Source organism: Neltuma alba, unplaced genomic scaffold (genome assembly GCF_004799145.2).
Source record: "Neltuma alba isolate B1F8T4 unplaced genomic scaffold, ASM479914v2 tig00010165_pilon, whole genome shotgun sequence".
Lineage (NCBI taxonomy): Eukaryota > Viridiplantae > Streptophyta > Magnoliopsida > Fabales > Fabaceae > Neltuma > Neltuma alba.
Window position 1 is genome coordinate 632,408 of NW_021635110.1, and position 60,948 is coordinate 693,355.

At 34.7% G+C, this 60,948-nt stretch overlaps 1 protein-coding gene across 1 annotated transcript; it reads right to left on the reverse strand.

Annotated features, from left to right (window-relative positions):
* Positions 1–34,599: 34,599 nt before the first annotated feature.
* On the reverse strand, positions 34,600–60,737 carry LOC114754592 (dehydration-responsive element-binding protein 1G-like). Its single transcript, XM_028943382.1, has 3 exons — positions 60,339–60,737; positions 34,908–34,986; positions 34,600–34,823 (listed from the first exon to the last, which is right to left on the reverse strand). Exons 1-3 carry the CDS (start codon positions 60,735–60,737, stop codon positions 34,600–34,602), a joined length of 702 nt encoding a protein of 233 aa, XP_028799215.1.
* Between the last annotated feature and the right edge of the window lie 211 nt (positions 60,738–60,948).

Here is a 60,948-nt window from a genome sequence, read left to right on the forward strand (position 1 = left end):
GAAGATCACGCCAAATCAAAAGAATTCAAATTCAAAGTTCTATCAAGATTACAAGATAAAAGAGGATAAAAGATCAAGCTAGAAGTTTCAAGGATTTCCTCATCCAACTAGGACAGATTCAAGAGCTATAAAAGGAGATCAAAGGAGCTTTGAAGAGGCAACAAAGCCATCTACACAAGAACAAGCATACACTTGGCTTTCTCTTGTGTCTAGTTGTTTTACTATCTTCTTTTTATTATTTTCTTTTTATCATTATGATGTCATCTAGCCATATGTGTGGCTAGTCCTCTTTATTCCTGAGGACAAGATGACATGGCTTGAGTTTCTATTTATATTAGGGAGTTTGTTAGTTTTCATATTTCAATCCACTGGTACATTGCTTTTATGAAGTTTCTAGGTTAGGATTTTGATTTCTTTTGTGAACTAATATTTGATTTGTGTTTTAGTTGAACAATTATGTTTTGAAGCTTTCAATAAATATATTTTCAGTTTCCTCATAATTATATGAGTGTTTATCTTTATAGATTTCTATTTTGATTTGCACAAGTAGTTCATACTCTAGGATTTTTTATAGATAACTCTTTTCAAGGAACACAATATAATTGTTTAATTGAATTCACAAGTTAAGTGGTTTTTAAATAATTAATTGAAAGGTGATTATATGCTAGCTCTCTAGGTGTAATTATTAATTAATTCATCATAACTTAGACATTATCTAGGGTTTTTTCTTTTGACTTAGTAATTGTTTTTATACAAACTCCTCATCCTTTTGAACCGTGATAGGTACTCATCAACGTTCTTGGAAAATACATCATTCTGGTAAAGTCTTTATTTCTTTTGCTTTCTTTTAATTATTGTTATTTCCCTTTTATTTTTCTTAATTTATTTTCCTAAAAAAATCAATTTATTTTCTTTCCCACTACTTGCTTCTCTACATCACCTTTTTCCTAATTAAAAAGGTTTTTAAAATTTTAACAAAGCTCCTCATAGAGAGAGATGGCCTAGGTTGACCTCTATACTATATAGGGTTAATTTGGTTAATTAATTTGAGAGTTTACACGACAGGGCGATCAAATTTTGGCACCGTTGCCAGGAAGCCAAGTTTGTTTGACTCCTTTTTAATAAGGAAAACATTATATTTCTTATCTACATGAGTGCCTTGTCTTCTTTTATCTTTTCCTTAGTGGGTAGTAGAGTCTTATTGTTTTTGGTTTGATAATTTTTAAGTCTGTGCTTACTGTTTGCTAGAACTATTTTTGAACATGCTCAGAAAAATTCAGAAACCTTCATATTGAATGCTCTTAATGTTTTTCTAAGCATTTGTAATTGCTTTAATTGAAATTTGCCAAATTCAATTTTTTTAATATTTTCAATTTTTCTTTTTTTTTTTTTAATTTTTTGGCTGTTGTATACATTAGCCACTAATGATCAAGAATATTCAGTATAATTGATTATACTTTCATGGCCTGGTATAATAATAATTACCATTTTAATTATCATCTAATCGTGTCCTCTCCTTCCTTCACAAGTCATGGTACTTTAAGGGCTCAAGCATAGGTATAGATTTCCTCTATTGTACAAAACAACCATGAATCCTTTTTTGAATATTGGAACGATTCCAAGGTCTTTTGGATGAGTATCCACATCACCAAATCCCTGATGAGCAATTTATATTATATTTTCACAAGGGATTACAAGAGCAAGATCAAAAGATAATAGATGATAAAGCAAGAGGAGACTTGTTAGATCTAACTATTGGCAAAGCTTAGGAGATTCTTATGATAGCCATTATAGACAACCACCAATATATCATCCAAATGAGTCAACCACCACATGAACCATATTATGAACCTCCATCTCCACCACATAGACCCCACTATGAATCCCCCTATTATGAGCCTCCTTTATCCCATATGAACCACCTTAGGAAAGTCAACCATGTTAAGAATCTCCATTGGATATAGTAATGAGAGACATCCAAAAATTGAATAACCAAATAAAGAAATTTGCACCTGAAATAAACAAAATAGTTGAGCTTCTCATGAACACAATACAAGAAATTCCATCTCTAATACCTACCTTTGACATACCTAGGCAAAAAGAGGAGGCAAATTGCGTCTATCTTCAAATTCCAATAGAATCTCCTTCTTCTTTCGGTAATGTATCTCCTATCCTTGAAGAAGTTGATCCTTCTTTAATTACTACTTTGATTAATGAAGTAAGTTGAAGATGAGGTTGATGAGGAAATAGTTTTTAAGTCACCTCATATATTCAAAAATGCTATAACTATTATTTCTAGTAGTGAATATGTTACCTCCATATCCTTGTGTGCCTATCAACTATACTTCTCTTCCCAGTACTAAAGATGATAATAGTACTAAAGTCAAAGAAACTATTTTCACATGTGAATTTGATAAAGAAGATGCTTATAATCTTGATCATGATGCATCCTCTTGCACTAGTAGTATTGTTAGTCATGAGCATGATTATGTTAAGAAGATTGAGCCTTATTTGAATGCTAATGTTGACAATAAAGATGAGAATACCCATAGTCTTGAGGGCCATACTCCTACTCTTTCTATAAAATTACTTGACCCTAATGACAAAAGAAAGGAAGGTTCTATAATTTTTCTAGATTAATTTACGCATGTTAATGAATCTTTCCAGCAAATTCTTTCCTGTGATTTGCCACCAAATATAAGCATGCCTGTTATTGGTTTTAATATAATTACGTCTTTGGAAGCCAAGGCTCTTACTGAAGGGAGTCTTATTGATTTTATTAGATGTGAAAATTAACTACAAGAGGAACAGAATCATTATTTAATGCAAAAGATATTTTACATTAAACTGTTTCTATTTATACATAGATATAGCACAGTCAGTAAAACATTTAAGTGTTAGCATAGCTCATCACAACTATATATCATACAGTCATCCAAGTTCACAGCATAGAAGAAGAAAAAGGAAACTAAGTAATAACAAAGATCTCTAGATCATACAGCAACTAATCAAATGTACGAGTTATAGAGCAGCTACAGATCTTTTAGATCTCTTCCTACGAAATCCGAGTCCTCAGTAGTTTGTCCATTAATACCCAGCTCCAAAGTGCGTCATCTGTATCTGGATTCTCCTTAAGTACTTCATTATGTAGCAGCCTCATGTAAAAGAAGTAATCCAGATAGAGGGTGGCATACTAATTCTGTGTCTGGTCAATATGTCTTCCCAGTTCTAAAAATTCCCAAAAAAACATCATCATACCCTGTGAATTCTTTCTTAACCAATAAGGGTCTCTTCTTGATTGGTAGGTCTTTAGTCTTTATATAGCTAGGTCTGACCACACTTATAGGCACTACTCTGATTGTACTAGGACCTACTTCATTTGGATTGGGGCTGAGTCTCACAGCACTTTGGGCATCATCTTTAAATCCTATGATCTGGTTAGAGTCTACCTCCAAATAGATGTCCTCCTTCCCGCGCAACAGCTGGTAGTAACCTGGTGGTGGAGTAGGGTCATTAGGGTCTTCTACTAGTGGATGGTACTAGGTTGGGTATGGTTCCCCCGGTATTCTCAGGTTCACTATGCCCCCAGACTCACTATCTTCACAACAAGCCATCATTTCCTTCTTCCTTCACTTACATCAATTCCATAATACACAACCAAAACAATTTAATTCACAAATAATAACTAACAATCAATCACATAAAATGTGACACCTTACTACTAGAATGACTTAGAGTTCAATTAGGACTATTTTAGACCATATTGGGTGGTTTTGAGCTCAAAAATCTCATTTAGGACGTTGAGGAAGCTACTTTTCATATTTTTACTATTCATTTAGTAAAAATCTAGTTTTTTAGTGCAACTTCAAAAAATCATAACTTAATCTAGAGAAATCAAAATGGAGTCGTTTAAAATTTTATGGAAAGCTCTTTGAATGCTCTTTCAAGAAAAAATAATATTAAAATTTAATTCCTTGTGAGAAAGTCCCAGATTGTTGTGAAAACCACCTCTATCCTTTTAGTAAAAATCCTTTCTCTAGATTCTAGACCTTAAATTTGAAAAATCATTAAAAAATGAAAAGTTGTCCATTTTTAACATGCTATCTATCAAATTGAAGCTCAAGATATGATCTCTAAGCATGCCAAATTTGACAGTTAAATTCATTTAGGAGCTCAATCACAACGCTGATCCACGTTGACAGCTTTCTTAGGGTTACAGAACTAACCAAGCATACTTATACATAACCAAAATAGAATTGTTTTCTCATTCTTCACCACTATAATTAGTCTTGAATTTGCAGCTTCCCTTTGGATAATTCAAACCCTAAAATATTGGATTATTTTGGTAGGGTGAGATTTCAATGAAATCCCAATAGCAAGAGTAATTAACCATAACATCATATGCATCAATTACAAGCATTCCAACCTTGTACTATTAATAGGGAACTACTTTACCTCACACATGTAGCACTCTAACATGGAATAGCCAAGGTACTTAAAGTAACAAGTATAGCCACACAATCATCATCATCATCATCATTTAGCTCAACCACATAATAGTACATGAAATTGCATAGCAATCAATGCAACACTTATCATTAAAGTTAATTAAATCTTACTACCTTGATTCAAATGCTCTTTGATTCTTTGACCTTCTTTCTCTCCTCACAATTTATAAACCCTACTTTCACAAACCATGAAAGAGGCAGCAACGTAACTAATCAAACCATATCAAAAATCAATAACAAAACTCAATTAAACCCTTGCCCTTTAAAGCTTTAACCTTTGATCTTTAACTTTTGAGGTTTGTTTCCTTAAGCCCTAAAAACCCTTTCTTGGTTCATTTCTATATGATTTTTTATGTAGAATCCAAATATGTACTTGGATTTAAGGAAAGAAAATTCCCTCTTCCAGTTTTAGCTTGGCCGAACCAAAAGGGTTCATTATCCAAAAAGTACAACTTGGATTCTAATGCTTCCAACTCATGTTCTTTAGGTTTGTCCATACCATTTTCCACTTTAAACACAATAGAAGCCTTAAAACATTAAAAAACTCATCATAGGGTATGATTCTCAAAGTGGCCAAATGGTTTCTCTTGAGAAACAATAATAAAATCTTTTTAAAAATGACATACAACCACTTGATATCATCATGAAACAAGGTGTTCAAACTATATCTAGCAACTAAAACTTCCCTCCCTACAGATTCATTATTTTGGCCAGCATAATAAAAGGAAAGAACCAGAAATTTCAATCATGCAACTTAAGAGAATCAAGGAAGGAACAACGTAGAATCATCTACTAACCTTAATTCCAAGCTTACTTGATCCAAGTTGGTTGCTTTTCCCTTAAATACACTTGAAACTCTTCCTTGCTCACTCACCTCTCTTGGCCAAAACAATGGTCTGAAATTAGGGGAGGAAGACTCTTTTTTAATGCTCAAAATATTCTAACAACCAACAATTAATGCTATGCCAAGTGTCAACTCCTTAATTAGTCTTGAATCTCTCTCTTAATTAACTTAAATCCAAAAGTAATTAATTTCTAAAGTCAAAATCATCTCCACATAAATCTTGACACTTGGAAACTTTAATTACTATCTCTTAAAGGCTTGACAAATGGCAAATTGTGGGCCAACAAAAGTGCAAGACTCTAAATACACTTTATCGGTGCACTTTTACTCTGGGTTTAATTTCTTTTCTATAATTACAATACTCTGGCCTCTGTAATTATTTTTTGTCAGATCCATAATTTACTCTCCTCATTTTTTTCCAAAAATGCCCTTTTTATCCAAATCTCAAATTTCCATTAATTAAATAAAAGAAAAATTATTTTCCTTTTCATTAGTGATTTTTCCACTTGTCAAAGGAATTAGAAAAAATCTTGGATATTTGAGGGTCTCTTTTAATTTCAAAATCTCTTATAATTCCTTGGGACATCATAGGAATTTTCTTGGAATTTTATTCTCCTTCTAAGTATTTATTTGGAATTTTTCAAATAAAAGGCCTTAAATTAGCCTAAATCACCCTTAAATTCTTTTATAATTTTTTCAAGGGTAATTTGATTATAAAACCAATTATATAACCTCATATAATTCTCAAGAAATATTATCCTTATTTTTTTCTAATTTTCTGAGGCTTGGAAATATTTTTTTGTAGTTATTTTTGACCAATTTTCCTTAATTAGTCAAACTTTGCATAATTGATTTGGAAAATCATAATTATTATTTTTCATCATAATTCTTCTATTTTGCCTTATCCTTTTTGACCCTTAATTGTTTAGGAATATCTTTTTTTCTAATTAACATGTTACCGGATGTGACATTTTTCATTACATATCAATCCATACAGTGCAACCAATATCTGTCTAGAACTTTTGCTTTGATACCAAAAGTGTCATGCCTCCTTTAATACCACATTATATCACATATAGAACCATTTGGAGCCATTATTCCACACTTAAAGGTGAGAAAATTCAATATTTTAAAAATTTGTCCTGAGTCACTATTCACTATTCACTATTCATTGCAATTTTTGTAAATTTTGAAAATTTATAAATAATTATTAAAAATTGGAAATGAGATGGTTCCAAGCTCTATTTGAAACTTGTAGTACATTCTTTAAGGGAAAAATACTCATCGGTATCATATCCTTATAGAATAGAGTTAGGAAATTCACAAAGTTGCACTGTTCATTTGGTTATTTTTCAATTTTTTTTAATATTTTAGCCCAAATTTGGAAAGGTATAACTCTTAGCTTTGAACCCCATATTTGATGATCTACCACTTGATTATTCTAAAAATGAGATCTATAAGTCTGTAAAATTTCAGGTCTAAATTCAATAGTTCGCTCATTATTTTATGTGTCACAAATTCATCTATTTTTAGAGCCTTTTTATCCCCTTATTTCTTCTTTCTTTCTTATTTCACAATCTAACCACACCAAACAAATATTTATAACAACAATACCAAATTATAGATACATAGTTACATGTTCACAGTATCCAAGACTCCTTACAAAAATTCTTCAAATACAACATAACAATAATACATTGTCATAAAAGTCATGTAGCCTCCTTAACTCAAAACTATCTCCTTGCCTTTGTCCTTGCTTGATCCGTTCCCTAATTGGTACATAATTTGATATAGGAAGGAATGAGATTTTATAGAAATCTCAGTAGCAATAAATCATAATCATCATGTTAATCAAGCTTTGCATAATGTTTTATGTTACAATACTTCAAGACATTATCAAATCATTATGTCATGCATTATACCATGAAAGAAAACAAGCACATAATCATATTGGCATATCATTGTGCATTTGGCTAAAGCATATCAAGCATTACACAATCAACCATTACCATAACATAATTCCACCAGCATAAGCACATGAAGCAAGCAAAAAAAAAAAAAACAGTCAGATTATAGATTCAATGCTGCCTCTTATACTTAGTGTAATTCGGCCTTCTCAAGGGTTTAAGGTTCACCTTGATTCTTCTCTACAAAACCTATCAATTGAAGTGTAATTACAATCCACATTAACAATCATTTAAGCTTGAACATAAATACCTCATTTTAAACCTAGTTAAATCCCCCTTTTCTTTGATTTTTGCCATAATTATTCCTTTTTTGATTCTAATAATGTTACATATAGTAATATGTTAATTAGAAATAAGGATATTCCTAAAAAATTAAGAGCCAAAAAGGATAAGAAGAAATAGAAGAATTATAGTGGAAAATAGTTATTATGATTTTCCAAGTCAATTATGTAAAGTTTGACTAATTAAGAAAAATTGGTCAAAATAATTATGAAAAAATATTTTCAAGTCTCAAAAAATTAAGAAAAAATAAGGATAATATTTGTTGAGAATTATATGAGGTTATATAATTGGTTTTATGACCAAATTGCCCTTAAAGAAATTACAAAGGAATTTAAGGTTGATTTAGCCTAATTTAAGGCCTTTTATTTGGAAAATTCCAAATAAATATTTGAAAGGAGGATAAAATCCCAATAAAATTCCTATGATGTTTTAAAAAATTATAAGATATTATGGGATTCAAAAGGAAACCCTCAGATATCCAAGATTTTTCCTAATTATTTAGACAAGTGAAAAAATCAATAATGAGAAAGAAAATAGTTTTCCTTTTTATTTAATTAATGAAAAATTGAGTTTGAGCTAAAGAGGGCATCTTGGGAAGAGAAAAATAAGGAAATAAATTATGGATCTGATAGAAAATAATTACCGAGGCCAGAGTACTATAATTATAGAAAAGAAATTAAACTCGGAGTAAAAGTGCACCAATAAAGTGTAAATTAGAGTCTTGCACTTTACTTAGCCCACAAGTTGCCACTTGTCAAGCCCCTATTAAAGAGTAATTGAACTTTCCAAGTGTCAAGCCTTAATTGGAGAAGAATTTGACTTTTGAAAATTAATTACATTTGGATTAAGTAAATTAAGAGAGAGATTTCAAGACTAAATAGAGAGTTGACACTTGGCATATCATTAAATGATGGTAGTTGAGATATTTTGAGCTTTAAGTGAGCTCTTCCTCCCTTAATTTCATATTGTTATTTTCAACCAAGAGGGAAAATGAGAGACCAAGAGTGACCTTTAAGTGAGTTCAAGGAGAAAGCAAGTAACTTGGATAAAGACAGCTTGGAGTTAAGGTTAGTGGTTGATTCTATGATGTTCCTTCTCAATTCTCTTGATTTTGATGGTTGAAAATTCTAGATTTCCTCCTTAACGGTGCTGGCTGAATTGATCTTAGGGGTAGGGAAGGAAGTTTTGTTGCTAAATATAGCTAGAACACTATGATTTAAAGTGGTTTCATGTTGTTTGGGTTGTTTTGAAAAGTTTTTCTTGGTTGAATCTTGGGGAGTAGGGTTCATCCACTTCAAGAACTATGAGCTAGGATGAGTTTTTCAATGTTTGGATGCTTCTATTGTGTTCAAAATGGAAAATAGTGTAGGATAAACCTAAAGAACAAGTGTTGGAAGCATTAAAATCAAAGTTGTGATTTTTGGAAAACCTAAACCCCTATTTGGCCAACTTGGTTCTTGAGGAAGGAAGTTTCTTTTCTTAAATCCAAGAGCATATTTGGAATCTACATGAAAAACCATGTAGGAATGAACCAAGAAAGAATTTTTAGGGCTTAAGGAAACAAAGCTCAAAAATTAAAGATCAAAGGTCAAAGCTTTAAAGGGGCAAGGGTTCAATTGAGTTTTGTTATTGATTTTTGATATGGTTTGGTTGGTAATGTTGCTGCCTCTTTCATGGTTTGTGATGTTAGGGTTTATTAATTCTGGAGGAGAGGAAGAAGATCAAAGAATCATAGAAGCTTTTGGATCAAGGTAGTAGGATTTAATTAGCCACTAATGTTAACTTTGCATTGTTTATTGTGACATGATTGCTTGCTATCATGTGGTTGAACTATGATGATTATGATATATTTGCTCCTTGTATTTGTTGCCATGGCCTTGTATGTTGATGTTGTCTATTATAAAAAGATCAGTTCTCCTATGATAGCTAATGTTAAAGTGCTTTATAACGATGCATGTTGATGTTTTGGTTGATTAATCTTGCTACTGGGATTTCATTGAAATCTCATCCCCTATATGTAACCTAACATTTTAAGGGCTAGATCATCAAACGGGAAGCTACCAATTCAAGGGTAATTGTGGTGGTAAACCATGAGGAAACAATTATATTTTGATTATGTATAAGCATGTATATTTGGTGCTGTAACTCCAGGCAGGATGCTAATTTAGAGCTACATTTTTTTATGGTGCCGAATGAATTCCTTCACAAAATTTGGTATGCTTAAATTTCATGTCATAAGCTTCAAATCAATAGGTAGCACGTTAAAAATAGACAACTATGTGATTTTTAGTGACTTTTCAAAATTAAGGTCCAGAATCTGAAAAAAAAAAAAAAGGTTTTTACCAAAAGGACAGAGGTAGCTTTCACAAAAATCTGGCACTTTCTCATAAGGAATTAATTTCTAATATTATTTTTCCTTAAAAGAGGATTCAAAGAGCTTTTCATAAAATTTTGAACCACTCCATTTTGATTTTTCTAGATTAATTTATGATTTTTTAATTGGACCAGAAAACTGGATTTTTACCCAATGAACGGTAAAAATCTGAAAATTAGCGTTTTTTGAAAAATTGAGCCCAACTGACTATCTAATGTGGTCTCAAATGGTTCTGATTGAACTCTAAGTCGTTCTAGAAGTAGTCGTTCTAGAAGTAAGGTATCATAAATAATATCTTAGCTCATTCCTACATAATTTTTCATGTAGAATCCAAATATCAATCCAGATTTATCAAAATCATACTCCTTCTCTTCCATTTTAACTTGGCTGAATATGGGTAGTATAACTTTCAAAAAATTCATTTTTGATTCTAATGATTTTAAACACTTTTTCTTGCTGTGTCTCTACACAAAAATGCATTTTAAACTCATTAAAATTATCAAATCACAACAAAACAAACTCCTACCTAAGAACTCATCATGGCCGGATTGAACTGTTAAGAACCCTAACTTGGTTTTCTTCCAAAAATCAATCCAAACACTATTTAAACATAATAATTCCAACTCATTTTTAAGGCTTCTATTCTTTCTTAATTTATAATCATTCCAACCAAAATATGGCAACACCTTGAGCTTAGATTACAACTAAAATTCTAATCAAAACAAGCTTTAAACTTGACCAAAACAAAGCTCAAACTTACCTTGATGAATCCATGACCAAAGCTTGGTATTTCCTCCTTCAAATGCACTAACTAAGACTCACTTTTAGTTTCAAAAAATTAGTTTAGCAGCACCTTCCCACTTTTATCAACTGTTTAGCCACCTAAGACACCAAGTGCATTTAAAGGAGGAAATACCAATCTTTAATCAAGGATTCATCAAGGTAAGTTTTGTCAATTAGGGGGTATTTGTAGAAAAAAATTCTGGCCTCTCCCCCCTCATATGCGGTGTGATTTTAAGCCACCAAAGAGGCCAAGTGGCTTCCATCAAGAGCCCCTAATTTTCTAATCATTCCATGTGCATAAATTCAAGAATATTCCATTGATATTTTGGTGTTAATTGGACTTAAATCCATTTTAAATATGTGGCCAGGTTTTGCATGAATTTTTTGGGCTTTTCTTCACCCAAATGGAAGCCCAACCTAATTTGGAAAGTTCCAAGAAGATAGCCTAGCAATAAAATATCAATTCCAATTAATATTGAAGTTTATCAGTTACTATTCACTTGTAACTTTTCATAATTATTCTAGGCCTCCAAAATCACATTTTTCTCCATGAAAAATCCTATTTTAATATAATAATGCATTCTGAAAAATTTTAAAATTTTTGTCCACCTCTAACTATTTATCTTGAATTTCTCCCGAATAGGAATTTATTGGTAAGACTTTTGGAAATAAATTCTCTAAAATTAATCCTGTATTTTCAGGGCTTGAAATTAATTTTATAAATTCATTCAAATATTTAGATAATTATTTTTTTTAAAGAATTGCTTAGGCCTTTAAATAATTATAATAATTATTTTCACTCAATTTTCACTATTTTTTTAAATGCCTTTATTTTTAAGAAATTCTGTAATAAGCTATAATAATCCATTGAGGTTCCAAAACCTCTAATTTACCTGTTTACCATTTTTTAGAATTTTTCTCCAATTTTTTAATTTTACTCTTTCTGGATTGATAATTCTAAAAATATCAGCTCGAACCCTATTAAGATTTCATACCAAAAGTTGTTTCATCCTTCTACCTACCTTCTATATTGGCCCACAACCTAATTTTTAATGTTCAATACTGGGATAAATTTTTCAGGATGTGACATTACAAGAATGATACTAACAAAATAAAAAATTGAATTGAATTTGCATTAGAAAATGTTTAACTTTGTTACCTAAAAAATTTACAAACAACTTAGAAAAACTTACTTTTTGGAGAATCCATGTTGGTGGTAGCTTTTTCTGGTCGGTCACATCCTTGAATCCTTAGAAAGCCCTATTAATGATTAGAAAATAATGATATTATATAATGTCATTGTAAACTTTATACCTATCAAATTTATAAATATAAACTCATATCTAAATGACATCATTGGTTTTATCCTGTGGCACGCGAATCATGGGGACAAAAAACAAGAGTCTAATGATAACTACAAAATACAAATCATGTTAATTTAAATTCTATATATATAATGTGTGTATGTCACAGATACAATAGTATACTTTCCTTTCAATGTAAGGTGCAAAATATATCATCTTCTTATTCTAGGCCATTATGGTCATCATGTACACTGACCTTGGTTCCAGATTATTAGCTGTTTTTGTACTTTTTGTGAACAAATAAAGCCATATGTGCCCTCATTGCCTTATTTTGTGCAACTACAACTAAAGTATCTGTTTATTAAGTTAGAAAAAAGTTAGTGCGTGCATGGATATAACATAAAAGATGACAATGATATTATAACTTCAAAATGGCTAGCTGTATGAAGATTGCATCCAACTCCTTAAAGTTGAGAAACTCAACTAGGTCCTTCTTGTTGATGGTAAAGTCATATGTTAGTTCTAAACCCACAATCCCTAAAGGCATATCAAAACTAAGTGACTGCTCTATTTCTTGCAGTGTGGAATGAAGCAACACTAAACTTTCAAATCTAGTCATAATGTTAGCATCAAGGGGCTTCAAGTTAGGAGTTGCCTTCCTTATTGTCAACTTTTTTGCAATTGCCTTTGTTATTGTTAGTTTTTCAATAGGTTTTTTTGGCCACAAAATGAAACTTCCTTTACCCTGAGCCAGTCAACGTTATTAGTAGTGTTTGGTACTGGTATACTACCCTAACCATTATAAACCTTATCCATCATTACCCTCACTTAGTCTTTTAACACTTTTTTACTGCAAAATTATTAGCTTTTTAATGCTCAACCATCAGTGATGAGGTGAGAGTTATTAATGTCCACATAGATAACACAAGCCTGTCTATTTTCTTATGTATGTTCAGGTTTAGGGCTAATGTAACATCCTAATTTTCATATATCTAATATTTAAACAAATTTTTATAGAATAGGTAGAGGTTAAATATATATATATGTAATTAAAATAGTTTTGATTTTATGTGTGTGTGTGTATGAGAAAATGAATAAAATAGCAAGTTAAGAAGTCTCACATTGATTAAATGATAGGAAGATGGATAAAATAACAATGTTAAGAAGTCTCACATCGACTAAATGATGGGAAGAGGAAGCTCTAGGAGTCTATATATAGGTGGTAGTAGGGGAGAGTTAAAGATGAATTAAATAATTTTCGTACAAAACTGAGACAGTCTCAGTAAAGTGTTGTTTACAAGTTTGTAAACTGTTGGATCAGGCTGTAATTTGGTCAGCTGATCCTAGACTTCAAACTCATTAGTTTCAACAGTTGGATCGTCAATTTAGTGTCTGAGTTACAAGTTATTAGGTACGTTTTTCATTTATTTTTTTAGAGTTGGTTGATAGAATACTAGATAGTAAATTAGTGTTTTTAAATTTGTTCACCATTGGATTAACCTGAAATTTATAGAGTAGTCTTGTGACATGTAAGACATTCAATTCAACAGTTGGATTAATAATTAGACTTCTACAGTAAGAATAAATTAACTCATGTTGAGGTTATCTGTCTAAACTTTTTGAAGATAGAACATAAGTTATAAATTGAGGGTTCTCTATCTAGATTATGAATTTGGTACTTCAAATGATATAATTTAATAATAAAGATAATGTAAGTTAGGAGCCTAGGAATTGAATATAAATCATCATATATATGTTCTTACCCCAAACCTTAGAAAAAGCCTTTCGAGCTAGAATTTCGAGTAACAACTGAATGTATTAGAGGGAGAGTTAAAGGTTAGAAATTTGTAAGTAATTTACTCTAATACTATAGAAATAATGTTTTAATTTCAATTGTAGATATAAACCCTATTGTGGCATTTTCGAGCAGGGGCCTCGTTTACGCTTGATTGTTAGCTAGGAGACCAGGTAACTAAATTTCTATTTGTTACATGCATTAGTATGGGGTTGGTGAGTGATTTTATAACCAATTTTCGTATACATATATTATGTTTTGTATGAACTATCTTGTGGGATATTGTTTTAAAAAGGATTGAAATCGTTTGTATTGTTAGAAATTAATGATTATGACTATGAGGTATTATTTTGGAATTCGGTTGATTATGTATATAAATGTGTTATTTTGAACCCTGTGCATCTGGTTTGGGTGGGGAAGGAGATGATTAGAGCTATTGAGATGCATATGCTTACCACGTGGTATCGGCCTCCATACAGAGCTCTATGGTTGAACACTATTATTGTCCCACTAGTTCTTCGAGGGACTGCGACACCCCGCTAGTTCTTCGAGGGGGGACCCATGGTCCACCGAGTGCTCTATGGTCTTTGGCCGGTCCATATCACTCGTGCGGTAAGCTTGTCAGAGTAGCCAGTCAAATGAAAAGAACTTAGCCCATGGGTCCAGTCAGCAAAATATAGGAGGATATAAGGATGGATTTGGGGTTCATGGACTGCATATAACATGGAATCTTCATTGATGTTTATATCTTTTGAATAATTAAAAAGTATGTTATCTCTTTTGAAATTATCAGTTGCATGGGATTGGCAGATATATTTGACCTATATGGTTATTGTGAGTTCAACTGTTAGATAAGTGTCTATTGACTATTATTAACTCTGTGTATCTCACCTGACACCTTGCTAGCCCATGCTAGTGTGTGTGATAGGTAGGGATTTAGTTACTGAGACGTTGTCTCATCCCTATTGTTTAACATTTTTTCAGGTGAAAGCTTTAAAGGAGGGACGTCAGGGAAGGCTCAGGAGGAGTAAAGCTACATTAGCAACTTGTAGCGTCTCCTCGATTTATGAGCTATGTTGTATCCTGTATATTGCCACCTTAGGATAAATTGTTTTCAATTGATTCATGCATTATTATTTCTTATGCCCTTTGAGTGTACTGTTGTGGTATGTGTGATGATAGGTGGCCAAAGGCCTAGGATCGCATGTGATTTGTTTATGAATTTATTATAAAGTATGAATTAAGATTTAATTCTTAATATTTTGATTTATGAGCTATATTATATCGTTTTTATAACCACATATATAAGATTGATCCTTTCTTATATAGTTGTATTTGAAACGTTAAGAAAAGTTCTTTTATCCGTGATAAGATGTATGATTGGGTGCTGCTCTTTTCTATCATGGATAATAATATTATATAATTAGTTATGTAGATGATGGAATATAATTTGAGTTTGTATTTAACATGGTTTCGTTATAAAAATCTACTTCTTAAGCATATGCTTACCACGTGGTATCGGCCTCCATACAGAGCTCTATGGTTGAACACTATTATTGTCCCACTAGTTCTTCGAGGGACTGCGACACCCCGCTAGTTCTTCGAGGGGGGACCCATGGTCCACCGAGTGCTCTATGGTCTTTGGCCGGTCCATATCACTCGTGCGGTAAGCTTGTCAGAGTAGCCAGTCAAATGAAAAGAACTTAGCCCATGGGTCCAGTCAGCAAAAATAAGGAGGATATAAGGATGGATTTGGGGTTCATGGACTGCATATAACATGGAATCTTCATTGATGTTTATATCTTTTGAATAATTAAAAAGTATGTTATCTCTTTTGAAATTATCAGTTGCATGGGATTGGCAGATATATTTGACCTATGGTTATTGTGAGTTCAACTGTTAGATAAGTGTCTATTGACTATTATTAACTCTGTGTATCTCACCTGACACCTTGCTAGCCCATGCTAGTGTGTGTGATAGGTAGGGATTTAGTTACTGAGACGTTGTCTCATCCCTATTGTTTAACATTTTTTCAGGTGAAAGCTTTAAAGGAGGGACGTCAGGGAAGGCTCAGGAGGAGTAAAGCTACATTAGCAACTTATAGCGTCTCCTCGATTTATGAGCTATGTTGTGTCCTGTATATTGCCACCTTAGGATAAATTGTTTTCAATTGATTCATGCATTATTATTTCTTATGCCCTTTGAGTGTACTGTTGTGGTATGTGTGATGATAGGTGGCCAAAGGCCTAGGATCGCATGTGATTTGTTATGAATTTATTATAAAGTATGAATTAAGATTTAATTCTTAATATTTTGATTTATGAGCTATATTATATCTTGTTTTATAACCACATTAGATAAGATTGATCTTTCTTATATAGTTTGTATTTGAATAAGTTAAGAAAAGTTCTTTTATCCGTGATAAGATGTATGATTGGGGTGCAGCTCTTTTCTATCATGGATAATAATATTATATAATTAGTTAGTGTAGATGATGTAATATAATTTGAGTTGTATTTAACATGGTTTCGTTATAAAAATCTACTTCTTAAAGTTACTATGAAAAAGTTAAGTTTATCTATTTATTAGGAAGGTTGTTTCAGTTAAGGTCAAATGGTGTAAGCTGTAGCATATGATTATCACTACTCTTTCTACTTTAACCATAGGTGAACCTTGAAACATGGAGGCAAGAAACTATGTCACACCTTACTTTTATACACTTTAGTGAATTATACAGAAGCATCTGGAACCACGTTCGATGGCCTTAAGGTTAGAAAATTACATTTGCAAAAATCTGCTCGTATGATTACTGTGTATAGCACATTCCAGAAATTGGGGCCAACTTTGAAAAATCATAACTAATTCTAGAAAAATCAAAATGGAGTGATTCCAATTTTCACATAAAGCTCTTTCAATTCTCCACAAGGAAAAAAAAACAATCTATACTTAAACCTTGCCAATTCATATAGTTTATTTATCAAAGATTACTGTTCATCTGATCAAAACAGTGTTTTCTAGAAGTCTTGCCTCAACTTTGAACAGCATAGCATACACATCCATTTCATATGATCTACCACTTGTTTTAAAGCTTGGGATGTGCTCTAAACACTCACCAAATTTCATGGCAAAATTCGTTCATTTGCTCTGTCTCATCATTGGCACCAATTCGTGGCTCATTAGGGACTCTCTAGCTCCCTAACTTAATTCAACATTTTCAAATAAATTCATTTCTTGCATTTCCCATGTTGTTATTGCATATACTATTTCCATATATAATCTCATGCCATCTTATATACCATAAACACTTTAAACATTATCGAATGTACATGACATGATTATAACATCAACACATAATAGTTACATAACATAGCATGTCATGGAAACATAAGACATGCTTGGTTTCTTCCCTTTATGTCTTCCCTTTGTAAATGCATGTCTTATGTTTCATAAGCCATTTAAGATATTTTCATGGTTTGTGGCCAAAATTGTTCCACCACTAAGCATGTGATCTAACCTTGGGGAGCATGGTTTTTCTGACTAAAATGGGAAACTAAATGTCCAAATTTAGTTGGGAGGCAATGGAATTAATTGGGTTCAATCCCAACCACAATCCTTTACCCGATTTACTCCTTTAGGCCTCTATTAGGAAAAATAGCCCAAGGCCTCTAAAAATTCATTTCTTTCCATGAAAAATCCACATTTAATTTAAAAGTAATATCTGGAAAGTTTAGGGATTTTTCATAACCTCTAACTATTTATTTCACATTTTCTCCGAAATCGGGCTTTTACATATAGGATTTCGAAGAAAGTAAATTCCCCAAAACTATTTCCTTTACTTCCAATGCTTGGGAAACATTTTATAAATTCAAATATATTCCCAAGGAAATTGGCCATATTTTTTCCTTGAATTATTGAGGCCTTATATAATTAAAATAATTATATTTCCTCAATTTTCACTATTTTCTTCAAAAATCACCATTTTTGGGAAATGTCGCAATAATTTATTTTGGCCTATTTTCACTCTAAAAACATTATATATGACTGAAAAACCCCTAATTTACCCTTTTTCCATTTTTAGGAAATTTTTGAGAATTTTTCATAAAGTTCCCATTTTGACCCTTAAGGGACCCGACATTGTCGATCCGGCTCCCTTCTGCATTTCTGAGCATTGCCAATGTACCTTCCATTGACTCTTAACTTAATCTTCTCATAGTATACTTACAGAGAAAGGAATATCCCATCCCTCTCTCCCCAGTGACGTAATTAATTAAATAATATTTAATCGGAGTTGATTTTGCCGAATTCTTTTCTACTGGCTCATAACTCCATCGATTTGTTTGGGTTTCATTCTTTCCCTTTCATCATGAGGATTTCCTTTAATTTTTCTTAAGTTAAAAGTCAAACGTTGTACAGCTATTTTGACTTTTCCCAGATAGGGTATAAATAGGCTTTAAATTTAATTAAAGCTAACCTCATCAGTTTCTAGGGACGGAATTAATTTTACAATCTGTGTAAATTCCTCAACTACTATTCCCAATTTTTTCTGATTATTTAAGGCCATCTCATACCTTAAATAATTCAATTTAAGTTACTATCTCAAATTGCTCAAAACCCTAGAATGACTTCAGGGCATTTTCGTCATTCTAGCCTTATATTGGCTCCGGGATCCTATTCCCATTTTTCTATAATTTTTTTGAAACATTTAGGCCATTTTCGATAGCTTTAAACATTGGTCAACCAGAACTTTTATTATTTACAATTAGGTCCCTACTTGGCCTAAGAATTTTTTCTTTGCAATTTAGTCCTTAGGAATCCCTTTGTCCCTCCAGAGAGTCTCTGGGACCTCTGCCAAAAAGGGTCTGGTGACCTGCCCATTTCAGGCTAATTTCGGTACTTCTAGGCCCAAAAGTCGGGATGTTACAATTCTCGCCCTCTCAAGAAATTTCATCCTCAAAATTCCCGGGTCAAACTTCTATCCTTACCTTTAATAAGAGGTTAACTGAGGAGAATATCTCCACTCATACTCAACTCTAGCCTCTTTAACTTTCCATTATACCTCATTGCCAGGTTTTGATCTTGGAATGCATACTTACATAGCTTTCCGCCCTCTACTTTTCTGTCATTTATGTGAGCATGGCTTTTACTTTTATGTGCTTTATCATTACCACTCACATTTTCCCTATACTTTAGGCCCACTCGTTCATAGTAATGTCGTAGCAGTGTACCTACCTTCATGGTCTTTCACTGTACCATGACATGTCAGGTTCCTCAAACACTGCCTTTTTTAGGTCTTTTCAGCATATTCTATAATTCTCATCGTTACCTTAAGGGCATGCCTCCTTTCTTTCAAATTCTCATTTCACATTTAGCTTGCCTGAATACGTACCCTTCAGGACTTATAGTTTATGGTGCCCTTAACTCTTACTTTCCTCACTTTCCTTTATTGACTAGAACAGAATTGAGCTTAATCTAATTAACAATAACAGTATCTATGGGAAAGTCAAGGGTACTCGCTCTATACTAGGCAACCAAACTAAGGAGGTTTCCCCATCTTAGACTCATCCCTAGTCATCTCATTCTCATGCCCTAAAGAGATATTGCCCTTATGGCTCGGCAACATTCCCTCAAGCTTGGTCCACTGTGACCTTGGGAGCTACTTTGCTCTATTGTAAACCTCTTCAAGTCCACTATGACCCGGGATTCTCTCACATTATACCCGAGCCATGTCCCATTCTTGGGAGCCTTTAGACCAGTGGACTGAGTTAAAGAATAAGTCACCTATCCTCAGCCGGTAACTTGACTGATTATTCCCCAGAACTAATCACAGATGCCAGTATTGCCCTTTTAGGCCTTACTCAATCCTTTCTGTCAACTCCAGAATCATCCATCCTTCCTGCCTTTCTTTTTTTACCACATGAGGGAAGCCCGCCGGGAAAAGACCCCAAAGATGGCCCTCTCAATGAGGGTGGTTTAGTGTTTAGCAGAGCACGTGCCGTACTAGCCCCACACCGCCTCGGTGTTCTTTCACCAGTGATCAGCTTCGCCCTCCAGTTTATAGATAGCATCTAAGCTTTTCTCTCAGAGGAACATTCAAGCACATTAAAAAATCTTCTCTAGCTGAGTAATCCAGTCCTCAGCCACTTGGACATTCAATAATCCTGTGAAGCTTGGGGGATTCTGTGCACTGAATCGTTTGATCTACTGCCTTAGTGAATCAGGATCCCCTGTAGGTCGCACCTACTCAGCTGCCAGCTCTTGGGGTTGAGCTAGCTGTGGTGCCTCAGCCACTCTTGGCCTGGCCTGTTGCAGCTACGCTATCGTTGCTTCACTGCGGCTGCTATTGTAGCATCGCGGTCTTGGTTTTGGCAGGCCTGGGCCACCTGAATTTCTTGCATCACCTTCTGCTGTTCCTCTAGTCAGTCCATAACCAATTGAATCGGGTCAATGGGAGGTTCTCTTGCTGCCTCCCTTAGTTGTGTTTCTCTTCGAGTTCTCACCATTTTACTTAACTTATTACTACAAGAGGAAAACTCAAGAATTGCATAGCCCCTAACTAAACTTACATGTAAGAACCATCAATTTGTGTGGGGATAAATGTGAGCTAGCTTGCAAGAGCTGAAACGAGGTTGACCTCGACCCTTGTGCTGATGATCCAAATGTGAGCCCTAGTATGTTGTATATATTGATCTAGCAAGACAGGGATTGAGGCGTGATTACTACAACAAGGATGAGTTGTTGCCTGATGCCTCAGGGATTGAGCTCACAACAGTTATCTCATGATGCCTCACAATAGTTAATGCATTACAATCTTACATTTATCTCCCATTATCTATATGGGACAACCCTTGAACTATATTATGACCATAAAAGTCTCAAGTGTCACACCTTACCATCGGATCCACTTAGGGTTTAATTAAAACCATTTTGGACCACATTGGATGGTCTTGGGCTCAAAAATTCTTAGAAAAATGTGATTTTCAGATTTTTATTGTTCATCGGGTAAAAATCCAGTTTTCTGGCTCAACTTCAAAAATTGATAACTTATTCCAAAAAAATCCAAATGGGGTGGTTCAAAATTATATTTAAATCTCTTTAAGTGCTCTTTCAAGAAAAAATAATCTTATCGTCCAATTCCCTAGGAAAAAGTGTCAGGTTTTTGTGAAATTCACCTCTGTCCATTTGGCCAAAATCCTTTTTCCAGATCCTGAACCTTAACTTTGAAAAATCATTAAAAATCGTATACTTGGCTATTTTTAACGTGCTACCTATCCTCAGGACGTCAACTCTAACCATACCAAAGTTCATGGCAAAATTTGTTCTGTAACTAAATAAAATGTGGCTCTAAACTAACGTCCTGCTTAGGGGTTACAGCATCAACCATTGATAATTATACATAACCAAATGTCCACGAATTTTTATGGTGTATCACCATAATTTAGCCTCCAATTTGTAGCTTGATCTTGAGAGTTTCAGGCCCTAAAACATTACATTATATTTGGGGGATGAGATTTTTGAAAATCCCAGTAGCAAGATCGATCAACCAAAACATTAACATGCATCAATTACAAGCATTCCAACCTTTTGCTATTAATAGGGAACTACTTTACCTCATACATGTAGCACTCTAACATGCAATAGCCAAGGCACATAAAGTAAGGAGTATAGCTACACAATCATCATCATCCTCATCATTTAGTTCAACCACATAATAGCACATGAAATTGCAAAGCAATCAATGCAACATTCAACATTAAGGTCAATTAAATCTTACTACCTTAATCCAATGCTCTTTAATTTTCTTGTTCTTCTTTCTTGCTTCCACAAATGCCAAACGCTAACATGGCAATCCACAAAAATGGCAGCAAGAATCATCAACCATTCCTTATGAAATCAATAACATAATTCAAGTAACTCCTAAACCCCCTTAAAGCTTCTATCTTTGTTCTTGAATTTTTAGAGTTGGTTTCCATAAACCCTAAAAATTCACTCTTGAACTTTTCCTACATGATTTTTCATGTAGATTCCAAATATCTACTTAGATTTAACAAAATAAATTTCCTTCCTTCAGTTTTGATCTGGCCGAACCCTTAGGGTTGATTATCCAAAAATCTCAACTTTGATTCTATGGCTTCCAACACTTGTTCTTTAGGTTTACCCTACACCATTTTTAATTTTGAACACAATGGAAGCCTCAAAACTTTGAAAAAAACATCCTAAGATCCAGATCTAGCTTTGGCCGAAATGGATCTCAAGTAACACAACCAAGAAAACACTCCAAAATTAACCTACAACCACTTGTAACCACTAGGATCTACCATACTTTGAAGTGTTCTAGCAAGATTGAACCATAAAACTTCCTCCTCTACAATATATATGTTTTGGCTAGCATCAAAAGAGAAGGAAAACTATGATTTTTAACCATACAACTTAAGAGAATCAAGCAAGGGATGACATAGAATCATCTACTAACCTTAACTCTAAGCTTACTTGATCCAAAGTGGTTGATTTTTCCTTGTTTCCACCTCAAGCTCTCTCTTCTCCCTCACCTTTCTCACTTGGCCGAACCATAATCAGATTTAGGGGGAAGGAAGAGCTCATTAATGAACCAAAAATATCTCATCTACCACATTTAATGAGGAGCCAAGTGTCAAGTGCCTACTTGGTCTTGCATTTTCCCTTTAATTAACTTAATGACAATTGAAATTAATTTCAAAAGTCAAGATCCTCTCCATTGGTAGCTTGACACTTGGAAAGCTCTAATTACCACCTATTAAAGGCTTGACAAGTGGCAACTTGTAGGCCAAGTAAAGTGCAAGACTCCAATTAACACTTTATCGGTGCACTTTTACTCCGGGTTCAACTGCTTTTCCATAATTACAGTGCTCTGGCCTCTGTAATTATTTTCTGTTAGATCCATAAATTATTCTCCTCATTTTTATCTTTCCAATTTCCCTCTTTGTCTCAAATTTAATTTCCCAATAATTAAATAAAAAGGAAAACTATTTTCCTTCTCTTTAGTGATTTTTCCTCTTTCCAAAGGAATTGGGAAAAATCTTGGATACTTGAGGGTCTTCTTTTAATTTCATAATCTCTTATAATTCCTTGGGATATCATAAGAATTTTCTTGGGATTTTATTCTCCTTAAAAATATTTATTTTGGAATTTTCCAATTAAAGGACCTTAAACTAGCTTAAATCGTCCTTAAATTTCCTTGTAATTTCTTTAAGGGCAATTTGGTCATAAAATCAATTTTGTAATCCCATATAATTCTCAAGGAATATTGTCCTTATTTTTTCTTAATTTTCTGAGGCTCGGAATTATTTTTCCATAATTATTCTTGACCAATTTTCCTTAATTAGTCAAACTTTTCATAATTGGCTTGGAAAACTATAATAATTATTTTTCACCAAAATTCTTCTATTTCTCCTCATCATTTTTGGCCTTTAAATATTTAGGAATATCCTTATTCCTAGTTGCCATATTATTGGATGTGACATCAAGTACCTACAAGATCAAAAAGAACTAAACATGAGACAACGGCGATAGATGGAGTTGCTCAAGGATTATGATTACCAAATAAAATACCATTCAGGCAAGGCTAACATGGTAGCTGACACCTTAAGCCGAAAGGTGATACAAGTAACGTTCCTAATGATCCATGAACGAAAACTCATCAAAGATGTGAGAGATTGGGAACCTCTTTCTCATATGAAACTAATGGCCCAGAAAGTAGAAGTGATAAAAGCATAAGCCCAGCTGATGGAACAAATTAGAGTAGCCTAGAAATGCGATTCGGTAACCGATACACTCTGGGTTAAGCTAATGAAAGCTGAAGATGATGCGATTGAGGCAACAGCTATTGGAGGAAGCACATAAGAGCAAATATATGATACATCTAGGAATGAAGATGTACCAGGATCTCCAACGTATGTTTTGGTGGCCTGGCATGAAGAAGGACATAACATAATATGTATCTAAATGCCTCACTTGCCAGAAGGTCAGAGACTGTCAGGGCTTTTACAACCTCTAAATATTCTGGAATGGAAATGGGATAGTATCTCTATGGATTTCATCATGGGGTTACCCCATACCTCATCTGGATATGACGCGATATGGGTGATTATTGACTGATTAATAAAATCTGCCCATTTTCTGGCAATGAAGAAAGATTACCAACCAGAAAAACTTGTCAAGTTATACATCAAAGAAATTGTGAGATTACATGGAGTGCCAAAATCGATTGTATCCAATCAAGATCCTCAGTTTCTATCTCGATTTTGGAAGGCACTGCAGCAAGCAATGGGCACCAAGCTGAGCTTCAGTATAGCGTATCACCCACAGACGGACGGTCAGATAGAGCGAACCATACAGACACTAGAAGATATGTTGAGAGCCTGTGTGTTGGATTTCAAAGGTAACTGGGATGACTATCTATAGTTACCAAAATTTGCTTACAATAACAGTTATCACTCTAGTATATAGATGGCTCCGTATGAAGCTTTGTATGGTCGCAAGTGTAGATCCCCACTGTGTTGGACAGAATGAGGGGAATGAAAGTTATACGGGCTAGACCTAGTCCCGCAAACAACTGAAAGGATAAGGTTGATTAGGTAGAAATTGCTCAGGCCCAAAATAGACAGAAAAGTTATGTAGATGTTTGACGGAAACCTTTAATCTTTGACATAGGAGACCATGTGTTCCTGAAGGTGTCTCTGACAATGGGAGTAGGAAGGTCTTTGAAATTAAAGAAGTTGTCACCGAAATACATCGGACCTTTCCAAATCCTATTAAAGGTGGGATTGGTGGCATATGAGATAGCCCTATCCCCAAATCTAAGTCAGATACATGATGTCTTCCATATATCCCAGCTAAAGAAATATAAACCAGATCCCTCTCATGTTTTGAAATATGAAGATATTGCACTACGAGATGACCTAACATGGGAAATCAAACCAGTGAAAATTGTTGATCGCCAAGTAAAGCAGCTGTAGCGAAAAGCTATCCCAATGGTCAAAGTCATTTGGGAGAATCTGGCACAAGAAGAAGCAACTTGGGAGAAAGAAGACGATATAAAGGACAACTATCCTGAACTCTTTGAGTAAGATATGTTTTAAATTTCAAGGACAAAATTTATTTTAAGGGGGAGGGAAATGCAACATCCCAAAACTTTAAATCCAAAGGCAGGTTTTTGGGCAGCAAATGAGGTCTATAAGTACTCCCATAATTCACTCAAAATTCAGACAAAAAGTGACAAAAGAGGGGAGGTTCTGAACAACTATTTTCTTGGCTTCCAAATACCCTTCAAACCACTTCCAATCCAAGGCTAATCATCAAGCTTTAATCCAAGACTCCTTAAGGTATGTTTAGGCTTTAATTTGATGCATTTTTAATGGCCAAATCATGACTAAAATTGAGGGAGAAGTGCTATTGCATTTGTGTTTTGCTGGGGGTTCTAGGAGAGGATAGTAATTTGAGTTATGAGCTTGTGTTGTTGTGTTTGGTGCTGTTTTGGAACAGATTATGGAAAGGAAACCTCTTAGGGTGCAAGAACATTGTTTCAGACAAATCAAGAACTCAAGGATGGGATTTGATTCCATGTGTTTTAATGGTTCCAATGGATTTGAAATGTGATTTTGTGTACGTTTGTGTCATGAAAGTATGTTTTAATTCATTGAAATCAAATGTGGAAATTTAGGAACCTAAGGGGAGGTGTTCGGCCATTTAGAATTCATGGACTTAGGATTGGATTTGGATGGTTTTGATGCTTCCATTGAATTCCTTGGGTGTTTTTGTCTAGGGCTACGTGGAGGAATTGAATTTGGAAGCATTAAAAATCAAAGTTGGAAATTTTGACATCTTCCCTTGTACAATTTGTTTCTGTTTTAACCAGAACTTAAGGAAGGGATTAGATTTTGTAAAATCTGATTTGATATTTAAATTCTACATGAAAGATCATGTAGGAATGGCCAAGGAGGTTTCTTGAATCAAAGGGAAAACAATTAGGCTAAAAATCCAAGAAAGGGGGTTTAATGTTTAAGTAATGTGTAATGTGTTCGAATAATTATTGAATGATTGGCATTGGTGTTGGTTTGATAGGTACCTTGCCAAATCCTCAAGAGAACATGTTAAATTTAAAGGAAATCAAGAACCAAGTGTCAAAAGGTAGCATTGAATTACATTTTGATTGCTTTCTTGCTTACATTGATTTGTTAATGTGTATGTGTGCAAAGTGTGCTATGATGTGACTAAGCTTTGTTGCAAATGTTGATTGCAATGTCTGAGTTATGTTGCCTTCGCATTATGTCCTCTAAAAATGTGTCTGATCGCTTACTTTCCATGGCATAAAAGCATGAACACATAAGCAAGATAAATGCACAAAAGCATTGCATGTAGTGTTTGTATGAATGCATGATAATTGTGATTCTTTGCTACTGGAATTTTTTTGAAATCTCACTCTTATGTTTGGTATCCTTGGCATACAATGAAATGTTTAATTATAACATAAATTTGTGTAGGTGAGAACAAGTTTTAATCATAGGAAAGACACGTTGAGTTTTGGTTAAATTTATAAAATTCTATAAAGAGCCAAGAAATTAGGTTTTGTGATCAAGTATAAACATGTTTAATTACATATACATGGCATTTTAATCATATAATTATTATTATAAGTTTATAATTATATAAAAATTAAATATATATATATATATATAAAAGGCTTAATTTAATCATTTATATAAAATGATTAAATTATATATATTTAATTATTTAAATAGATAATTTATAATTTATAAATTATTTAATTTTATAGAATTATAAATGTATACATACCTATTAATTTTATTTAATTATTTAAATATATATAATTATTTATCTATAAATTTTATAAAATCTATTTATATATAATTAAAAATATATGATTTATCTAAAATAAAATGGATTATATGAATTATTTATATAATTAAAATATAAATTTATATATATAGGACTACCGTTTATTTAAACCCCATTATAATGGATTAAAGCTATTATATATAATCTGGTTATATATATTTAATTAATTTAATAATTAAACATTATTTAATCATATTTTAATTATAATTATTTAATTATATACGTTATTTAATTATATATATAACATTTAATTATATTTACCAAATGGATTGGTTGAAATATACACCTAAAATTTAGTAAATACTGATATATAACAGCACTTCTCCCTTAGGGCAAAAATACTGAAAATATTCATAGATATCAATTTCTCATAAATCAATACTAGTTTTCACGCAATTATGTACTGTTCATTTGGTAAATTCTGGAATTTCTAGTATTTTTGCCTAACTTTAGAAGGGCATAACACTTTCCACAAAATTCCAAATTCAATGATATACTACTTGATTTAAAGTTAAAAATATGTCCTATAAGTCTGCCAAATTTCAAATCCAGATTCGAACATTTGCTATTTATTTCATGTGTCCCAAGTTTGGTCATTTCTAGGGAAAGTTCATTCCCTAATCATACTTGGTTTTATCTTTTCTTAACCTTTTACCCATCCTTAATCATATAGCCTTAACACATGCTTAAACATACATTCTAATATACTTTCACATGTTTACACATAAACATGCATGTTTGGCTCCTACTAGGAGTTATTATCCAACAAACATTACATAATTTGTAGCATTCCATAACAAGTTCCGAAAGTCATTTTAGGGTGTAGTAAATATTCACTTAGTCTCTGGAACTACTTCCTTGTCTTTGCCCTTACTTGAACTCCCTCCTAGGTGGTGTTAAACATAAGAGTGAGATTTCAAAGAAATCCTAGTAGCAAAAAATACAATTATCATACATTCATGCAAACACTACGTGCAATGCTTTTGTGCATTTATCTTGCTTATGTTTTCATGCTTTTATGCCATGGAAAGTAAGCTATCATACACAAGGATTTAAATGTTAGGGCTTGTGATTAAGTATAAAGAGGTAGCATGGAATTTATAATTTTAATGTTGACTTGCTTGATTATTACGTGATATGATTTTTTGAATATATGCCATGTGGTATTTGACATTGTTTAATGGTAATGTGTTTGATTTATTTGCATGGAATGCCTTGGTAAGATACATAAATATATTGATTTAGAATGACTTCATATGGATTTTATATAGCTTAGAGGTAAAGAAATGTTTTATGGAATTGATTGTAATATATTTTACATGTTTAATATTATTGTTGTAATTCCTTTGCTACTAAGATTTCTATGAAATCTCGTTCCTCTCTATGTTTGAATAACACCAATAGGGCAAGTAAGTGGTGTGGCCAAGGCAAGCAAGTGGTTTCACATGAAAATAAATACCATTGAATTTATACGAAACTTTATGTGCAAGTTTTGTAATATTTCTGGATATGTGTTTGGATGACCTTTAAGAGTTGTAAATTATGAAGAATTGCTTATTATATGCTATGATATGTGGCCAAATGATGTTTGAGTGGTTATGGTTTTAATTTAACAAGTTATGCATAAAAGGGATGAAAGTTGACTTAATTAGGGGCAAAGGAGTCTGGATATGAAACTTCATAGTTCAATAATTCATATTTTTAGCTTTAAAATGAGTAGTATTTCATAAAATTTAGAGTTTTTTACAAAAAAAAAAAAAGTTATGCCTTTTCAAAGTTAGGCAGAAATTCTGGAAAACTAAAAAAGTTACCAAATGAACAATGCAATATGTCATTGAAACTGAGCACACATGAGTTAAGTTCATACCCTGGATATATTTTTCCCTTAAAGAGCTTGTTTCAGGCTTCAAGTAGGACTTAGAACCATGTCATTTCAATTGTTGAGAGATATGTACCTACGGATGCTATTGAGTTTTGTAATGCATATCTTGATAGGGTTAACATCGTTAGACTTCCTTAATCTCGGTATAATTAGGGGAGAAGCAAGTAAACATGAGGTCGAAGTCCATGTCCTGTGAAGTGGTAATGCAAGCCCATCTATATATTTTGAACAAGCTATAACAATAATAGGCATGACCAACTTTAAAATACTCCAAGTGTCTTAACTATCATAGGTAATAATCACGCCTTTTCAAGGTTTATTCAATCTATTTAGGTTTATTTGATTTATCTTAAGTAGTTTGTAACATCCCGACTTTTGGACCTAGAAGTACCGAAATTAGCCTGAAATGGGCAAGCTACCAGACCCTTTTTGGCAGAGGTCCCAAAGATTCCTTGGAGGGACAGAGAGATTCCCAGGGACTAAATTGCAAAAAAAAGATTCCCAGGCCAAGTAGGGACCTAATTGTAAATAATAAAAGTTCTGGTCGACCAATGTTCAAAGTTATCGAAAATGGCCCAAATCTTTCAGAAAAATTTCAGAAAAATAGGAATAGGATCCCGGAGCCGATATAAGGCTAGAAATGATAAAAATGCCCTAAAGTCATTCCAAGGTTTTGAGCAATTTAAGATAGTAACTTAAATTGAATTATTTAAGGTATGAGATGGCCTCAAATAATCAGGAAAAACTGAGAAATAGTAGTTGAGGAATTTACACAGATTGTAAAATTAAATTCGTCCTCAGAAACTGACAAGGTTAGCTTTAATTAAATTTAAAACCTATTTATACCCTATTCGGGGAAAGTCAAAATAGCTATATAGAGTTTGACTTTTGACTTAAGAAAAATTAGAGGAAATACTCATGGTGAAAGGGAAAGAATGAAACCCTGAGACAAATCGACGGAGTTATGAGCCAGTAGAAAAGAATTTGGTAAAATCGACTCCGATTAAATATTATTTAATTAATTACATCACTGGAGAGAGAGGGATGGGATATTCCTTTCTCTATAAGTATACTATGAGAAGATTAAGTTAAGAGTCAATGGAAGGTACATTGGCAATACTCAAAAACGCAGAAAGGAGCCCGACCGACAATGTCGAGTTCCTTAAGGGTTAAAATGGAAAATTTATGAAAAATTCTCAAAAATTTCATAAAAATAGAAAAATAGTAAATTAGGGGTTTTTCAGTCATATATGATGTTTTGGGAGTCAAAATAGCCCAAAATAAATTATTACGATATTTCCCAAAAATAGTGATTTTTGAAGAAAATAGTGAAAATTGAGGAAATATAATTATTTTAATTATATAAGGGCATCAATAATTCAAGGAAAAATATGGGCAAGTTCCTTGGGAATATATTTGAATTTATAAAATTTTTCCCAAGCATTGGAAGTGAAGGAAATAATTTATGGAGAATTTACTTCTGAAATCCTACCCATAAAAGCCCGATTTCAGAGAAAATGTGAAATAAATAGTTAAAAGTTATGAAAAATCCCTAAACTTTTCAGATCTTATTTTTAGATTAAATGTGGATTTTTCACAGAAAGAAATGAATTTTTAGAGGCCTCAGGCTATTTTTCCTAATAGAGGCCTAAAGGAGTAAATCAGGTAAAGAATTGTGGTTGGGATTGAACCCAATTAATTCCATTACTTCCCAACTAAATTTGGACATTTAGTTAGCCCATTTTAGTCAGCAAAACTGTGCTCCCCAAGGTCAGATCACATGCTTAATGTGGTGGAACAATTTTGGCCACAAAACCATGAAAATATCTTAAATGGCTTATGAAAGAGGCTTGAAATGCGTGGCTATTTTTCCTTGCCATTTTGACTGAAACTCTTGAGCTATTATGGGCAGGAAAATGCTGATTAAGAGGAGAGAGAGAAGGCAGCACATGTGGGGAATTTCTTAAAGAAGAAACAAAGATCAATGGCTAGGATTAACTTAGAATCAAAGGCTAGGATTTGTCCAAATCCTTTATAAATATCTATACCCCTTATGCTTGCAATGTTTCGGCCATTCATGGGGGAAAGAAAGAGAAAACCAAACAGCAAGGGAGGAGAAGGAGAAGGGAAAAAGAAAAGGATCCCATGCGAATCCAAGTCTCAAATCAAGGTATGTTATGGATTTTGATCTAGTTTCCACTTCCCTTGCTCTTTGTAAGCTTGGTGGTTGGTTTGATTGGATTTTTGGATGGTTAAACCCTAAGCCAAGGTGCTGCACGAAATTGAAAGAATAGGGGAAAGATGAAATAGATGTTAGAAACATGTTTAAAGGCTTGGAAACAACAAGAATTAAGTGGTTCTGTGTTGATTTTGCAAGAAATCCAACTTTCCCTTAATTTGTGATTTTATTCAGGCTTGACTGTTCTGAATGGTTAGGATTGGATTTTGATTATTTTGAGCTTGGAAATGGATTCTACATGCAAAATTATGTGGGAATTGCATGTGAAAATAATTTTAGGAAGATTGGAATTGAAACTCAAAAGTTAGAGTTCAAGTATGTTCAAGAAAGAATCAAGTAGAGATAAGTTGATGACTTGATTCTAATAATTATTTTGCATAATGTATTGATGTGTTTAGGACCTTAGAACATCCAAGAGGATGTTTAATGGTGTTGGCCAAAAATCCATAGGGTTGGAAAGACAAGGGAATCAAAGGAAAAGCAAGAGGAAAGCTATGTTACATGGTAGTGAACTTACCTATATTGTGTGCTTGATATGTATGCTTGCATGGTATGCTTGTGATGCCATAATATGACTAAGCCATAACGAAATGTTTGCAAAGTTAAGTGCAAACTTATGTTATGTTATGCCTTGGCAATATGTTATGAAAGCATGTGATGTTTGGCTTACTTTCTATGGCTCCATATGTTAATTTATGATAACATGTCATGCATTTGCATTATGTCTTGCATGCTTATGGGTAGTATTTGCTACTGAGATTCTCCCGAATCTCACCCTTCCTTAACAACACCTAATAGGTGCTACAAGCTTGAAGGAAAAATCAAGAAGTCGAAGTACAAGATAAAGGAAAGAAACCAAGCATGTCTTATATTTCCATGACATGCTATGTTATGTAACTATTATTAGATTTAATTATAATTAAATATAAAGGAAGAAAAATTTTATTTATGTAATGTTTGTTAAATATAATTTAATTATATTTTGTTTAATTAATTATGATTATAACATTTTATAATTAAAATTATATAAAATTTATTATATAATTAATGTTTAATTATATAATATAATTATATAAATAGATTTTATAAATGCAATCATACGTAGTAAAAATAGTAAAAATACATTTTTATAATATATTATAAAGATATCGTCTATTTTTATATAACATAATTATACCAAACATTTGTAAATTACATTATATAATTCTTTGAAATCATGTTTATAATCAATTATGAAATATTATAATTACACATAAAACCAAATGAAATGTTAATGTTAGTAAAAATGTTTAATTGAGTGATGTTATAATTAATATCATTTCCAAAAGTCATTTCCAGTTACAAATTATTTTTGGGCAGCAAATGAGTATATACAATAAAAGCATGTGAAAGCCTAAATCAATTAAACATTTTTCAATTAAACATTTTAAATTTCCCTTTGACTCAAAAACTCAGATACCAAAAATGTCACACCTTACTTTTATACACCATAGTGCATTATACGAAAGCATCCAGAACCATGTTCGATAGCCTTAAGGTTAGAAAATTACATTTGCAAAAATCTGCTTGTATGGTTACTGTTCACAGCACATTTCGAAAATTGGGGTCAACTTTGTAAAATCATAACTAATTCTAAAAAAATTGAAACGGAGTGATTCTAATTTTCACATAAAGCTCTTTCAATTCTCTACAAGGGAAAAATAACAATATGGACTTAAACATTGCCAATTTGTACAGTTTATTTATCAAAAATTACTGTTCATTTAGTCAAAATAGTTTATTATTTAATAATTAAATAAATATATAATTTATATATTTATTTAATTATAAGTTATTTTTATAATCATAAAAATTTATAGAATTAAATTTCTGTAATTATTTTAGATATAAATTTTATTTTAGATAAATAATTTTATTTATATAATTATTTTATTTATACTCTTATTTGGCTATTTATGTATATATATGTTCATATACGAGTTAAAACATAATTAAACATGGTTATACTCCTATTTGGTTAAATAAATATATAATTATTATACATTATATATTTATGGTTATACTCTTATTTGGTAACAATATAATTGAAATTTGTACCAAACTATACTTATTTATATTTTAAAATCAATTATACTCCAATGAATTAAAACATACTTTCATGGCACAAACTTACACAAAATCACATTTCAAATCCATTGGAACCATTAAAACACATGGAATCAATATATAATTAAACATGTTTATATATAATATAATTACATATATATAATTATAATTATAATTATATATATAATTAAATATATAGAGGAGGGGAATTATATTTGTATATTATTTAATCAATATATATATTATTACAGTTGATGGTAACCTGATCTCAAGTCAATCTTGGAGAACACTGTGGCACCAGCTAGTTGGTCTAGCAAATCGTCTATTCAAGGTAGTGGGTACTTGTTTTTAATCGTCACTTTGTTGAGCTCTTGGTAATCAACGCATAACCTTAGGCTACTGTCCTTCTTACAAACGAACAAGATGGGTGCTCCCTATGGTGATACACTAGGTCGGATAAAATTCTTTTCTAATAACTCCTCTAACTACTTCTTTAATTCTACCACTTCATTTGGAGCCATACGATATGAGGCTTTAGAAATTAGCCCTGCTCCAAGTACCAAGTCAATTGCAAACTCTACTTCTCGCTTCGGGGGTAACCCGCTAATTTCCATCAGAAAGACTTCTGAAAAATTGCATACCACGAGTATCTCTGTTATGCCTTCTTCCACTTCTGCATGTATAGAGAAGAATACCACATACCCTTGACAGCCATGTCTTAGGCAATCCCCAGCTTGGGCTCCCGTGATCAAGTTCAATTTCACCTCGGTACGAGGGGTTAGCTCATGGGGAGGAAAGATCAAAGTTCTATTTTTACAGTCAAGGAGTATACTATGGGTGGACAGCCAATTCAGACCAAGTATCACATCAATTTCATGAAAAGGCATACATATTAGGTTAAGTGTAGTGCAACAGTGGGCATACTGGATAATACAATTCAGGCAAACATCAGACGTATAAATTTTAGTGCCCGTAGGAGTAGCCACACATAGATCATATAATAATGTGTTAACAGCAAGACTTATGTGCCTCGCGCATTCATATGCAATAAAGGAGTGGCTAGCACCCGAGTCAAACATAGCATGCACAAGGTAATTGTTAACTTGAATCGTACCTTGTATCATCTCATGTGACTTATCAGCCTTTTCTCTTGTGAGGGCAAAAACCCTCCCTTGAGCTTGGGGCCTCGAGCTGTCCATATTAAGAGGGCACTCCTTATATAGTGTCCTGGCTTGCCACATTGAAAGCACACATTTTGACCCGTCAAACATGGTCGATCTCTGTGGTTTTTACCATGGATGTTGCATTCCTTGATCTGACGCGTAGTGCTTCTTCCTCCTTGCCTTACTCCTCCTCCTCGCTTAGACTTCTTAGAAAACATAGGCTTTTGCCTCTTCCTATTTCCTCTGGAAGGAGTCCTCTCTGGTCCTCCCCTTATTGCTGGTCCTTCTAATCTAGGAGCAGCCTTAACTAGCGCCTGGAGGTTCAGGCTATTTTCAGTAATCTGGCAGGCTTCCACTACCTGATTGAACTTTTCAAGTTGCCGTGGGGCTACCTTCTCCCTCAGTTCCTGCCTTAGTCCCCTTACCATTTTCTCTGTTTTTCACTGCTCATCATTGTGGAGTTAGAGGTCGTTAGAGTAACGAGAGAGCCTTATGTACCTGTCTAGGTATTCATCGAAGGACTCCCGGGGACCTTGTTGAATCATCAAAATACCACTCGAACCCAGAGCTAGCTGGTTTTCCTCAAAATGCATTGAGGCATAGTAGTTGACTAGACATCTAGGAGTAAAGCGTTGTTTTGGTGTGGGCCACGAGAGCGGTACCAAATCAAGGCAAACTTTGAATACTAGATATGACCTCAAAATAATAGGGGTTACGGTCAGCCAGTGAGACAATGGGGGATAAGCTTCATTGTTGAGAGGGAACTAACCCAGATCACCAGATAAGGCCCCTAAATGTTCGCTTAGTGATAAAGGAGGTAGTGGTGCAGAGACAACCAGGAGGTTTGCCTAGAAGTAGCCACCATTGAAAGAGTATGTAATAGCTCACTGATCGACTGGGAGATTAGATCTAGCCATAAGAAGAATAGAATGCTTGGCTGATAAATACCTCACTTCTTGGTCTTTGACCCCTCAGTCACTACGAATGCCCTTAATCAGTGTAACAGGATATGTCATTTATCTATCTCTTGACTCGAAATGTGAGCAGGTTTGAAAAAGGATCTTAGAGTGTCTAGGATTGGGCCCCATTGGAATCATAATCTTTCAAATTGGAGCCCATATGTACTCTGTTTTGGACTATAGGAGTTCTAAAGTGGCTTATTCATATTCGAGCACAAATGGATGTCTTAAAAGCCCATATATACTTATGGACGTGAATAACATTTATGAAGATCTATTTGAAAGGTCCAAGAAGATTCAAGAAACATCAAGAGTGGTCTCATATGGCATTAATTATGATTCTATTTGTTTTAATTAGTTTTCTATTTAATAGTTTCCTATTTTGTATTAATTGCTTCTTGTAGGCAAAGACTTGCCTATTTTGTCTTTTGCTGATTAGTAGATAGTCAAATAAGATCCTTCTCATTAGTGATGGGATCCTCTTAGGTAATGAGTGATCTAGATTATTCTTTCTTGACTAGCAAGTTAGGGTATTCTAGAAGGTCTTTTGGTTTTCTTATTTTTATTGTATTTTCACATCTATTTTTTATGCATTTTATTTATTTAGTGTTTTAAGCTCCAATAGCTTATAATGGGCTTTTAGCCTTAGATTATCAATTATGGTTTTTATATTAGGTTTTATCAAGAGTCTTAGTTTATAAATATTTCAGTATGTACTCTTTCATACAGAGATTATTTGAATAATTAATAATATGGGAATTTTATTTCTCTTGTGTGAGCCTTGTTTGCATCCTCATATTTTCATGAGAATACTCGACAGTATAAAGGGAGTGATCAACTTTATGGTGTCTTCATGATTAAGATTGTAAGAGACAGGTTCTCTTAAAATCCTGCCTTTAACCCCTCAGAGTACGCATTCATAAGCATTATGGTTCAAGCAGATCATGACACAAGTCCATGGATTTAAAATTTCAACATAATTACTCGGGTTACTATTCACTGTTTAATTTCCAGATTACAGGTCTAACTTTAAAAATTCATAACTAATTTCATAAAAATCGCATTGAGGTGTTCTAAAATTCTATAGAAAGCTATTTTGATGCTCTTTAAGGGAAAAAATATCCAATTGGACTTATCTTTGCTCAATTCCTACAGTTTAATCCATAAATATTACCGTTCGTTTCAAAAATCTGAAACTTCCAGATTCTATGCCTCAACTTTGGAAATTTGTATCTCCTTGTGTACACATCCAATTGAGGTAATCTACCTCTCATTTTAAAGCTTGAGATGTGTAATATCAGTCTGCCAAATCTCGTGATTTAACTCATTCATTTGATAAGTCAGACTGGAGCTACAAGCTCACTGTTCCAGGACCTACGTTTTATCCCTTAACATCTCTTTACTTTAATTCTTTTTATTTCTTTGGCATACATAATATGGGCTTACTCTTTCCCATTCATGCTCATACATTTCAAGACATGCCATAAGTATTATAATTAAATACATGGCATCATTGGCATCCATAACATAAATTACATAATAGGAGAATTACACATTGAATAATAATATCAATCATTAACATGAACAATTCTCCACTTTCTTCTCCTTGCTTCTCATGCCATTATTGCCCATCATTGATTGACCTAAATGGTTAGTTAGGGAGGGGTGAGATTTGGAAGAATCTCAGTAGCAAACAATACCATATTAATCATGCTAGATGAATGCTAATGCACTATATGCAACTTGCTTGTTCTCTTATTAGTTAGTGACATATTAGCATGCTTAAAGCTACCTTCTTGATGCATGGCTATGGAGACATAATCTACTCATCATAAATAGAATTTACAGTAGCCAATACATGTCACAACGACATTCAAACATCATGTACAACAACACATAAGCATACAATATCAAGCGATGATAATAGGTAAGTTCACTACCTTGCACCTCAAGCTTTCCTCTTACTTTTCCTTTGACTCCCTTGACTTTCCAACCATGTGGGCATTTGGTTAATATCACCAAATGTCCTCTTGGGTATTCTAAGATCCTAAACACAGTCACATTGATCACACAATCTATTAGGACCACTAGATTACATAATATTCAAGACTAGCTCTCTTAAACCTCAACTCTTTCTCTTCATTTTAGGGTTTTCTTTCGAGCTTTTCTAACATAAATCTCATCATTTCCCATCCTTAAGATCCATTTCTTGTCAATTCAGGTCACTTTAGATGGCCTTAAATTCAAGAAGATCAAATCTGAAAATTTTGCTTCGCGGGTATTGTTCATGCAGGAATTCCAGAATTTTTGTTTAACTTTGAAAATTCATAATTAATTCTATAAAAATCAAAATTGAGTGGTTCCAAGTCTGACTAAAAGCTCCTTAAGTTATCTTTAAAATAAAAATAGTTTCAGGAACCAATTCTATACTGAATAATACCAGAATTGTACAGAACTCGACACTCTTCCAAAGGTTAAACACTGTTTCCAAATTTCAAACCCTAACTTTGAAAAATCACCATAAATCGTACACATATCCAAATAAAGTTTTCTACCCATGGATTTAAATCTTACAGAGTGTACTTTAATCATGCCAAATTTTAGAATCAGATACAAAGAGTAACTTATTCGAAATAGGCATCAAATCAGATGCTACAACCATCACATACCTTGATGATTTCTTGAACTTAGGTGGACTTTCTCTCACTAGAAATAGCTCTTTCTCTCTCTAATTGCAAGAGCGGCAAAGTTTCCCCTATGGTTCCTTGCTTGGCCGAAATGTGAGGGGAGGGAGTGTGAAAAGACCTCTTCTTAATACATAATTATAAAACTATTTTTAAAATGATAACCATGGTAGAAAAAGAATTGAGTTAGAGTGTTAAAATACTACCATGGTTATAAAGAGTTTGACTTATTTTGAAAACATCCTAAATGGCTCAGGATACATAAGACACCCATGGGTTGAACAACGTAGAACAAAGCCTCAGGGCACAATAACCGCTAACAAGCCCAACATAATATTCATCCCACAAAGATTTAGGGCACAAGAAACATAGGGTGTCTATCCCAGCCCATACGTCATACACAGAAGAGTATCACATACAGCAGAGTCTTATGGCCTTCAGCCATTTTAACATCATTCCATCAAATACAGTCATCCAAACAAAAGAAAGTATATATCAACACAGTTGTGGGCTCTAAGATGGCAATATACATAACATTACATGCCTAAACCAGAAGAGGACTACTAAGCTATGCTCGCCTATGCCTCTGGTTGCTTCCCTTCACGCCGAGCCAAACTAGATGGCTCTCCTGAAAAGTATTGATAAACAGCAGGGTGAGACGTAAAGTCCCAGTAACCAAGTATTAATTTATGACATATACAAGTAGGATGGCAAGTTGGTGAAGTAGTGCTTAAATATAGTTTAAGAAATAAATGGTACTTTAATAGATATAATCACATAAAAAGAGTATATCTCTCCATCCACAACACAATTCATATAAAAGTACATATATGCAACAACACAATGAAATATGCCCTCCCATCACCTTTCTCCTCCTTATGACTCCTTGACAAGGACCCGGGCTTTCTGTGCTGAGTAACCCGGCCAAAGGTCACTTCACTCACATCAAGCAACGGGTCCCCTCCTGTACCTACATCGTCTAAGAATGGACTATGGTGCAAGAGGTGTCTACCCAAGAGTTCATTCTCAATTCCGGGCCAATGAAAAGGAAGAACTACAAGGGTCTAACAATAAGGCCAAACACTGGGATCAATAGTGTAGGCATGCCGCGCAGGCTTCAAGAACAATTATTCTCCACATAACAAAATCCCAACCTCCACATATGACCTCATGCATAGTCACAATATAAATCAAAATATCATAATCTTCAAAGTAAGATGATATAGTTTCAAACAAAGTATAACACATTTTCATCATTTTTTTTAATAACAAAATATTAGTATATTAAATTCAGCACCACAAGAAAACAAAATTTACAATAAAGCACAACTCAAGCATACTTCAATCAACATACTTCCCACTTCACCAAAATTTGTCATATAAGAAAATGTACACTTTATTCACAGGCATAATTTCACAAATTAACTTGAGAAAATAAAAACATAATAAACACCTTACAATCCAAAGCATGTACATAAAATAAATTAACCCCGGTTACCTCTACTCCAAGCTTAACCTCATAGCTTGAGAAATAAGAGCACAAATTACGAACTCCGAAGTACAAGATAACTACAAATAATATAGATACAATTTAATATACATACAAATAATTAAATTAAATTACATAGAATTTATAATATCTATACATATATTTACTATCCAAAAATTCTTACTTCAAATAACAATTTTTCTCTACCCAAATAACTCATTTAAATTATAATTATTTATAAAATATTGTTTTTATCTAATATTGTAAGACTCTCAATTTATAACTTAAGTTTCTAGTTTCAAAATTTTTCTAATAATATAGTCTTAACCTATTTTACATTTTAAACCGATTAAAATATCAATAATATATTAAGTAACCCAAGTAAGTTATTTAACTTAAATTTAATCGGTAAAAACATTCTATATATCTTGAATGATACATTTTCCAACCAAAATCTTAGTTTAAAATTCTCAAAACAATCAATAAACAACTATAAACCGATTAAAATTTCAATAATATATCAAACAACCCAAATAAATTATTTAACTTAATTTTAATCGGTATAAATATGATATATATCATAAGTGACAGATTTTTCAACAAAATAAATTTGATTTTAAATACCATAGGTAATAAATGGACAAATCTAAACTGATTAAAATTTCTTAATAATAAATCTTTAAATTCCTACGGTCAAATATTTTTGAAACTCAATACTTACTCTATACCCAAATCACAAAATTTTCTCTAAACATTATAATGATACTACTAATATAAAGCTCTAAATATATAGGAAATATTCATAGAGAAAAATTTAATAGAAAAAAGTGTTTAATGTACCTATATGATTCCCAAATGCTAGCACGTCCTTGCAGAAATCTTCACTCACTCTCTTGTTCTTTGTTTTTTTTTTCCTTGCGTCTCTCACCCTCTCTTTCTCTATTCTACGTAACACTCCCTCCTCTATTTATCATTCTCATTTCAACCGTTCACCCCAAATTTTCTACCTTCATTTATTATCCTTTCCCATTTTTCCTCCTCCCTCTTTAATTGCCCGCGTCAAAATTCCTCTTCGCCTTCAATTCACCCTGCTTTTCCACCGACTTTGGTGGAAAAGTTGGGGTGTGTTTTTTTTTTAATTAATAAAATATTATTATTTAATAATAATAAAATATTATATAATATATATTTTTTTTGAAAAAAATAGCTTTTTTTTAAAGGATGTTACAGAGTGCCTATTTATAGCCAAAAATTTGGCTTGAATGGACCAAAGTGCCCTTGGTAGCTAATAGAAAGGGTAAGGGCAATCTTAAAACTTCAAGTTAACTTTTACATCATCATTGCATCATCCTTACCTCATCCTTCTAGAAGATGCCAAGTGTCACAAATGTAGTGGAGGAGAAGGGAGATTAGATCCTAGCCGTTGGATCAAAACTTAATCCTTAAATTTCCTCCGAATTTACTTGGTCCACGTTTCTCCGGCTTTCTTTATAACCTTCCAGAGCTCAGAAAATTTTTCTTTCTACTCCATAAATTCCCTTTAATTCTATAGAGCATCTATGAATTTTCTCAGGCCATAGCACTTCCTTTAAGCTTTGCATAAAAATTCATTTACTAAAATACCCTTTTATCGGCATAATCAGCTTTTTAATTTATTAAAACCATTCTACTGGCCTTTTGGTTGCGGGACTAATTTTATAAATTAGTACAACCTTTCAAGCATTTAATCTCATTTTTGTGTATACTTTTAAGGTCTCTTGCTATTTCAAATAATTACCTCAAACGGTAAACTTTTTACTGGCTATAACCTCATAAATTCTATTTAAGCTACCTCAGGGGCATTTTCATCTTTTCTCTTCACAGAAGAGCCTTAGAATATTATTTCTCATTTTTTGAGATTTTCTTGGAATTCTCTGTATACTCTTTCATTTTTACCCCTGTTGGTTATAACTTTCTGAATTTACAGTTTAGTCCTTGCTAGGACTTAACCTTTAGCCTGTATCTAGCCTCTTTTCTCTCTTTGGGCCTTTGAGACTTTACTGGAGCCTCTAGCTTGATTATACTTGAGCCCCTGAAAACTTTTACCTTGCAGTTTAGTCCCTAAAACTGCTTTGACTTCCTTTCTCATTTTTGGGACTTCTGCTCAAAAGGGGTCTAGTATCCTATCCAATTCAGGCTATTTCTGGTACTACTAGGTCCAAAAGTTTGGATGTTATAGCCTTGATCATCCATTTAGTTTCTTATATTTAGGATTACAAGAGGCAGGCTCTTTTGGGGTCTGATTCCATTTGGTACTTGTTTCAAGCCGGTCCATGCCATCTCCCTCATATAAAAAACTTAGAAAAATGAGAAAAAAATCATGTTTTTAGAAAATTCTCAATTCTTAAACTTCAATTAATAATAACAAGTTTTCAATTCATTTTTGCCCATTTAATAAATAGGGTCATTTGTGGCTTTTTGCTCAACTTTCAAAATTCTATTTTAGAATTTTATACTTTTTGTTAGATTTAAAGGTTTTGATGATAACAAAATAAGTTTTTCTATTTCTTTGCAAAATTGTTAGGTTAATCAATCAAGTGTTCGATCACTAGTTAATCAAACATTTGTCAGATAACTGTTAGTTTATTTTGAATCAATTACTATTAAGTTTGATCAATAATATGTTAGATAATTCAAACTTATAAGGTAAACGTGTTGATCAATCATGTGATCGATCATTGATAACACTGGTTGAGTATAAGATGTTGCTGCAAATTATCGATCATTTAATTGATAATTTATTGATCGATAAGCTGTCAAGAAAAGTTATACTAGCCCGAGTATAACATAAGGATTATCAATCACCTGATCAATCAACTGGTAAAGGTTCTTTGACTTCATTACTAGATTGAATAGTTTTTGTATTATCCATCACTTTATCGATCATTATTTTATTGATAACTTATTCAAACATTGTGTGTCAAATCATTTTTGGTTAATTAATAATGTGTTCTATCAAGTTGTGTGTCAAATCATTTTTGGTTAATTGATAATGTGTTCTGTCAAGGTATTCTATGTTATTTTGCAAAACAAGTTTTTCACAGTTCATGATCGATCATCCTTTCATCAATAATATGATCAATCATTATCATAGTCTCAGTATCATCTTTTCATATCACATATTCAATCAAAATATTATTCTGTCACTCTCTAAATCAAGCTTTCTGTAGTTATTAATCGATCACTTAATCAATTAATTATTAATCGATCATCAACTTATCTTTGTGCATAACTGTCAACATATTCTTTGAACTGCTTTTCGATCACTTGTTCGATCAATCTTTTATCGATAAAGTATTCGATCATCTTACTTTAAGAATAGCATTCACAAAAACTCAGTTTTATCGATCAGTTGTTTGATCAAGCAATTATCGATCATTTGTTTAATCAATGCATCAATTTACTCAAACAGTTCTTCACAATGATCTTTCATAAAACATAATTTCATTTTATCTTTAAGCTTTTCTCAGCCTTCTTTAATCATTTAGTTCTCTTTTAAAAAGATACGAAAGCATACAAATTTGGAGGAAATAAACCTTGCACAGAACTCAAAAATGTTTCCATTTATAAATTCATTTTGCTTACATTTTACTATTTATCAATCACTTTTTCTATCATTGTTTGATTCATAATAAACTTGATAAATGTATACATTTGTTGAATCTATCTCTTTGTTAATTAATAGATAATATGATCGATCAAGGGATTATCGATCGAGAAAGTTCATTTTACTCTTTGAGTATCTAATCAGACTAAGATGTCGCCTTCCAAGTCATCAAAATTGTGATTGCACCAGATAATATAGTATAGGGTACAATCAATCATTCTTCTCAAGGAGCACTTTATTAGAAAACAACCTAGTCTAAATTGGTAATAAAAAACATGATGATTTCAGTAAAGAAAAAGGGGGTTTTAATTGTTTTAAAGGTGGTACAATAAATGTAAAGTGCAGAAAAATAAATGTTTTTGGGATTTTAAATGAATGAAGAAATGTTTTGGATTAAAGGAAAATTATGGTAAACTAGTCTCTTGATGATGAAAACTCAGCTATCACTGCTTTTAAAATAAATGTGAGTTTTAGAAATTTCTAAGTCTAAAGGGAAACCCCAAGTAATCACTTGAGCCCAATATCTTAATTAATGAGAACTCACTTTAATCAAAGTTAATTAACACTTTTTAAAACATTGTTAAAAATCACTTAGAGTATAAATGAATAGATGATGCCATGTCCTCAGAATGTCAATCGACAATCACAGAATACCAAGCACATAGATTAATCATCAATAATCATTGATCATTAATTGAACACCGGGATTCCAAACTAAAATATTTATATAAACGATCTAACATCAACAACATCCAATCCAAATACATTTAGTAGTCTAAACACAAGGTTTACAATCATAAACCAAGTCTGAGACAAGTGCAAAAATCCTTATATCTAGAAATCTCTAACACAGAATTAAGAACAAGTTTAGACTGATAACTCTCCTATTAAGTCCTTGAGCTCAAGATTTGTTTCCATCACCAAGAGGCTAAAGATTAAGCCTCTCATATCTTCAAACTGATCGTAATCACTCCAGGTATGAACAACCATGAGGGAAGCTAAAAATGGGATTGGAAAAATAGAGAAGAAGGTAGTTGGAGTGGTTTGATCAATTCAAAATTGTAGAAAATGATGAATAAGTGAAGAAAAATGAAGGTTTTGGGTGTGGAATTAATGGGGGCTTAAGAGGATATCATGGAGGCTCATCCCTATACAAATCTGCAGAATGGAAGAGTCTGTCCTTATGGCGGCTGTCCCCCTTAGGTGTAGAAGCTTAGAAACCTATTCCAAAACGCACAGCTTCACTTAACGTACTCAAGTCGTAAACTCAAAGGTGTTAGATCGTGACTTAGGGGCCCAGCTCGTGACCTCAGAAGTGTCATGTCGCGACCTGGGAAGACAATGGCATCCAGGTCGTGAGTTCAGGAGTCAATGTCGCGATCTAGGAAGGCAGAACACTCCAAATCTTGTGTTTTGGTCCTTATAACTTGGCAGCTCCATCAATGCTCCATCTTGGATCTTAGGTCCTTCTCCAATTGCCTGAAAAATCACAACAAAGTTCTTTGTAAAGACTAACTAATTACAGGTCAAGGCAATTACAACTAAGGAAGGAAAATTGACCCTTTTTACCCCTTAAACAGCAAAATGCAATGCACGAATCAATATAATCAAAAAGCTATAAATGCATGCATGATGAGGGTAAAAGTGTTGCAAAACATCAAAAAACACTTGAGAAAACCATATAAAAATGGGGTTCTATTAGTATCTAATGATTGATTTCATGTTTTCCAACTGATGTTTCAATGTAAAAAATCATCACTTCTTTTGTTATTCATTCCCATTTTCTTGAAGAAGAAAACTTACTTGTGCCAAGAAATTTCTACAGATTACGAAGCACAACGGATATATTGTAGCCTTAACCTACTATGTCAGAAGCATTAATGGCAAACTACTGCTATAACTGCCGAACACACGCAAGCGATCTTTCAATGGCTAGAAGCTCTTCAGTCTAATGGATAATTGAAACACTCCAATTATAAAAGACGTGAAGAGCATTAAATGAAGTATTGAATACATGAGCTACCGTCTACTGAAATTTACTGTTACATTCAATACTCTGTTTTACCGAACTTCAGTGTTTATTATTTAGGGAAAATTACATATAAGTCCCACACAAGACAATTAATTCATAAAAAGTCCCTAAAAATTCCAAAATGATTCCTAAGTCCCCAGGGACCTGTGTGTAATAAATTGAAATTATGAAATTACCTATTTACCCCTATTAATTTTATTGTAGTAATTTATTTACAACCTCAACCGTGCCTGTTGACAACTCGAGGAGAAGTGGTTAACAACCTCGGCAGTGCCCCTAAGAACTCACTCTGTGGGATACCAGGGGCACTGCCGAGGTTGTTAACCACTTCTTCTTGGGTTGTCAATAGCCACTATTGAGGTTGTAAATGAATGGAGGTAAATAAGTAATTTCACAATTATAATTTATTACACACAGGTCCTTGGAGACTTGGGAGTTATTTTGGGATTTCGAGGGACTTTTTATCAATTGATTGTCTTATGTGGGACCTGAGTGTAATTTTCCCTATTATTTATATCCTCTGTAAGAGAGTTTGTTATATCCTTTTACTCAAACCTGAGAGTAACTCGAGTGTGAACTCTTGAGAAGATTGTAGCCTTACGGGTAGTAAGAGGGAGTGATTAAGAGATTCAATTGCTGTATTAAGGTACCAAGAGCGCGTTTAATCTTGGGGATATAGTAGAAATCTCAGAGGCGCTTTGAGGGCTGAACGTAGGTCAAGTGGTTGAGACTGAACCAGTATAAACTTCTGTGTCTTCATTCTTCTGTGAAACCTCCTAAACTCATCTCCATTGTTTTATTTGTTCAATTGTTTTATTTAGTTAAATTTTTATACATCACCCAATTCACCTCCTTATTGGATGAAGCTGCCACTAACACTTTTCTAGGATTATGTTAATTCAAGCACCTTTTAAGGGATTTCATATTTTTCATGTTCTTTTATTGTCATTTTTTCTATTTTTATTTTTTAATTTTTAAATAATAAAAAATTAAATCCCATAAATTTCTAATTTGAGTTACGAAATCAAAGTTATATAAAATAAAAATATTCTTTTATAAAAAATAAGAAAAACTAGGAGAAAGTCCTCCATTATTATTATTTTTTTAGAATGATCTAAATTAAAATAGAGTACTTTGTGTGTAAAAAATTTGTAAAGTATTAATTAGGGGTTAATAAGAAGCTCCTGAGCTATTTCCTCTATCATTTTCATGAAACAACTTGTGTTACATGTACAAGTTGGATGGACGCAATTTTTTTTTTGGCTGGAGATGCTACAATTTTTTTTGGAACAAAATTAAACAAATTAGTTAATACTATTTCACGAACTCACGAGCTTACGTTAGTAATGTCTCAACTAGTCTCAATACTGCCACAGTGAGACCTCAGTATCTGCCTCCACGTCATCCCAGCTCCACCTAAATGGCCTAACAAAGGGTGGCGATCACAGCGGCTACTCCGCCATACTCACTAGCAAATGACGGAACTCGTCAAATTTCATTGACACAACTGGATTTTGATAAATACACGTCGCTTCATCTTCTTCACAATAATCCTGTACATTCGGCGCATCTCCGATGACTTCCTCATCAGCCGTTTTACTACTGAGACTACAAACTTCAAAGTCATCACTACTTCTGCCGAATTCCGTAGTAGCCAGAGCCGCCACCCGTCTTGTAGGAAAATGGGCCAGTCCACCCTTGGTGGATTGGACCCGAGCCCAAAGTCATTTGGGACTCCAGTGTAAATAGCAAAACTTATGGGTCTTTAACTGTAATTTTCGCCCTTTTATATATTTTGCCAAAAGCGGGAACAGTTAAGACGAGGGAACCAAAAGCGAGAACAGTTAAGCTAACTGTAGCATCAGTTTTTCCATAGAACACGTTTGGCTTCTTTTCTCCACTTTCGTCTTTTCCTGACTCTAATTCTCATTTTTCCCCTGCCCTGGTGCATTTGCTGTGTCTCCCAGATCTGACTCCGTCACCGTGATCGGACCTCTGCGTGGCAACCTGACTTCATTGCAAACTCCAGGTATGTCCGAAATCCTTCATTGGTATCAGAGCTTTCATATTTCTTATTGATTCTGTGGCCTGCGTTTTCATATCAGTATTTTTTCTGATTGTTCGGTCTAAGTAACTTGTGATTTACTTCAATATATTATGCAAATCCTCCATTTTACTTTCAGTATGATAGTTTTTGTGTCTTATATTTATGTTTAGACATATTGGGTTGCTTCTCTGCCTCCGTGAAAATTGTTTTATACAGTTTTTTTTTTGGCCGTACGCTTCTCGTTTTTGGGTTTGCTTAAAATGAAGTTTTTAGGCTTCAAAATTTATCCCATTGCGTAGAACTCAAAAAAATGAAGAAAATGATATAAAATATGTAAAAAAAAAGGACACTGAACGGCGAAGATATGGAGGAGAGAAGGTTTTGGGTCCGACGGGTCCGTCGAACCTGACCCAGTTGCAGAAACCGGGTCGGTCAGACTCGGCTGGAGGTTGAAGACAACCTCCAGCCCCCCAAAATGATGTCGTTTTGGTGTCGTCCAGCAAAAAAAAAAACGAAAGGGGGGAAGGGATTTGGGCTTGGAAAATGATCCAGCCCAATTATTAAAAAAAATATAAAAAAAAGGTATTCTTTAAAAAAAAAAATTTTTTGAGCCAGCAGCGCCATGTGGTGCGTTCTGCCACGTGGCACGCCACCTTGGCACGTGGGGACCACCACCTGAAAGGTGGTGGCGCATAGAGGCCCCTGGAACGGCGCGTGTCGCCGCTGACAATCTACACGGCAGCGCGTGTAGTACACATGCCGAGAAGGCGAGTGGGGAAAATATTTTTTTTCATTTTTCTCAAATTTTTCCTTCTAGGGGCGCGTGTAGGCGCGTGCGAGGTCCGTTTGAGGTGCGGTTTGTCTCTAAAAATCTCTAAAATCAAGATCTTCATTTTGATATATAATTTGATAGTTTTGGAGACAATTAAGGATCTATTTGTAAGTATTTTCAGTCTATTTTCTGGTATTTTCATGCGGAAATAAATTCCAGAATATTCAAAATAATTTAAATTATTTTGTTCTAGGTGAAAATGAAGCAAGAGGCTTCTAGTAGCACTGAAAATATCAAAGATGGTTCATTGGAATACTTATACATGGATAATGCAGTTCCAGAACATGAACCAGAGGATGAGGATCCTGAAGAGGACCCTGAAGAGGTTCCTCAAGAAGTCCCGGAGGAGTTAATAGATTCTGGACCTGAGTCAGAATCTTTATTCCCCACTGAACCCCTCTGTACCAAACCTCATTTGGTCTGTAATGATTCACTAGATCTTCCCAATAAAACCGAAGTAAAGGAAGGCGAAGAGGTGGATGAACCCTGTACCCCTGCTTTAGCTATGAGAATAGCCGAAAGAGATGCAGCTAAATTAACAAACATAAAAGGCATCAATGGCGTGCTTACTAGCTACGTCCATTACATGACCGATAAGAAGAATACCGAATTCTACCTTAGAGTCATAATGGAGTACATAAGAGCAATAAGGGTTAGAGGTGGACCTAAAGGCAAACCCATAAGAAAGTCTTACTGGATTTGGGCCATAGAGCTAGTATCCTCCTTTATGGACAAAACGCGCAAACTTAGAAGCCTAAGAAAAGAAATGCTTGATTACCTTTATGTTCATATCAAATGATGTAATATTTGTATTCGCCTTAAGTTTGTGGTTTCAGGCATTGTAAACAGACTAAGTATGTTATTTCATTTAATGAAATTACTTGAATTATTGTTGTATGATTATTTGTGAATATCATGTGTATGCCTTTCATAAGTGGGAGCTTTTAGAAGATAAGACTTCTAAAGGTTACATTTTTGAAGTGCTTATATAGTATTCTTGATAGAATATAATGATAATTAGCAGTATCTGTGTGATAGGAGGTACAAACGTATTCTCCTGATCATAGATCTTGTAATTTCATTATTTACTGATCGAGGATAATATAGGCACATTATTACATTGTATACTTCATTGTGCTATATAACTGAAATGTTCTTTGGTTCGGTTCTCTTTAAAGAGAACATAGATTAATGTGAGATAGATTTGTCACAGAACTAAGAATGGCAACCAAGAACATAATTGCTGAATTGAACAAAGGGGAAAAGCTTAACGGCGACAACTGGGACATCTGGCACCGAAAGGTCCAGTATATCCTAGAAGAACAGGATGCGATAGAGCCTCTCACCACTGCTATGGTTGAACCTGAAGCTGGCAACACGGTCCAGCACAGGAGAGACCAAGAGGCATATCTAACCTGGAAAAAGAAGAATAGCATAGCAAGAATCACGCTTTTGAGCTCCATGGTTGACGACTTGATGTGCGAGTTTGAGTTGCACAAAACTGCACAAGCCATGTGGATAGCATTGAAGGATAAGTTTGGTGGAGTCTCTATGACCAAGCTTAGAAGGTTGACGATTAAGTTTGATACCTATAAGCTCAAGCCAAACAATCCTATGAAGCAACATCTGAGAGAGATGGCCAATATGATCCGGGAACTGAAGGAAGCTAGACATAACCTGTTTGATGAGCAGCAAGTGCAGGCTGTCATCAGGTCACTCCCTACAAGTTGGGAGCACATGAAAGTCAACCTACCCCACAATGAAAATATCATCACTTTTAATGATGTAGCTAAGCATCTGGAGCTGGAAGATGAACGTCTAGAGGCTTACAAGAGCTCTGGACAGACCTATTTGACTGAGGATGCCGGTACTTCCCAATCTTGTAACATCCTAAGTTTTTATCGAGTTTTAATAGCCTCTTTTGGTTGATTTTGAGGATAGATTAGCGATTTAATCTTGATCTTGGTGTTTGGGTTGGATTTGAGGTATGTTGGAGGAATAGGTGAACGTAGCCCTCTCAGGGTATGTTCGCCGCGGCGCACCGGGCGTTCCAGGTAGAGAGTGTCTTCTCAGGAAGGTTTGGCCGCGGCGAAGTCTTGGGGATGCCGCGGCGAAGTTATTCAGGTGAGCGAGGCTTCCCTTTGGGGAATGTTTCGCTGCGACGAAGGTAGGGGTATGCCGCGGCGAATGTTTTCTGGGCGAGCGAGAGTTTCCTCTGGGAAGCTTTCGCCGCCGCGAAGGTATGGGTTCGCCGTGGCGAAGGGTGCCGAATCTATATAATCGCGAGAGAGTCGTGGGGTGTGAAAATTAGAAAATCTGAAGGCGGAGAGAGGAGCTCTGCTAGGGTTTCGAATTTCTGGCTTGGAGGAGGCATTTCTAAGGATCCATTACCTCAAGTAAGTGATTTTAACCTCTAATCTACTTTCTTTCTTGGAATTTCTGAAGATTTTTGGTGGAACCCTAGGATTTTCTAGGTTGTGATGGAGCTGAGGTTTTTGACCGATTGTTTTGAGTTTAATTGATTGCATTGGGTTAGTTTAAGTATTTAATCGGTGTAGTTTCCTTGGATTTAAAGAATCTTGAATTTTTGGAGTTAGGGTTTATGGAGATAGGTGATTTGGGATTGAGGATGATAATGTAGAGGTTGATTTTGAGTTTTGTGAATTGGGTTATGTTAAGGAGGGTTTAATTGGATGTTTAATCGGTTTAGATTGTTGTTAGAACCTCGATTGTTCAAAATAGATGTTTGGGTGTAGAATTCCTATAGTGGGTCCTTGAGGTTATGAATTTTAATTGATGTTTGGAAAGGAATTAAGGTTTAATGGATTGGTATGACTTTGGAGTGTTGCCTTGATAGTTATACCCTTTAAGTTGGGTAGAGTTGTGATGAGAGATAGGAATTTTGTGTCCCTAAGTGTTGTTTTGGCCACATTATTAGTTTGAAAACTAATATATGATGGTTTTGTGTTTGTGTGCTTGTGTAGACCGGTTGTGAGTCTTGGTGGTGCACGGGGCCACATTGTCGGTTTGTTATTCCTTGCTCAGGCGAGAGGTAACCACTTTCCAATCCTTAGTACTTGCTTTTGTGGTATTGTGAGTAGATTTGTGTTTTGTGCTCCAAGTAGTAATTGTGTTCAAACTATATGTTGTATATAAAAAGGGAAAACCATCTTATGGGGTTTTGATTGATGATAAATGAAATCTTGAAATTATGAAGGATATGCCACTGAATGAAGTTACTTATGAGATGTTCAATTACTATTTGATTATGATTTGAGCATGATGCATGATTTGGGAATTGGTGAGAGTTTTTGATAGTTACTACCACGTGGTAAGGCCTCCATTAATGCATGATGGTTGGCTTAGTACGTCCCCCATAGTGAGGGATAGGCCTTTTGGCTCCCTACGTCCCCCAGAGTGAGGGATAGGCCTTTTTGGCTCCCTACGTCCCCCAGAGTGAGGGATAGGCCTTTTTGGCTCCTTACGTCCCCCATAGTGAGGGATAGGCCGGCTTCGGCTCCTGAAAATCCCCCAAAGTGAGGGATTTGGTTGATGGGATTGTGTAACATCTCGATTTTTGGGCCCTGAAGTACTAGAAATAGCCTGAATAAGATAGGCTACTAGACCCCTTTTTAGTAGAGGTCTTAAAGATGAGAAAGAAAGTTAAAGCAGTTTTAGGGACTAAATTGCAAAGTGAATGTTTTAAGGGGCTAAAGGGTAATCAAAGTTAGAGGCTCCAGTAAAGTCTCAAAGGCCCAGAAAGAGAAAAGAGGCTAGATACAGACCAAAGGTTAAGTTAGAAGCCTCAAAGAGATTGTTTTATGAGGTTGAGCCTAAGCAGGGGTAAAACCGTAAATTCAGAAAGTTACGGCCATCAGGGGTAAAAATGGAAAGTACTTAGAAAATTCTAAGAAAATCCCAGAAAATGGGAAATAATATTGTAAGACTCTTTTGTGAAGAGAGATAACGAAAATACCCCTGAGGTAACTTAAAAGGAATTTACAAGTTTATGGCTCAATTTGAGATGTAGAGGTAGATTTAATTGTTTGAGTCATAAGAAAGCCTCAGAAAATTATGGTAAAATGGGAATATATGATCTAAGAGACTATAGAAAATTATAAAATTAGTCTCATCCCCAGAAGACTAGCAAAATGGCTTTAAGAATACTTAAAAGCCAGTTGTGCCGAAAAAGGGCATTTTAAAGAATGATTTTTAAGTGGGGCTACAGGTTGAGTTATGACCTGAGAAAATTCACAGATTTTCTCTAGAATATGAGGAATTTTATGATATTTTTGGATGAGTTTTTGGAGCTCTGGATGGAATAAAATGCTCCAGTCAAATATTAAATAATTTTGTCCCCTAAATAGGAGACAAAACCAAAGAAAATATCTAAGAGCCATTATGACGATGCTGAGTCAGCATGCTGAGTCATCAAGCGTAATCATGACACCGACGAGTCATCATGCTGAGTCACCAAGCGTGATCATGACACCTACGAGTCATCATGCTGAGTCACCAGAAGATATTTATGGACAGCATAAAAATCAGAACGCAGTACGGGAATATTTTAGACAGTCTTTTGTCTACCCGTTATAGTGAAATCTCTACTGCATGACTCAGTAAGGTTAAGTAGCCTGTCAGTAGAGCTAATTATTTTTCCCTCTACTCCTCTAAGGTGGCACCATATATGTACTTATTAAGATGAGAAAATAGTGTCAGAACATGTCCTGGTAGTACAGGGTAAGTCAAGACCCGAAAAGTATCCGATACGGTGCAAGATTGGCTTGATAGGTGGAGAAATAATCAAGAAAATATTTTTGCACGAATTTTCCATTTATTTTCTCCCTATTTTAATGGCATAAATGATGAAAGGACATGAAAGTGACAAGTATACGGTTAGATGAGAAAAAGAAAATATTACGTGTACGGCTAGATGGAAGACACGTGTACAGTCGGATGCAAGACACGTGTGCGGTCGGATTAAAGACATGTGGCTTGATGATGTAAGCATGATGTCATCATGATGAGGTAAGCATGATGTCATAGGACACTTGTCACCGTAAGATCAAAAGAGAAAATAGACGGTCTAGATCGAGCCACGTATTTTTAAGATCAACGGTCCAGATTCAGTCTGTTTTTCTATAAATACCCCCTCCCCTCCCTACCATTTCGTCCAAGCATAAGAAATCCATGGGGAAGCTCTTGAAAAATGGTTTCTAGAGAGAGAAAGAAGAGGGAGAAGGAAAGGCCAAGAGGTTCCAAGCCAGATCAAACTCTAAAACAAGGTATGTGATGGTTATAGCACCTGATTTTATGCCTATTTCGGATTAGTTACTGTGCGTATCTGATTCTGAAATTTTTGTGCTTAAAGTACACTCTGTGACCTTTAAATCTATAGGTAGAACACTTCATTTGGATATGTGTACGATTTATGGTGATTTTTCAAAGTTAGGGTTTGAAATCTGGAAACAGTGTTGAACTTTTGGAAGAGTTTCGAGTTCCGTACAGTTCCGGTACTGTTAGGCGTAGAATTGGATCCTGAAACTATTTTTCCCTTAAATTTAACTTAAGTATCTTTCAGTGAGACTTGGAAGCACTCAATTTTGATTTTTCTAGAATTAATTATGAATTTCCAAAGTTGAGCAAAAATTCTGAAAATTCTGCGTGAACAGTACCCGCGAAGCAAAATTTCCAGATTTGATATTCTTGAATCTAAAGCCATCTAAAGTGGTCCTAATTGACAAGAAATGGATCTTAAGGAAGGGAAATAATAAGATTTATGTTAGAAAAGTTAGAAAGAAAACCCTAAGACTAAGAGAAAGGGTTGAGGTTCAAGAAAGCTAGTCTTGAACTTTATGTAATCTAGTGGTCCTAATGGATTGTATGATCAATGTGACTATGTTTAGGACCTTTGGACATCCAAGAGGATGTTTGGTGATGTTGACCAAATGTCCACATGGTTGGAAAGATAAGGGAATCAAAGGAAAAGCAAGGGGAAAGCCATGTTACAAGGTAGTGAACTTACCTATACTGTGTGCTTGATATGTATGCTTGCATGATGTGGTTGTGTTACCATGATGTGACTAAGCTATGATGAAATGTTTGCAAAGTTATGTTTGTAAGTTTATGTTATGTTTTGCCTTGGCAATATGTTATGGAAGCATGAAATGCTTTAGCTTACTTTCCATGGCATTCATGTGTTAATGTTATAACATGTCATGCATGTGCATTATGTCTTGCATGCTTATAGGTAGTGTTTGCTACTGAGATTCTCCCGAATCTCACCCCTCCCTAACCAACCATTTAGGTCAATCAATGATGGGCAATAATGGCATGAGAAGCAAGGAGAAGTAAGCGGAGAATTATTCTTGTTGATAGATGAGACTGTTGATAAATGGATAATTCTACTATTTTGTAAATTATGTTGTGGATGCTAATGATGCCATGTATTTAATTATAATATTTATGGCATGAATGAAAGTGTATGAGCATGAACGGGAAAGAGTAAGTCTATGTTATGTATGCCAAAGAAATAAAAAGAATTAAAGAGATGTTAAGGGATAAAACGTAAGTCCCGGAGCAATGAGTTTGTAGCTCCAGTTTGACCTATCAAACGAGTGAGTTAGGCCATAAGATTTGGCAAGAAAAGAGATCTGATGTTTCTCTTTAAAATGAGGGATAGTTTGCCTGATTCTGATAACCGAGCAGAAAGTTATGCCTTTCCAAAGTTAGGCAAAAATACAGTAAAATCCGAAAATGACCAAATGAACAGTAACTTTTTCAAAGGAAATTGAGCTCGAATTTCAAGGCAATCAGTTCAAAAACTATTTTTCCTCAAAATTTTATCCAAAGAGCTTTCTGTAGAACTTGGAATCACTCAATTTCAATTTTTCTACAATTAGTTACGAATTTTCGAAGTTTGTCACATTTTAAGGTGACAATGAATAGTAACCCGTAAATGAAAATTTTCAAACTTGATTTTTCATCAATTGTAGCCTTCAAAAGTGATTCCAAATGCTTCTGCAAGGAAAGTTAATTGATTTAAACATGAGGTGTTACAGATTGCATCATTGCACTTGCATGAATTGTTGTGGCTATCATTATATATTATTTGTGAACTGCCCCACTTGACACCTCATGAGCACCTATTTAGTAGTACCTAGTATTAGAAAGGTTGGTTACTGGGACTTTGTCTCACCTCGTGGTTTACAATTTTCAGGTGAAGGTGCTAGGCGTGCACCTTCGGGAAGAGACGCAGAGGCTTGAGCTTGATTAGCTTTAGGCCTCTAGCCTTTGTTTATGTATGATCAGTTGTATATTGCCACAGTTAGGGTCTTTTGTGATATTTAGATTGTTGATCTTATTGTAAATCGGAGGATACGTTATCTCCTTGTTTTAGTTGGCCGGAGGCCATTGCTATTGTTTTATGAAACTTTGTTATACATGGTGGAAAACTAATTGGATGGGCTGATTTTTGATGTATGTTGTTACCCGGGCTAGAGGCTCGGAGGCCCAGTGGATATGAATGAATGATTTTAGTTGCATGCAACGGATTACGGGTTGACCCGAGTTTGAAAGTCAATTTCTAAAAGTATGAAATTTTCCTTCTACTATGGTAGCTCATTTTAACAGCTTTCCTTTTCTACCATAGAAGTGATTTTGTGATGAGTTATAATGTTTTGAGGTTAAGGGTTCTTACAAATCTAAGCCCAATTTCAAAAAGGGCAAGAAGCCCCAAAAGAAAGGGAAGAAGGGCGGTCCTCAATTTAAAAAGGGCAAGAAACAATTCAAGAAGAAGGGAAAGAAAGGCAGGAAGAAGAAGCTGGACCTGAAGAAGGTCAAATGCTTCGCCTGCCAACAGATGGGCCATTTCGCACGTGACTGTTCCGAACAGGCTGAAAGCGAAAAGGTATTAATGAATTATGTGAATTCATATGTTTCATATGTTTCTAGTACTATTTTTCTAACAGAACCTGTTTCTTCATCTTGGATTATAGACTTAGGCTCCACAGACCACGTAAGCAGGGATCGAGGATCCTTCATGGAATACCGTCGGTTGCCGTATCAAAGCAAGTGGCTTTACATTGGGAACAATGCGAGAATCGAGGTTCGAGGCATTGGCACCTGCAAACTTGCTTTGCGTGGTGGAAAGACCTTGATACTCCATGATGTGCTTTATGCTCCCGACATCTGACGGAATTTAATTTCTGTTATTTGCTTAGTAGACTTTGGGTTTAATGTTAATTTTCATGGCAAAGTTGCAGACATTTTCTTCAACTCAGAACTTTATGGTTCAGCATTCAGATTCCAAAAATTTTTTGTTATGGATCTTACTTTTGGTTTTAACGCTCATGATTGTTTTGCTATTTCTTCAAGCAATCTAATATGAATATCTGGCATGCTAGACTAGGACATATTAATCAAAATAGAATGATTAAACTGGCAAAAGAAGGAATGTTGGACGTAATCCCTAACATGGAAATGTCCTTATGTGAAAATTGTCTAGCTGGTAAGGCAACTAGAAAACCTTTCGGTAAGGGAACAAAAGCTAAAAATCCATTGCAATTAATCCATTCTGATATCTGTGGTCCAATGAGTGTGAGGGCGAGACATGGAGCTTGGTATTTTATTACCTTTATTGATGATTTTTCACGATATGGTCATGTCTATTTGATCTCGCATAAGTATGAAGCTCTTGAACGCTTTAGACGATACATAAATGAGGTAGAGAATCAAATGGACGGTAAAATTAAAGCATTACGTACTGATCGAGGTCATGAATATTTATCTAATCAATTCAAACAGCTTTGTGAGAAAAAAGGGATAATTAGGCAACTGACTATCCTTGGCACTCCACAACAGAATGGAGTGGCTGAGAGGAGGAATAGAACTCTTCTAGACATGGTTAGGTCTATAATGGCTCAAGCAAACCTACCAATTTCATATTGGGGTGATGCTTTGTTAACGGCAACCTTCATACTTAATCGTGTGCCTTCAAAATCAGTCGCTTCCATACCCTATGAATTATGGACAAAATGCAAACTGGATCTAAGTGTCCTAAGACCCTGGGGGTCAGCGGCATATGTTCATGATGATTCCCACAAGCATGGGAAATTGGGTCCTAGAGGAAAGAAGTGTATCTTTATAAGGTACTCTGAACAATTTAAAGGATACATTTTCATAGGTGAAAACGAAGATGGAACAGTGACTGGAATGGAATCAAGAGATGGCACATTCATTGAGACTAAATTTCCTAATAGAGGAGATGTTGACGGCACTATATCTCTTTATGAGACACAGGAACAAGTCAGTACAGAACAAATTGACAGACCAGAATCGTCTAGATGTGTCAATCTGAGTGGGAGCCAAGAAAGGTCAACACCAAGACCTGAACAAAGAAAGAAAGAAAGCAAATAGCTCCCGTCAGAAGGAGTAACAGGGAAAGTGTTCCCAAAAGACGCTTTCAAATAGAAGGCGAATCTCTCTTAGTTACTCCAGAAAGGGATGATGAGCCCCGTTCTGTACGAGAGGCCTTGTCAGGTCCTGCGAAAGATGAATGGATGAAAGCTATGGAAGAAGAAATGGACTCAATGAAAAAGAACCAAGTTTGGGTATTAGTTGATCTTTTAAAAGGGCGTAAAGCCATTGGGAACAAGTGGGTTCTCAAAATTAAAAGAAAAGTGGATGGATCAATTGACAAATACAAGGCTCAATTAGTGGCAAAGGGGTACACACAACAGGAAGGAATAGATTATGAAGATACATTCTCATGGTGACAGCTGTGGGATGTAAAAACCGCATTTCTGAATGGTGATCTGGATGAAGAAATCTATATGGAACAACCATTAGGTTTTATTGAAAATGGAAAGGAAAATAAAGTTTGTAAACTTAAAAGGTCCATTTATGGATTGAAACAGTCATCCAGATAGTGGTATTTGAGGTTTCACAAAGCAATAACCTCATATGACTTCCAAATAATAGAGGAAGACCACTGCGTCTACATTAAGCAGTTTGAGGGTAATTTTGTCATATTATCCTTATATGTAGACGATATACTATTAGCTGGAAATAGTCTAGATTCGGTGGTGGCTATTAAAGAATGGCTTTCGTTGAATTTTGAAATGAAAGATATGGGTGAAGCAGAGTATATACTTGGAGTTGAGATCCAAAGAAATTGCTCAAAACGACTACTCTCTCTTTCACAAGAGAATTATATCAACAAGATTCTTGAGTGATTTAACATGAAAGACTACAATCCCATGAGTACCCCTGTTGCTACTGGAGTGGCTTTGAGTTCTAACATGTGTCCCAAAACCGAGTCTGACAAAAAAAAGATGGAAAGAGTTCCATATGCCAGTGCTGTTGGTAGTCTGATGTACGTAATGATGTGTACAAGACCAGACATCTGCTATGCAGTGGGACTGGTAAGCAGATTCCAGTCTAACCCCGGTGAAAAGCATTGGAAAGCAGTGAAGAGGATCTTGAGATACTTAAAGGGCACTTCCAATTATGCACTGTGCTACGAAGGAAGTGACTTCCAATTATGCACTGTGCTATGAAGGAAGTGACCTGCATCTTGTTGGGTACTTCGACGCTGATGTAGGCGGAGATGAAGAAGAATGAAGGTCAACTTCAGGTTATACCTTCTTGCTCAACAATGGAGCCATATGTTGGAGTAGCAGGAAGCAAACGTGCATTGCCTTACATTCGATGGAAGCTGAGTTTGTGGCTTGCACTGTAGCAGTGCAAGAGGCTTTATGGCTGAAGAGATTTATAGAACGCCTTGGATTTGGAAACAAGAGTACCAATCTGGTGATGGTATACTGTGACAATACTGCAGCCATAGCCTATACTAAAGATCCTAAGTATCACAGCAAAACCAAGCACATTGACATTAAGTATAATTTTGTTAGAGATTACATAGCACAAAAGATTGTTACTGTACAATACATTTCAACCAAATATATGGTAGCAGATCCTCTGACAAAGTCAATAGGCGAAAGAGTTTTTAAAGAACATGTACAAGCCCTTGGCATACATAAAGTGTAATATGAATGCTTCATTAATGAAATTATATTTCGTTATCACTTTATGTGTCTGTCTGAAAGTATACAATGTCTAGTATGTCGTACAGGTTAAAAAGGTTGGCTCTCTCACACGGGCAACCGCCTTTGACACTCAGGTGGAGTGAACAAAGATGAGACATTTGTGTTCACCAGTAAAGCAGCAATGAATGCTGATATAGTAGAGAAGCAACACAAACTTTATGTCGCCTTGACTAAAGTGTAGCAAGTCAAGATGAGGTCCACGTTGATAAAGCTGGATCGAAGTTTGGAATCCCACTTCCATAATACCTGTAGCCAGACAACAAACTCTTCAACGTCGACATCATAACAATGAGTAGAGTTGAAGAATTTGGGTTTAGATACTGAGTGTGTCTGGACCTAAGTCTGTACGGTGTTAATAATAAATCCAAATCGACATACGCTCTTATAGTAAAAGAGTAACACCGTAGCATGTGTTTCATACCACATGTGCTGGGAAAACCGCAAAAGGGAAGCAAGTGAAAGATCCCTGCTTTATTGCTGTGTGAGTCCCAGGGAGGAATTATCCTCCTGTTGGTGTCCTTTGACTTTGACAATATCATGAAGGTATGTTTCAGTGACTGCTACTTTGGCATATATCCTATGGTCATGATTGATGCGATCTAAGGTAGTATGCTAAGAAAGCGACTGATTCATTTCAAAGTGATATTTGGGCGAAAGGAAGATTGACTGTGATATACACACCTATGCTAGTGTCTGTGACATGTCCCTTATGACATTTTGTAGTTGTAAGTGTGGATACTAGACATAAGAGAATGGTAATCTGAGTCAACCATTGCCTCGAGAGGGATTAGATTTACCATGAAAAAGTGTATATAAGTAAATCTAGGACATCTGAGGCATAATTTTAAAATTCAAGCTACACAAAGGAGAGGGTGACCTGTGCTGATCCTATAAAAGGGATTTCTAGTACAGGGACCCAAGCAAAGACGTCATGCCCACACGGTCACGGCAAAGCACTAAGTATGAAATTGAGGGAAGGTGAAGAGACTAGACCCGTGAAATCTAATCCACCAAGTGTGAGTGGGAGATGTAGGAAAATGGGCCAGTCCACCCTTGGTGGATTGGACCTGAGCCCAAAGTCATTTGGGACTCCAGTGTAAATAGTAAAACTCATGGGTCTTTAATTGTAATTTTCGCCCTTTCATATATTTTGCCAAAAGCGGGAACAGTTAAGACAAGGGAGGCGGTTTTCTTTTCGAAAAAGGCATGGGGATAAGTTAACTGTAGCATCAGTTTTTTCGTAGAACACGTTCGGCTTCTTTTCTCCACTTCCGCCTTTTCCCGACTCTAATTCTCATTTTTCCCCTGCCCTGGTGCATTTGCTGTGTCTCCCAGATCCGACTCCGTCACCGTGATCGGACCTCCGCGTGGCAACCTGACTTCATTGCAGACTCCAGGTATGCCCGAAATCCTTCACGTCTGATATCCGCCGCATTGGTTGATTCCGGTAGAGGCAACCGCCAAGCGGAGTCAGCGAAATTCAAGCAAGGCAATTTACCACAAAGAGCCAGAGCCGCCACGTCATGAGCACGAGCGGCCATCTCCGCCGTGGAATATGTTCCGAGCCAAATCCTGGTGTCACCGTTCAGCACACAAACCTCGCAAACCCACCTGTCTTTGTTCCTCTGTCGCACTCCTCTGTACACGGGATGCCTCGTCTCCTTGAAAACCCTCCGTCCCACTCGCTTCTTGGGTCGCTCCGACGCCAGTAACACTATTGGATCCCTGCTCAACAAGCTCACCTCCAACCAAGAAGAGGAGGAGGAAGAAGCGTCGAATGTGTCTTCTTTGAGAAGTTCCATTGGATTTGGATGAGATGTGAGACGTGAGAATAAGTACAAAGCAGATGTGTCGTGCTGGAGGGGTTGGAGAGAGTGATGGGAAGCTTGGAATAATATACAGTTTGGGTTTAAGGATGAACAAGTGGGGCCCACTAGGGGTTTGCCTACGATGACGACACAAACACGGAAACGGTTGGAGACATTTAGAGCTAGCTCCCACGGTTACCACTTG

Excerpts from the sequence above, each read along its gene's own strand:
- LOC114754592 (XM_028943382.1), bottom strand. The coding sequence starts at position 60,737 with ATGGAACTTCTCAAAGAAGACACATTCGACGCTTCTTCCTCCTCCTCT. Across the intron at positions 34,987-60,338 it reads TCAGACGTGAAGGATTTCGG|GCAAACCTCCTGGTTGTCTC; the intron begins GCATACCTGGAG and ends GGCTACTTCTAG. Across the intron at positions 34,824-34,907 it reads GGCCTTATCTGGTGATCTGG|TATTCAAAGTTTGCCTTGAT; the intron begins GTTAGTTCCCTC and ends GGTCATATCTAG.